The sequence below is a fragment of the Phoenix dactylifera genome, chromosome 7 (assembly GCF_009389715.1).
Source record: "Phoenix dactylifera cultivar Barhee BC4 chromosome 7, palm_55x_up_171113_PBpolish2nd_filt_p, whole genome shotgun sequence".
NCBI classification, from domain to species: domain Eukaryota; kingdom Viridiplantae; phylum Streptophyta; class Magnoliopsida; order Arecales; family Arecaceae; genus Phoenix; species Phoenix dactylifera.
In genome coordinates, this window is record NC_052398.1 from 3,085,517 (window position 1) to 3,143,523 (window position 58,007).

Sequence of the window (58,007 nt, forward strand, 5' to 3'; positions counted from 1 at the left end):
ACGATAGGGAGGTGAGGGCATTGGGCAATTATTTCTCTGAGATGTAGAGACCTGTGCGAGACAAATTTGCCCGACCCTAGCTCTCTCAGATGACAACCATTCTAAACTTTGAAAGGATGTCTGAGAGTTTGGACTTCTGGGAGAGAATGACTTTTAAAAAAAAGCCAGCCTCAACTCAATCCAAAGCATGATCAAAAGCGTGAAGAACCCCAAAACTCTCCAGAAAAAACCAGATACAGGAAAAAAGATTCAATCTTTATCATATGAACGCCAAAAAGAAGAACAAAAAAATAACCCTGAATGTCAAAAACAAGGTATGAGAATTGAGAACTAAATGCTCTTACTGACCTCAAATGAAACTATTCTCTCCTTCAGCGGCCCCTGCCCCCTGGTATCTCATTCCTCCAAATCTAATATATTTGAGAGAAGACAGAGAAAGAAAGCATTAAAAAACCTAGATTTTTAAGACTCACGCAGCAGAAAGAGGGGGATTTGATGGCTAAAAGATTAATGTATGGACTGTGGACAACCCAAACAAAACCCGGATCGGAGCTCAACTATTTAACATTTAATAAGCACAAATTAGGGTCTCACGGTCTCACCTTCCCTGTCAAAATTGAAAATCCAGTGGAGTGGATTTTAGAGCGGAGCCGACGAGGCCGGAGCTGCGGAGCGGCGGAGCCGACGAGACCGGAGCCGCGAAGCTCGGAGTCGGAAGTCGAGACTCGGGAGGCCTCGCCGTCTCGGTCGCCGCGGAGTCGGAGGTCGGAGGACAGGAGGAGCCGAGGACAGCGACTCGGAGTCGGCGAGGAGAGGACGGGACTCTGCACGGACGCACGGTGGACCGGAGCTTGGAGCTCGGAGCTCGGAGTCGGAGGCCGGAGCTCGGAGCCGAGGACGGCGACGTCGACGAGGAGAGCTAGAGAGGGTTTTGCGCTCGCCGCTCTGCAACTTTGCAAGCCGATTCTGCCGACTGCCGACTGCCGAGTGCCAAGAATGAAGAACCGGAGAAGGTTCTGGCATTAAAAAGGCAGAGAAGGAGGGAGAGAAGGGGGGAGCCGGGGAGGAAATAGCCGTTGCGTTGCCCGTTGCTTGTCGACGACTCGACCGCTCGACCACGCCATCGCCCGTCGCCCGTCGCCAGTCCCCATCTGCCGACTGCCGTCGCCCGTTGCCAGTCCCAGCTCAGTCTCAGCCTTTCACGTCGCCGCCCAAACCCACTCCCCGTCTCATCTACGATCTGCCATTGCGTCATGGTGGAATAAAAAAAAAAGGCTGGGTGGGGGCCTTCCCTGGGCCGGGGGCCTTAGGCGACCGCCTCAGTCGCCTAAGGCTCGAGCCGGCACTGCACATAAGCAGCCATCTAATCCGCAATTCCGTTTGCTTCTCGAAAAACATGTTTGGCCTGCAAGGCCCTTCTATCCCTTAACATTGTCCAGATATCTCGGAGTAATGAGTGGTCGCATCCGTTACCTCTTGGATTCTTCTGGATCTAACTGATAACCGTAGCCGAGTCATCTTCAGGATGAAACTGCATCTCGATCCTCATGTGATAAAATCTGGCCATGGTCTTTCTTTTCTATAAATTATGAAGGAAAAAGCTGCTGCTGGTGTGATGACATGCGTCAAAATGAAAGATCTTCTCAAGCACAACCTTTAGAAGCATTGCTACAAAGTGATTTGATGAGGGAAAGTGTGAAATAGTACATATGCGGCGTACCATCTTTACACCCTTGAGCTGAGTATAAGTTAGGGCCTGTGCCCCACTTTTATAAGAAGTCGTGCCAATTGCCGAAGTCCAAGTTCGGTTACTGTTGTTCTTTTGAACCCTTCGCACTCGCCTCATGACCATTAGCACAAAAAAATTACGTTCCAAGTGGAAAGCCCGAGACCAAGCTTAGCAAAATGTGTTCATATGGGGACCAGGGTCCGGTATAGAAAAGGTTTCCAAAACCCTAGAGTTTAATGGGTTGGCAAAATCCTTGCACACCAAACTTTACCACCGTCTCCTCGTAGCGTGCATGACGCGCGGCAGACAGCACAAAGCACTCGTTTTTCTTCAATTCCACGCAATGCCAAGGCTTTTAAGCACTACTAAATATAGATCACAAGGACAAGCTTTGAGTCTTCCCAAGTCCATAAATATTAACCAATCCAATAAGAAAATGTTGAGAGGACAACTTGAAATATATTAGAATCACGATTAAATATTTAGAAGAGATGAGATGCTGGGAACCTAGCTAGCTTTAACCTATGAGCTAGGGTCCTAGCTTATAAAACCCAACCTTTCCCTTTTCTTTCTTCCTCCCTCTCTGTTGCCGTCGTTGAATGAGAAGTCATGGTGCAATACTTGAGGTTCGTAAGCTTTGTAGTAGGACTCTTGCTCTCTTTAGCTGCTCCTGGGGACTCCCTTGCACTTGCTGACGGAGGTAAGACATGCCTCTTTTCTCCATGCTCTTCATCTGAAAAATTTCTGCATGCATGCATGGAGAAATCCCAAGAACTAATAATACTGATTTCGCTCTCCTGTTTTCTTCTCTATCGCAGGCATGGTGACGCTTTGTACTCTCAGGAGCGGTCAGGTATATATTGTTAATTTCCATTATACTTTCTTCATTTGCCAATGATCTTTTCTTATCCTTGTGGGAATTTGGTTTTATGAGCTGTAGCTTTATACTAGGGGCTTCAAGAGAAGACCAAGATGGTTGATGCCACTGGAAACATTTGGCTTGGAGGAAGGAAGATGGGCATGAAGAAGGTGAATATTGAAGTCAAAGGCATGGTGAAAACAGGTGCAAATCATTCTGTTGGAAAATGTGACCATGGAGGAGAGAGGGCAGGGTGCAAACCGAATAATAGAGTTTTCCCTAGAAGAGTCCATTTTGTTAGCCTTATACCTTTCAGTTCTGATTACTACAGACCCGTAAACCACCCCCCAAAGCACAACTAAAGCAAGGGCCCCTAAAACTATGTTGAGGTTCCTGTCTTATGTGATAATAAGAGAGAACCTCTTCTAGTGTCTCAGTATGCTATAAGATTCTGATGTTTATGGGTGTTCATGTATAACAAGGGATTTTAGTTATTATGTTAGGTAGGACTTCAACTATAGTTTTTGCTTACCAAGTCTAACAATGTAAGATTTACATCAAGTGTTCTTTTTGTGCAAAGAATTTTAGTATTATTTTTGAGGCATGCAAATTCTTAACAATGCGATTGGGCGCTGCCATAGCCGCATAAATACTCTTCTGATCATAAATATATTTTGTATGATGGAATTTACTTATGCGAGTTTAAAATGTGGGATGTTGGAAAAGATCATGGCTATTTGTTCAATTTGAATACTTTCTCTGGATGCAGGAAAGGCAAAGAATTCTTTAAATAAATCATCTGGGTCATCAAATGCAGAGGTAAATGATCTAATCCCCTCCCCTCCCTGCCCCCTTCCTTCTAGATAGGTGGTATCACAAACACATAAATATTCACATATAAAGACCACATTTCAACTAGTTTGGTATATCCTCAACATTTGAGGACCACCAAATAGAGCAATCACTTAACGACGTGGATTGTCTTAACAAGATAAACGAGCTACAGCGTACTTCGTGCATCTCCACATGAAACCTCTGTAATCACAATTTAGCCAGGCCTCCTTTTGCTAATTTTAACCAATTTTCAAGGGTTCAGGTGGATTCTTGGATTCTTGTATGCCTGGCTAAATTTTCAACTTTATGTTTGGATTCTGTGCACCTAAGAAAGTTCTTTTATTTCTCTATGGTATTATGATGAAACCATATTCCTTTTATATAATCATATAATGGGGCCATAACGCTAAGTCCTTTTTTTCTTCTCTCTCTTCCTTTCTTTCCCATCATGTTTCACTCCTGTCTAAAGCTAAACTTTTGTTTCACATAGAACTTGTGGTGTTTGATCATAAGGATATGCCCTTCAACAATGTGACAATTAAGATTCTGCATTACTCTAACATAGTTTGTCTTGTACAGACACCATGTTCTTGCTTCTTGACCCACTCTAGCAACTAACAAGTTTACTTTCATTTGTCCTCAGGATTCTAGAATCACCACATTGCACTCAGGAATATTCAGTCTCAACAAAAAAACTGAAGGGAATGCTCTTGAACCAGTGAACCTCTCAAATTCTCCTCAGATCAAATCCCAAGTATTTGAGGCCTCATCATCCGCTCATGCAAGCTTGGGTTCTTTGAAAGTAGTATCAGGACTATCACATGGTCAAGTTCAGACAGATGAAACACAAAGGCTACTAGCATCCACTGCTGAAATTTTCAAAATGCTCCAAAAGGACTACCATCAGCATGCCCATCGCCGACCTCCGATCAACAATCGCCTACCTTTAGGGAGAATCAATGTGAGACCCTAGTTAGTGCTACGAAATTTTGACGTTGGATACCAATCCTCCTTTAATTCTAAGTATCGACCTTTTCGCTAAAATAAAGTAACTATATGTACATTAAGTTTAGTTAGTCAATGAATCCTTTTTGGACTTAAATTATTCATCCCTCCTACCTTTATGCCCTTAAACTATATAAGCTTACCTCTCTTATCTGAATCCTATCTCGTCTACTGAAAAGCATCACTTTAGTATATAGAATTTTTTGATGATTGAACCGAGCTTAAGATTTATACTTATTATTCTAATTCTCTGTAGGTGGGTGGCACTAGAAATCGTAGTCTCATAGTTTCAGAGATCATGATAGGCTGAAAATATAAAAATAAAATGGACAAGTTGGAAGGCAAAGTTCCTGCCTTATGGAAGATTATTCCAATAATTCCATAAATGTGATTGAACTAGATCAGTTCTTATTCATTACCTTGCTTCTTTTTTTTTGATAAAGGGAGGCATAGGCCACCCGAAAATTTATTGCAAGATGAGTAGATTTACAGTGTTTGTGTTGGGGGTCACTTGAGGATGTGGTCTCAACTACGTACAGTTGTCAGCTTAGGATTTACATGCAGTAAAGAGTTTCGTTGCTCATGCAACGTCTAAAAGAGCTTAGGTTACAGGTGCTAGGTTAAGCTTGGCTGCCACTCAGAGATCATAGTATTTATCTATAATGCTCTGTATTTCTTTTAGTACTATGGAGAACTGCAGCTTGTTTGTTTCTGAAGTTATTGAAGTCCAGCTTTCAAATAAAAACAGAGCCTCCTTAAGCACAAATATGGGGGCATTCGCTTGGAAGTGGAAGACTCTTTTGTTTCTGTCCTTCCATATGCTCCACATAATTGTTGCGACTAAAGAATAATATGCTGATCTCAGGCTTTCGTTTGTGTCTATTCTCATCTTTACAGTCCACCAGTTATCCAAGGAAGTTAGTTTGTAAAAGTTTCCCATTTTTGCTGCAATGAGGCTCCAAATTTTCTGTGAAAAGGAACACCATACGAAGATATGTTCCGAGGTTTCCTCTGGCTGCCACAGAGGGTGCAATTCTGTGGGGTTTTCCATTTTCGTTTCTGAAGATTATCCTGTGCGAGTAGCTTCTTATTGATCGCTAACAGTTGATCAATTTAACTTTCTCTGGCACTGATATTTTCCAAAAGGATTTGTTAATTTTCGATCCAACTCCCCCGTGGCTGAAGAATTTATAGCTACTCTTTACTGTGATTTTTTTTTTTATTTCTGTTCCCCACTCGATTTTGTCATCTCCAATTGCGAGCGTTTTAACCTTGAGCAGCTCAGTGAGTTTTCTGATCTCTTCCCTTCCCCTCATAGGCGTTACTGCGCCCCTGTAATATTTCCTTCATCTAAAAAGTGAAAAACTTCTGCTATGGTTGCATGAGGCTTGCTTCATAGTGCGAAGGCTAATGGGAATTGCTCTTTCAGTGGTAGTTCGTTTATCCAATGATCATACCAGAAGGCTGCTTGCTCTCCATTTTCTACAGTAAATTTTATGCTTTCAAAGAACCACTTCCTAACCTTTAAAATGCTCCTCCATGCCTCTGACGATTCTCTGCAACTTCTTGATAACGGCTAACTTGAAGGTCTGTTAGAGAAGTGTAGATTCTTGATTAGTCTTCGCCAAGGCCTTTCACGTTCATGAAAATACCTTCACCACCATTTTAGTAATAAGCACTTGTTAAACATTTTCAGATCGCTGATACCTAGCCCCCCTAGCTCTTTTGGTCTGCAGATTTTTTTCCCATCTTACAAAGCAGAAACCTCCTACACATTCTTCGCTTCCTTTCCATAAGAAGCTTCTCCTTTTCTTTTCAATTCTCTTGATTACTTCTGAGGGAACCTTGAGGGTAGCCATCCAATAGGATGGTATTGCTCCTAGCACTGCATTAATCAGTGCGAGTCTTCCAGCTAGTGTTAGTACTTTCCCTTTCCATGCTGCCAATTTTTTTGTCAATTTTCTCTTCAAGAAATCTCCAACTTTTCACACCGAGTTTTTTGCTATGAAGTGGGTGGCCAAGGTATTTGATTGGCATGTTTGCAACAGTGCAAACCATTGGTATCGCGTACCATCTAAATTCACGCTGGTTGAGTCCAATTCCAATCATGGAGCTTTTTTCGAAGTTTATTTTTAAACCTGTAATCAACTCATAGGAATAGAGAAGAAATTTTAAGTTAGATGCTGACCTCTTTTTGGCGTTGCCAAGGACTAGGGTGTCATCTGCAAATTGTATGCAGTGAACCTTCCCTGTCTTGATCTCCAGACCAATACTCTGTTAAAAAAATCTGTCAGAAAAACCAGATTTTTGGCTGCGTCACTGGAAGTTGGAGCTGATGTCCACCACTGTTTAATCCTCTTGCTGCTAGTTCTCAACATAAGTGGGCAATGATCAGATGGGATTTTGGTCAATGGTGAGATGCTCGAGAGAGGGAATTCATTTGTCCATTCCAGCGAAGCAAGACATCTAACTTGACCATTGGTGGTTTTTCCCGATGATTTGACCAAGTGTGTCTTCTTTGGTTGACTCTCGTAGGAAGAGTGAATCAACAAACCTGTTGAAGTCTCTAGATGCCTTTGTTCCACTTGCAGCGCCCTTTCGTTCTGAGGGATATCGGGTAATGTTGAAACCTCCCACAAGGATTCAAGCTCCAGACCATTTAGCTCTGATTGTGTTCCAACTCCTTGAAGAAATCCTTCCCTTGCTGGGAATCATTAGGCCCGTAGATGTTTTAGATTAACCACTTTGTTGCTGACGGCGAGTGTTTCATCTTGTGAACAGCGCTTACTGAGAATTGACCGAGGACGGATTCGAAGCTGAGCACTCTCCACGAATGTGTCCTTCGGCCATGAGGCCATGTACCGTTCGGTTGTCGGGGCAGGAGACGAAGAGCTTAGTGGGAGGATGGTTGTCTAGTGTTTCAGGATCCCACTTTTCTAGCTTTCTTCGCCAGCGAGGTTGCGACGTCGTCAGCCCTTATCGAGCGCCCAAAGTGTCACGCCTCCGCCTGCGCAGAGCACGTGAGATATTGTCCGATGAAAAAAAAACACGAAGCTCTCCTGTTAGATATTATCCGATTTCGGAGCTTCACGCAAGCGTCGTTCACTTCTTTCCGATTTTGTTTTTCACCTAAAATACGTCTACAGGATTAGAAGACATCCGCCTCATATGCCCAGACTCCGAAACGAATCTTTTTCGATGTGGGATTATTGGACTTTTCAAGATGAGTGCCGCCTTGTCAAGATGAGTCGAGATTCCTGCCATCTCTTCCGTGAAGGGGAGGAATGCTTTCATGGACTGCACTCGGTTTGAGATTTTTTGGGTGGTTAAGATTTGCTGCTTTGTCCTGCATGGTGACTTTTCGGCGAGGTCGAGTGGTGTTGAGATGTTTACAGCCCTTGTAGGAAAGACCAAAGTGACGGCTCTTGAAGAATCTAATGGGATTTCTACACTCTGGTTTCTGGTGGTCGGAGCCTCCACATCGAAAGTAGAGGTAGAGATGGGCACTGGGCCGGGCCGCCCACGGCCCGGCACGGCACGGCACGAAGCGGGCCGTGCCTGGCACGGCCCGCCAGCTACAGTGACGGGCCGTGCCTGGCACGGCCCCTTTGATAGGGCCGTGCTGGGCTAGCGAATCCTGGCCAGCGGGCCGTGCCAGGCACGGCCCGCTTCGGGCCTGGGCCGGCACGGCCCGGTCTAGGCACGCGGGCCAAGCACGGCACGGCCCGCGTGCCAGCACGGCACGGCCCATAAGGGCCTGGGCCGGGCTGGCACGCGGGCCTGGCACGGTCCGGGCCTGGGCCCGGCTCGGCCCGATAAAATTTTTTTAATACATTAATAAATTATGAACACTAAGAAATCTTGATTTATGAATATAAAGCCACCTTAATGGTGGGGGGTTTGGCATAGACCCCTACCAGTTTATTAATTTCAATCAAAATGGTACATGAAGGGAGGTTTGGACCTTGGTCTGACCTCTAGATTCTAGAATACAATAAGAAACTAAGAAAGGGCCGAGGTTTGGACCTTGGTCTGACCTCCAGAATACAATAAAAATGTACAATTATAAAAAATTAAGAAATCTTACTAATCATCAGTGATTCAGTGAATCAGTATTCACTCTTCAGTCTTCAGTCTTCAGTAGTGTTTGTATCATCATCATCAGAGGATGTTGTATTATGTCCACCTTTATCTTGAAGTCTTGCCTCAGCATCCAGCCAATCCTTGAAGCAGAGAAGCATCTCCACCGTTTCGCCCGTCATCCTACTTCTCTTTTCGTCAAGAACACGCCGACCTGCACTAAAAGCGGATTCCGATGCTACCGTGGACATCGGCACAGCTAAAATATCGCGTGCAATTGCAGACATAACAGGATATTGATTTCTAACACTCTTCCACCAAGATAATACATCTAGATTCTCTATTTGATTTTCATCATATGCAGACTGAAGATCATTTCGTAAATAAAATTCTAGTTCACTACTTAAAGATGAAGAAGATGAAGAGGAACTTGAAGCATGTGTGTGTCTTCTCTGTGCAATGAATGAAAAAATAGATGACGAACGAGAACTACTAGAAGGAGGAATAGAGGTTTGTATTTGTGTTCTAGATCCACGAATTTTTTCATCATATATAGCATAAATATCATAAAGAAGTTGTCTTACCTCATCTTTAGCAGATTCAGCATCTTGATTCATATTTTCAGCGTATGCATCAAGTAAAATTAGCACGCCATTTAATTTAACTCTAGGATCAAATACAGCAGCTAAGTTATGCATAGGACATATCCTGTCCCAATACTCATTCCATTTAGATTCCATTAGGTGAATAATAGGCATTAAAACATCATCATATCTATGTTCTGCAAATTTTTGACTAATTATATATGCTTGTTGTAAAAATGAACATGAAGTAGGGTAATAAATACCAGAAAGAACATTGGTAGCATTATAAATGTTGCTGGTGGTCCAAACCGAGAACGATTGACACGACGGTGTGAACGGGGTTCCGCCTGAGTTGTCTTGGTTGGTGCTGGTTGCGCTCCACCTTCCGCCAAGGAACCTGCAAACAAGCCTTGCACCACCACCAGGGTGGTGATGGCCCTCCGACGGTCAAGTCAGAGGAGATTGGAGGAGGAGAGATGATAATCACAAGTGGGAGAGAGTGCTCTGGGAGGTATTGCTTACCCCCCCTTCTCCCCCCAGCCGCATATATGCCTGGCTGGGAGGTCTCTCCGGGGGGTTTGTCGTCGTGGGGCACGATAGAATGGCCACTGACATGGCCGTTACGGGGCGTCGTGGAGCAGCGCCGGGTACGGTCATGGCAGGGCGTAGTGGAGCTCCGCTTTGTACGGTCGATACAGGAGATCGTGGGCAGCATCGGGTACAGCCGTTGCAGGGAGTAGTGGAGCAGGAGGCCGCGGCGTGCCTCTGGAGAATAGCCTGTCGTTATCAAAAGATCTCCGATTCGGGGTCGGAATGCTGGATCATAGGGCAGCCGACCCGGGGTCGGGCTGCGGAGCCGAGGAGGTCCGACTCGGGGTCGGAGTGCTGGATCATAGGGCAGCCGACCCGGGGTCGGGCTGCGGAGCCGAGGAGGTCCGACTCGGGGTCGGAGTGTTGGATCATAGGGCAGCCGACCCGGGGTCGGGCTGCGGAGCCGAGGAGGTCCGACTCGGGGTCGGAGTGCTGGATCATAGGGCAGCTGTAGCTTTCCTGGATACGCGTGCCGATCACGTGGGGCATGGCGGCTCAATTCCCCCATAACAGTAGCCCCCCACTTCCGAGCCTGGAACCAGAAGGGGAACAGGTGAAGGGAGTGATGTTTCGAGATTGCCGCCATCCTTCGGAGAGGCGCGCGCGCTTCAAGCTTCCCGCCTTCTTTATGGCGTATGGCGGTTGCTGCTGACCTGGCAACCTGAGGATTTCGGCGGACATCCTTCCTTAATGGTGTCGATTCGCTTTTGGCGAAGGCCGAGGACCGGCTGAAAGCAATGGAAGAGGGAGGCCGGGCTGCGGCAGGCAGGACGACCGGGGACCTCGAGGCGAGGCTCCGGGAGGCCGAAGAGCGGGCACTCGGCTTCGCCGCCCTGGAGGAGCAACTGTCAGAGGCTCAGGAGCAACTCAAAGCCGCCTCGGGCCTCGAAAGCAGGGTCAAGAAGGCGGAGGAACGGGCTGAAAAGCAGTCCCGGAAGATCGCGGACTATCGAGAGCGGTGGGAGAAGGCCCAGCGGTCTGCCGACAACGCCTGCGACCGAATCCGCTCTTTTGAAGCCAAACTAGGCGAACTGGAGTCGGCCCTGGAGAAGTCATGCACGGACGTCCAAGAGCTCCGTTCGCGCCTGAAGGAAGCCGAGGCCGCTCGGGTTGCTACCGAGGCGAAGCATAAAGAGGCTCAGGCTGATCTGCTGAGGGTCTCCTCTGAGGCCGAAGGCCGGATTGTGGCGAAGGTCTTGGAGGCCAAGGCTCAGATTATGGAGCGAGCTGAGGCGGAGCTGGCCGAGAAGAGGGCGGAAATCGGGCGTCAGGCGGTAGAGGCTTATCGCCAGTCCGCCGAGTTCGCCCATGATATGTCGGAGGCAGTGCGGACCTATCACCAGTCTGACGAGTTTGTCCATGACGCGTCGGACGCGGGGGCCGAAGCCTTCACCTTGGGCTTCGAGGAGGGCCTGGCAAGGGTGTCGGCTAAGTATCCCGAAGTTGACCTGAGCGAGATCTCCCTCCTGGACTCCTCTCCGGCGCCATCGCCTGCTGGTTCTCCTGCTGCTTCCCTACCTCCCGCGGACGAGCCCGGCGTTCCCGACTCGGGAGTTCCTCCAAGCTGACCTCTTGTACCTTCCATTGTCTTTTTTATTTTTGTATGTCGGCGTTTTGCCCAATTGTATGGGCCTCGGCCCTGAAAATTAATGCACGTTGAATATTTCTTCATCTCGCCCTCGTCCTCTTTTTTTTTTTTAGCTCTTGGTTGCTTCTTGCTGACTTTTGATTCCCGAAGTTCTTCCGGCACTAGGCCAGGCATCCGAGGGTTAAACCTCAGGAAACTCTTCCGGCGCTAAGCCAGGCATCCGAGGGTTAGGCCTCAGGAAATTCTTCCGGCGCTAAGCCAGGCATCCGAGGGTTAGGCCTCAGGAAATTCTTCCGGCGCTAAGCCAGGCATCCGAGGGTTAGGCCTCAGGAAACTCTTCCGGCGCTGAGCCAGGCATCCGAGGGTTAGGCCTCAGGAAACTCTTCCGGCGCTAGGCCAGGCATCCGAGGGTTAGGCCTCAGGAAACTCTTCCGGCGCTAAGCCAGGCATCTGAGGGTTAGGCCTCAGGAAATTCTTCCGGCGCTAAGCCAGGCATCCGAGGGTTAGGCCTCAGGAAATTCTTCCGGCGCTAAGCCAGGCATCCGAGGGTTAGGCCTCAGGAAACTCTTCCGGCGCTGAGCCAGGCATCCGAGGGTTAGGCCTCAGGCAACTCTTCCGGCGCTAGGCCAGGCATCCGAGGGTTAGTCCTCAGGGAATTCTTCCGGCGCTAGGCCAGGCATCCGAGGGTTAGTCCTCAGGGAATTCTTCCGGCGCTAAGCCAGGCATCCGAGGGTTAGGCCTCAGGAAATTCTTCCGCTCGCTGGTCGACCAAGGCTGGCGCAGGCCGAAGCGACCGGTCGGGGCTTCCGGCTAGTCTGCTCCCGGGATGATCATCGGGTTAGCCAGGCATCCGAGGCCCGAGCCTCGGGAGATTCCACTCGTTGGTCGGCCAAGGCTGGCGCAAGCCGAGGCGACCGGTCGGGGCTTCCGGCTAGTCTGCTCCCGGGATGATCATCGGGTTAGCCAGGCATCTGAGGGTTGTCAAGCCTCAGGGAAATTCCGCTCGTTGGTCGGCCAAGGCTGGCGCAAGCCGAGGCGACCGGTCGGGGCTTCCGGCTAGTCTGCTCCCGGGATGATCATCGGGTTAGCCAGGCATCTGAGGGTTGTCAAGCCTCAGGAAAATTCCGCTCGTTGGTCGGCCAAGGCTGGCGCAAGCCGAGGCGACCGGTCGGGGCTTCCGGCTAGTCTGCTCCCGGGATGATCATCGGGTTAGCCAGGCATCTGAGGGTTGTCAAGCCTCAGGGAAATTCCGCTCGTTGGTCGGCCAAGGCTGGCGCAAGCCGAGGCGACCGGTCGGGGCTTCCGGCTAGTCTGCTCCCGGGATGATCATCGGGTTAGCCAGGCATCTGAGGGTTGTCAAGCCTCAGGGAAATTCCGCTCGTTGGTCGGCCAAGGCTGGCGCAAGCCGAGGCGACCGGTCGGGGCTTCCGGCTAGTCTGCTCCCGGGATGATCATCGGGTTAGCCAGGCATCCGAGGGCTGAGCCTCGGGAGATTCCACTCGTTGGTCGGCCAAGGCTGGCGCAAGCCGAGGCGACCGGTCGGGGCTTCCGGCTAGTCTGCTCCCGGGATGATCATCGGGTTAGCCAGGCATCCGAGGGCCGAGCCTCGGGAGATTCCACTCGTTGGTCGGCCTAGGCTGGCGCAAGCCGAGGCGACCGGTCGAGGCTTCCGGCTAGTCTGCTCCCGGGATGATCATCGGGTTAGCCAGGCATCCGAGGGCCGAGCCTCGGGAGATTCCACTCGTTGGTCGGCCTAGGCTGGCGCAAGCCGAGGCGACCGGTCGGGGCTTCCGGCTAGTCTGCTCCCGGGATGATCATCGGGTTAGCCAGGCATCCGAGGGCCGAGCCTCGGGAGATTCCACTCGTTGGTCGGCCTAGGCTGGCGCAAGCCGAGGCGACCGGTCGGGGCTTCCGGCTAGTCTGCTCCCGGGATGATCATCGGGTTAGCCAGGCATCTGAGGGTTGTCAAGCCTCAGGAAAATTCCGCTCGTTGGTCGGCCAAGGCTGGCGCAAGCCGAGGCGACCGGTCGGGGCTTCCGGCTAGTCTGCTCCCGGGATGATCATCGGGTTAGCCAGGCATCTGAGGGTTGTCAAGCCTCAGGGAAATTCCGCTCGTTGGTCGGCCAAGGCTGGCGCAAGCCGAGGCGACCGGTCGGGGCTTCCGGCTAGTCTGCTCCCGGGATGATCATCGGGTTAGCCAGGCATCCGAGGGCCGAGCCTCGGGAGATTCCACTCGTTGGTCGGCCTAGGCTGGCGCAAGCCGAGGCGACCGGTCGGGGCTTCCGGCTAGTCTGCTCCCGGGATGATCATCGGGTTAGCCAGGCATCCGAGGGCCGAGCCTCGGGAGATTCCACTCGTTGGTCGGCCTAGGCTGGCGCAAGCCGAGGCGACCGGTCGGGGCTTCCGGCTAGTCTGCTCCCGGGATGATCATCGGGTTAGCCAGGCATCCGAGGGCCGAGCCTCGGGACATTCCACTCGTTGGTCGGCCACTTGTCGCTCGCCGCCCATCGGGGTTTCTCTGTGCCCAGCCGCGACCGTGTTTCTCCTCTCCTCCAAGCGTTGCCTGGGGGGAACACTAGAAGGGTATTAAACGCTAATTAATGCGTTACCTGGGAAATCGGATCGCCAGTTGCTGCTGGTGAGGAGTGTTAGTTGAGCGGCCGCGATACGCGGGTTCTTCGAGGAGGATGCGGCCTGGGCGCGAGCGGAGACACGTGGACCTAGGGGTATACGTCACCCGGATCGTCCTGCACAAAGAATGCGATTTAAGGAGAATGACGCTTAGGAAATCGCGGGGAGATACGCCTCGGGAGCCGGAACGGCTCCGGATTCAGTGCGCCTGCATTTATTGGAGCCACCCGTATCGGAACTACCAGGGGGCCGCAGCTTGGCTATAAATACAGGTGCAGGTACGATGGAATTTGCCAAGCCGGAGCTGCAGGTTGCCATGGATCGCGGACCTCCTCCTTGGCATATGACTGAGAGACTCCTGTCGAAGGAAAGGGGAGGCGCTCCCCTTACAACTTCAGCCAACTAGCCGTTTCATCTGGGATCAACAAGGAGGGTCTCCCCGGCGGAACTCCGCTCTAGGCGTTTCATCCGGGATCACATCTCCCCTCCTTGAAGTTCAGCCTCTGGGTTGAGCTCTGCGCCGGACGCTCAATCCGGGACCGCGCCTCCATATACCCTTCCCCCTCGAATCCCTTCTCTTCCCTACCACTGGGGAAGATGGGAATATCCTTTGGAGGCGGCGTTCCCCTGGGGGCAGCGGGAGCTTCTTCTGCGGCGGCTCCTCCTCTTTTTGGTGAGGTGCTGGATGGCGCCTCCGGTTAGAAGCACCCACTTCTGGTGGGACTGCAGCCGCCCTGGGTTGAGGGTTTGGGTCCCCACCTCTTCTTTACTTTCTTTACTCCCTAATTCTCCTCTGGGAATTCCTTGTAATCACACGAGCACGCCACTGTAACCAGAAATTATTGAAATGAAAAGTATTGCACCTTTTTAAATTGTCTTTCTGGCCTTGTTGTTCTACTGGTAATACATCCGCAGGTTAGCGGAATTCCAGCCCCTTGGAATTTCTCGGCCATCTAGGGCTTCCAACTGGTAGGAGCCAGGTCGGTTTACCCAACGAACTTTATACGGGCCTTCCCAATTTGGCGCTAGCTTCCCACCTTCCGTAGGTTGAGATGCCTTAGCTCGCCTCAGCACCAGATCTCCAATTCTGAAAAGCTTCGGTCGGACTTTGGAGTTGTAATATCGGGCCACCCTCTGCTGATACATTGCCATCCGTACCTGAGCCATTTCCCTTGCCTCTTCCAAGAGATCCAAGTTCCCTCGGAGTTGCTCTGAATTGGCCTCGGGTCGGTGCGCGGCCACCCGAGGCGAGGGGAGTCCGAGCTCCACGGGGGCAACGGCTTCCGTGCCATAGGTTAGGCTGAAAGGCGTCTCTCCAGTAGGAGTCCGTTGTGTGGTCCGATACGCCCAAAGGACATTCTCGAGTTCCTCGACCCAAGCTTGCCCCGTCCGGCCGATCCGCGCTTTGATACCTTGGAGGATTGTCCGATTTGTGACCTCGGCCTCGCCGTTGGTTTGGGGATGCGACACGGATGTGAACCGATGCTCGATCCCGAATTCCTCGCAGAAGTCCCGGAAGTGCTTGTTATCAAACTGTCGACCGTTATCCGAGATGAGGACCCGAGGTACTCCAAATCGGACAATGATGTTCTTCTTCACGAACTTCCGGACTTGTGCCTCCGTGATGGTGGCCAGTGGCTCTGCCTCCACCCACTTGGTGAAGTAGTCGATGGCGACAATCAAAAATTTCCGCTGGGCCGAAGCGACGGGGAATGGTCCGAGGATATCCATTCCCCATTGTGCGAAGGGCCAGGGCGCGGTGATTGGCGCCAAGGGGACAGAGGGGACTCTCTGGACGTTGGCGTGGCGCTGGCAGGCGTCGCATTTCCGCACGTGGTCCTTCGAGTCCTCCATCAAGGTCGGCCAATAGTAGCCTTGCCTCATGATCTTATGCGCCAAGGACCTAGCCCCCAAGTGCGATCCGCAGATGCCTTCGTGGACTTCGCCGAGGGCGTAGGCCGCTTCCGCGGGGCGGAGGCACCTTAAGAGGGGGGCGGTAAACGAGGTCCGATACAGCCTCCCTTCATAAAGTACGTAGTGGGCGGACTTCTTTACAAGCCGCCGGGCCTGATCTTCGTCTTCAGGGAGGATTCCTTCGGCGAGGTAGGCGACGAGCGGGTCCATCCAAGACGGCTCCGGATCAATTGCCATCACCGCTCCAGCCCCGTCAATGCTCGGGGCATCCAGGGTCTCCAGGTAGATTGCCCTCGACAAGTTGTGCGCGTCTGCGTCCACTAGGCGGGACAACCTGTCGGCCCTGGCATTTTCGCTCCTCGGGACCTGCTGAATGTCAACACTGCCGAGGTCGGGAATGAGTGTTTGCACCTTCCGGACGTAGCTCTGCATGGTCGGGCTCCGCGCCTCGAACTCCCCTCGAACCTGCCCGACCACCAGCTGGGAGTCGGTGAAGACTTTCAGACGCCGGATGCCGAGCTCCTTGGCGAGTTTGAGTCCCGCGACTAGGGCCTCGTACTCCGCCTCGTTGTTGGTCACTGGAAATCCGAACCTCAAGGCATACTCGGCTATCACTCCATCGGGATTGGTGAGGACCAGCCCAGCCCCTCCACCTTCAGGGTTCGACAACCCGTCAATGTGGAGCGTCCAGATCGGGAGATCGAGGCTGGGTGTCTCCGGCGGCTTAGGTTCCGCCTCCTGCACAGTGCACTCAGCGAGAAAGTCCGCGAGTACCTGGGCCTTGATGGCTGGTCGGGGCTGGTAGCGGATGTCGAACTCACCAAGTTCTACTGCCCACTTCACCAGCCGTCCCGCATTCTCTGGATTGCTGAGAATCTGCCGCAGTGGTTGATCGGTCAAAAGGGTGACAGAATGAGCCTGGAAATAGGGGCGAAGCCTCCTGGTCGCAGTCAGCAGCGCGAAGGCGATCTTCTCAGCCTTCGTGTACCGCGTCTCGGCATCCCGGAGGACTCGGCTGATGTAGTATACAGGCTTCTGAAGTCTTGCCTCTTCCCGAACCAGTACTGCGCTGACTGCGGTTGGGGAGACCGCCAGGTAAAGGTAGAGCATCTCCCCCTCTTGCGGCTTGGACAGCAGGGGAGGAGACGCCATGTACTCCTTGAGCTGGTCGAACGCCGCATGGCATTCGGCCGTCCAGAGGAAGTCTTTTGGGCGCTTCAACACCTTGAAGAATGGTTGGCAGCGTTCGGCCGACTTTGCCACAAATCGTCCGAGCGCGGCGACCCTTCCAGCGAGCTCCTGAACCTCCTTCACTTTGGTCGGAGGGGACATATCTTGGATGGCTTTGATCTTGTCCGGGTTGGCCTCGATCCCGCGCTGGTTGACAATGAAACCGAGGAACCTCCCGGCCGAAGCACCAAAAGCGCACTTCGCTGGGTTTAGCTTCATGCGAAACTTTCGCAAGGTGGTGAAAGTCTCCTCCAGATCTGCAATGTGCTGGTCTGCATGGCGGCTTTTTACCAGCATATCGTCCACGTACACCTCCATATTCCGGCCGATCTGCTCCTTGAAGATTTTATTGACGAGGCGCTGGTAAGTGGCGCCAGCGTTCTTCAGACCGAAGGGCATTACCTTGTAACAGTACAGCCCCCGGTCTGTTATGAAGGCAGTTTTCTCCTCGTCCTGTGGAGCCATCATTATTTGGTTGTAGCCGGAGAAGGCGTCCATAAAAGACAGTAGCTGATATCCGGAAGTCGCGTCGACCAGTTGGTCTATCCGTGGAAGCGGAAAGCTATCCTTGGGGCACGCCTTGTTCAGGTCGGTGTAGTCGACGCACATCCTCCACTTCCCGCTCGCCTTCCGGACAAGTACGACGTTTGCCAGCCACTCGGGGTAGCTCACCTCTCTTATGAAACCTGCCTCCAAGAGTTTGTCTACCTCCTGGTCGACCACCCGGATCCGATCCGGGGCACGGTGTCTCTTCTTTTGCTTTACTGGTCGGTGGGTCGGGTCGACGTTGAGGGCGTGAGAAACGACCTCCGGGTCGATCCCAGGTACATCGGCCGCCGACCAGGCAAACACATCTGCATTGGCTCGGAGGAATTCCACTAACCGGAGCCGAGCTTCCAAGTCGAGGTTGGCACCGACCCGGACCGTGCGGTCCGGGCGGTCTTCTTCGAGGGGAACTTCGATTACGCCCTCGGCCGGCTCCCCGTGCCGCAAGGCCACTTCGTCTCTGGCGTCAAGTGACTCGACGCTTAGGGCCTCCATGGGCTTCTTCCCTTTGAGAGTTGCTAGGAAACACTGCCGTGCGGTCGGCTGGTCACCTCGGACCTCTCCAATCCCGGCCGCTGTGGGGAACCGCATGAGCAAATGGTAGGCAGAAACCACCGCGCGAAGGGCGTTCAGTCCGGGTCGTCCGAGGATAGCGTTGTAGGCCGAGGGGACACGGACGACCAAGAACCCGAGCCGCACCGTGGCTTCTGCGGGTGCAATGCCCGCAGTCACAGGCAGCTCGATGACACCTTCGGCCGAGATAGCGTCTCCAGTGAATCCTATGAGGGGGGTGGATGTTTTGTGCAACAATTGTCGGGGAAAGCCCATCTTTTGGAAGGCCTCGTAATACAAAATATCAGCTGAGCTTCCACTATCCACAAGAACACGCCTTACATCATAGTCCGCCATAGTGAGAGAGATCACCATGGCGTCATCGTGGGGAATCTGAACCCCCTTTACATCTTCATCACAAAAAGTGATTACATTTCCGACCCGCTGCCTCTTCGCGACGGCCACTCCTGATACTTCCGCCGAGCCCCCTGCGTTCCTCACGGGCCGAGAGCAGCCCCCAGTGATGGTGTGGATCACTCCCGCAACGGGTCGATTCTGCTCCCGAGGCTCCTGAGGGGCCGGGTCGGCTGGACGCGGGTCTGCGGGGGGACGTCGGTCGTTTACATATCGACCGAGACGCCCTCGGCGAATGAGAGCCTCGATCTCGTCCCGAAGCTGGAAGCAGTCTTCGGTATCGTGGCCGTGGTCTCGGTGGTACTCACAGTACGCCCGAGAAGGCTTCCTCCCAGGGATCTTCTTCATCTGCCTCGGGACCGGGAGGTCCTCCCGCCCCTTGACCTCCATGAGGATCTGGGCCCGGGGGGCCAGGAGTGGGGTGTACCGGTTGAAGCGCCGGTGCGGAGAACGAGGGCGTGTGGCGCCGTGGTTCCTTGCTGGTGACGGGCTTCTGCGCCGGCGTTGAGGCGTCGGGCTCCTCCTCTGGGGTGCCTCTTTTCGCCTTTTCTTCCCGGGCTTTAGAGGGGCTTCGGCGGCCTCCTTGTTCCGGTGGGAGGCTGCCTCCTCGGCGTCTGCATACTGGTTTGCCCGAGACAACAGCTCCGGGAAGCTCCGCGGCAGACGTTTGTCCAGGGAGAAGGTGAGTCTGCCCTTCCGGAAGCCTCGCTTCAGGGCTGAGAGAGCCACCTCCTGGCTCAAATTCCGGACCTCCAGTGTTGCCTTGTTGAAGCGGGTGAGATAATCCCGCAGGCTCTCTCCCTCGTTCTGCCGGACATCGAAGAGGGAGTCGGAGACCAGTCTTCGCCGGCTACTGACGGCGAAATGGCTGATGAAGAGACGGGTGAACTGGTGGAAGGACTGGATGGAATTAGCCTCCAGGCCGGCGAACCACGCCCTTGCCGGGCCGCGGAGGGTCGCCGGGAAGGCCTTGCAGAGGAGAGGATCCGATGCTCCATGGAGGAGCATAAGAGTCCTGAAACTCTCCACGTGGTCCCGTGGGTCCGCCGCCCCGTCGTAGGGTTCGATCGCCGGCATTTTGAACCCCGGCGGGTTTAGGGTTCGCAGGATCCTTGAGGCAAGCGCCGGCTGGGAGGAGATTTCCAAGTCGGCGAAGGGATCTTTGGAGTGGCCCTTCAGGACCTGGAGCTGTCTGTGGAGATCGTCCACCCGCCGGTCCAGGGAGCGCGACCGGTGGGTGGGAGACAAGGAGCGGCGCGAGGGGGACCGAATGGAGTGCGGGCCCCTCGAGGACTGGGGTGTCTGAGAACGCGCCCGGGTCCGCCTCTCGTACCCCGCGCAGCTCCGATGAGAAGGTCCTGGCAGAATGGACCGCACTCGAGAATCCTCCCCGCGCCGGCGCTCCTCTCCATGGGAGAGGAAGGAGCGCGGGTTGTGAGGAAGAGGCGAGTGCTCGGGGAGCAGCGGCTCCTGAGCCCGCTGCGGCACCCGAGAGATCACACCCTGCAGATTCTGCACTGCCTCCGCGAGGGTGCGAACCTGCTGGGCTAGCTGGTCGAACTGAGCAGGTTCGACCGTCTGAATGGGAGGAGAAGCGGTGGAATGCTGCTGAGAGTGTGTTGGGGACGCAGCAGCCTCCCGGCCAGAGGCGCGAGAGGCTCCGCGACCGGAAGCATTGGAAGCTCCGCGACCACCTCGCCGTGCCATTACGATCGTTCTGAGATTCGGGCCCCTCCTTCTAGCGCCAACTGTTGCTGGTGGTCCAAACCGAGAACGATTGACACGACGGTGTGAACGGGGTTCCGCCTGAGTTGTCTTGGTTGGTGCTGGTTGCGCTCCACCTTCCGCCAAGGAACCTGCAAACAAGCCTTGCACCACCACCAGGGTGGTGATGGCCCTCCGACGGTCAAGTCAGAGGAGATTGGAGGAGGAGAGATGATAATCACAAGTGGGAGAGAGTGCTCTGGGAGGTATTGCTTACCCCCCCCCTTCTCCCCCCAGCCGCATATATGCCTGGCTGGGAGGTCTCTCCGGGGGGTTTGTCGTCGTGGGGCACGATAGAATGGCCACTGACATGGCCGTTACGGGGCGTCGTGGAGCAGCGCCGGGTACGGTCATGGCAGGGCGTAGTGGAGCTCCGCTTTGTACGGTCGATACAGGAGATCGTGGGCAGCATCGGGTACAGCCGTTGCAGGGAGTAGTGGAGCAGGAGGCCGCGGCGTGCCTCTGGAGAATAGCCTGTCGTTATCAAAAGATCTCCGATTCGGGGTCGGAATGCTGGATCATAGGGCAGCCGACCCGGGGTCGGGCTGCGGAGCCGAGGAGGTCCGACTCGGGGTCGGAGTGCTGGATCATAGGGCAGCCGACCCGGGGTCGGGCTGCGGAGCCGAGGAGGTCCGACTCGGGGTCGGAGTGCTGGATCATAGGGCAGCCGACCCGGGGTCGGGCTGCGGAGCCGAGGAGGTCCGACTCGGGGTCGGAGTGCTGGATCATAGGGCAGCCGACCCGGGGTCGGGCTGCGGAGCCGAGGAGGTCCGACTCGGGGTCGGAGTGCTGGATCATAGGGCAGCTGTAGCTTTCCTGGATACGCGTGCCGATCACGTGGGGCATGGCGGCTCAATTCCCCCATAACAATAAAAACTAAGCAAAAAATCTTCCAAAATTTTTCCTTTATTCCAATCAGTTTCAGTCAATGTAAATCCTAATCCACGATCATTAATATATGCACTTAATAAATTTTTATATGGGTATGCATCATGTATCATGCTATATGTGGAGTTCCAACGAGTAATTACATCAAGTTTAAATTTTTTAAAACGTTTACCATGATTTATGCATAATTCCTTAAATTCTTGAAGTCTTGATCTAGAAGCATGAATAAAAGAAACTGCATTTCTAATTTTTGAAATCACATCTTGAATCATGCCCATGCCAGCTTGAACAGAAAGATTTAAGATATGACATGCACATCTAATATGCAGTAAATTTCCATCTAATATGGGATGCAATGAGTCTCTTAATAATACAACAGCAGAATTATTATTAGATGCATTATCAAAAGTAATAGACATAATTTTATCATTAATATTATATGAACATGCAGTTTGATAAATTATATTTGAAATTTGTTGCCCAGAATGTGGAAAATCAAAAGTACGAAAAGCAAGAATACGTTTATTTAATTGCCAATCATTATCAATATAATGAGCAGTAATGGCAATAAAAGAATTACTACCTACAGATGCTGACCAAATATCAGAAGTTAATGAAATTTTTACATTTAAAGTAGAAAGTGTTTCAATTAAATTTTGTTTCATTGCTAAAAAATTGGTCATAGCTACTCTTCTAAATGTACGCCTACTAGTTCTTTTGTAAGCAGGTTGTAGGTTTAATTGAACATATTCTTCAAAATTAAAAGATTCACATAAACTAAAAGGTAATTCATCCTTAACTATCCATTTTACAAGTGCTTTTCTTTGATTTTCATGATTATATGCAAAATTACCTACAAGTAATCCCCCTTGTATATTAAGGCTACTTTGAGTTTGAGCATGAGAATCATGCATCCTATGACTCTCTTGATGTCTTTTTAAATGCCCTGTTCCCCCACTACTACTACAACTATAAAGTTTGGCACATTTTTTACTTTTAGCTTTCCAGACTCCCTCAACCATAACTCTATCAAATTCATTCCATACAGTACTAGTCCTCTTACGAGAAGAGGTTTGACCTTCACTCGGTTCACCAGTTCTAGAGGAACTAGGAACAGGGGGTTGGGGATTAGTTTCTTCCCCCTCAGAAACAGGAATGCCAAACTGACTTTCCTCAAAAGATGACATATCTATGATTAATTCAAAAAATAAAAACTAACCGCAAGAAGGAATTGAGTAGAGGGTCGGAGGGCAGAGGCAGCGCCGAGATTCCGAGCTTCCTCTTGTGCTCTCAACAGAAGCGACCTTCTTTTCTCAACAGGAACCTCCTCTTGTGTAGCACTTGAACAAACTAAAAATTAAATTGCTAGAAGAGCACTTTAGAAGAGAGAAATAATAGCAGTAGAGAAGGAGAGAATGAGAGGTTTGGTGTGGTGAGAATGAGGGAGGAATGGGCTATTTATAGAAGCCCAAAAATTTTTTTTTTCCCAAAATACCCCTCAATTCAGCCGTTATAGGACTGTTGGGAGGGGCAAAACCGTCTTTTTCCCGAAAATAGCCGTTGGAAACGGCTATTTTCTTCCCCTCTCTCCAGACGGGCCGTGCCAGGCATGGCCCGTCTGGAGCCGTTACGGGCCGTGCCAGGCACGGCCCGTTTAGAGACGTTGCGGGCCGTGCCTGGCACGGCCCGTTACCGCCCGTTACGGGCCGTGCCGTGCCCGGCCCGGCCCACCAATAGAGGGGCCGGGGGCCGGGCCGGGCTTGCCTTCCGTGCCTCACGGGCCGTGCCAGGCACGGCCGGTTTAGAGTTTTGGCCCGGGGGGCCTGGGCCGGGCCGGCCCGGCACGGCCCGTTGCCCAACTCTGAGTAGAGGCCAAATTGTAGGAGAGATCCGAATACGACGGCGGAAACCAAACCCACCGCGGACCAAGATCTGGTGACGGGACGCGCGCCGGACCCGAGCGGATGAACGCCGGCCGTCTGATCCGCCCGCGGCACTGCAATGATCGGCGACCGACGGCGCGGATCGAATCAGGACAACGATCCAGCCAAGTTTCTCAACCGCATAGAAAGTTAGATGAGATGCGGATCATCTACCATCCATATGGCCGGCGAAAAACATGACGCCATAAACGATAGAATGTGGTTATGCACATGGAAGGTTCTAGAAGAGGGGAGAAGGCCGTCGGATGCGGACGGAGCAGGCCACGTTCGGTGACGTGGAGGAAAGCTATTGGTTTACACCGTTCCAGTGGGATGACGCTGACTGCCGCTCGCCGGGGCCAAAGGCGGCAGCGGTTGGAGTTGGAAAGGCCGGGCGGATCGGATATCGCCAAAAAGACCATAACTAATACCGAAATTACCAATATACCCTCAATAGCCCGATGTAACAAAAACTCGGGACAGCTCTCCGGTGCGCGTATCCTACGCCCGGTAGGCGTTCGTTAGCGTGATTTCTTTTCTACTATTTTTTCTCTATTTTTTTCTTCATTTTTTTTTCCCGAAAGAAGGAAGGAATAACGGGGGAGGGCGGATACCTTGGGGCCTCATCTCTTCTCTAGGTAGGGTTTCCGCGGATCTCTCGTTAGGGTTTCTCGGAGAGCTTGGGGGGTTTGGGAAGGAGGGATCGCCGGGGCGAAGGTGAGGGTGCGATAGATGGAGACGGCTTCGCGATTGAGCGAAGACGAGGATGAGTTCGGGAGGAGCCAGGGATCCTCTCAGAAAGGTTCTCTCTTTCTTGTTTTGTTTTGTTTTTCTTTTGCGCCCAGCTTTTGTCCACTCTTTCTACTCTTGCTTGGTCCTTTAACCGTGCTTTCTGGTCTTGAAGTTAATTTCTTTTCCCCTGTGAACGATCCCTTTTTTCTTCGTTGTAATATATGAAAAGGAAACTTTCGTTTTTTCTGAACCCAGGTATCAAGGATAAGGTGATATCGTCACCTTTTTTTCCCCCCTCTTGTTTTTGCTGTAAATTTCCCGTGTATCAGTGCTCCTCGATCATGAGATTTTTTTTTTCTATTTTCTTTTTTCTTTTTGAATTCTTTGAGTAAAATATCAATTTGGTCCATTTTGGGCTGGTTTTTTTTTATAGACTTTTTTTCATCTTAAAGCTGCTTATTTTGGTGAGCCTAAGAATAGGAGAAACTGTGGCATTATTACGGGCTTTCCCTGGTTTAAGTTTTGTCTTTTTGTTAATTCTTTTGGGGTCTGGGCAGTGGAATTGAATGTGAAGGTGGATGGGAAGGGTAGCGGGCAGAAGCCGGGCACACCAACCACGCCAAGATCGAAGCACTCTGCAACAGAGCAGCGCCGAAGGTGCAAAATTAATGATAGGTGAGTTCACTGATCACAGTTGGTAATATACTCGTCTTTTTCCACAATTGTTGGTGTCATGGATCTATCTATGTTTTGGTTATTCTTTTCCATTTTGTCCATTGATTTCCTTTTTTAAAGAAACAGGAAAAAAAGGGTATTTTGATGGTAAATCAGGAATATTATCATGTATTTTGTCATAAGGTTGTGTTTAATTCATCCTGTTCACAGGTACGTCTTCAAGAGATATTGATATATTGTATGCTTTTACTGTTTTGGACATTTTCCAACTAAATAAGAAAGTATTATGATGTTAGAAATCAAAATTTAGAGAGACTAGGAAGAACCAATTAGCATTCTGGCAAAGGTTTAAATGAAATCAAAATTTACCTATGAGGAAAAGGAATGGAATATAAAATGGGAAAGATGACAGCATTTGAATTCAAGTCTAACTAAGTAGAACATGTCGAGTTCGTTTGTGGGAGGCGTGAACAGACTCCATATGCTTAAATTTGCCAAATCATTGGCCAATTATGCTGTTCGCATGTCTTTTGAGATTTTCTTTTTCTTGCATATTTTTAGCAAAGTTTATCTTTATATCATTAAACAATCTTGTGACTTGAGCTAGGGACCACTTCTCTTGTGTGTCCTCCTTCTCATGGGAGTAGGCACCAGTCTCAGGGAAAGTGAGAACTGATCCTAGAAGAGATTCCTATTTACATCACAGTTATCTGTACAGGACACTTTGTCTCATAACCCATCCTGAACTTTCTAGCATCAAATGCACATTTACAGCTACATAAATTGGAGATCTTATTTTATTCTTTAGTAATCACAAGATAATCTTTAATCAAGGTGAGATGATTCATCATTCTTGTACCATCCATGCCATAACTATAATCGTCTAGCTTTTTTCCAACTATGGTATGCCGTATCGGCTCGAACTGGGTGGTATGGGACGTATTATACCGTACCAGTTTGGTACCGGAATCCAGTACGGGTTGCATACCGACGCTTGATACGTCAAAAAAATTCCGTACCGTACCATACTGACACTATGCTAGTGTGCCACCGGTATGGAGTCCGGTACCAAGACGACGAACCTTGTTCCCAACTATCTTAGGATTAGCTTTATGGATTCTCATTTGCTAAAAGTACTCACAACAAAACTACACAGAAACAAGAGATCTTCTAGGACTCGCAAAAATACCACACTTTAAACTCGGAAGTCAAAATACTTAACTCAACTAAGCCTTAATCCCAAACTAGTTGGGACTCAAAAGTTAAAATGACAGCCAAAAATACCAGAAGAACGGACGATTGTTGTCCAATAAGCATACTTACAAACCAAATTCATTATCATCCTCATAGATTGCGCCCAACTCATTATTGTCCTTATAGATTGCATTATAGGCTGATTTAAGTTGTGAGAAATGAATAGAAAGCTTAAATTCCTATATGTGGAGAATGCAAAACATGTTCGACATACTTGTTTTACTTGGTTACTGATTAGGTGTTTTGATGTTCTACTGCATATGCTGGTAGAGGCTTTGGCTCCATTAGTTTATGCAGTCTACCCCTTCTAAACAATTTGCTTTTTGAGTCTATGTGGCTAATACCAGTCTTTTCAGAATTCCATACCGACCGTACCAACAGGTAAGCTGCAACAGTAAGAAATCGATACTTGGTAGGCACCTTGCATTGAGTGTCCTCATCAAGAAATGGACTGTACAACATTGTACCAATTGGCTACCAGTATGGTACCAAAATCTGTAATAAAATCCTTAGGTAATACGATGAATTTGGAGGAGCATGTAGTATTGACTTTATGGTTTAAAATAATGATCAAAATGGAGTATTTCATCTTTAAAGATGTGTTTCTTTAGGGCAATTGAATTAGAACGGAACCTAGTTTAACTTGGAGTATATGATTTTCGACATAACTTCAAGAACTAATGGAAGTGCAGTCCTTTGAAGTGAGATTCACTTGCTAGTGCTTGCTATGCTAGGTTCTTGTTTTGAACTACAATTTAATCATTTGATTTGCATTTTCCTTTTTTTCTTAGACTAGAGAGGTTGCCTATAGTGGGATGGGAGCATGGGGTGTCTTCTTTAGCCGTGGGAAGTAACTTCTTTAGTTTTTTCTTTTTGAATTAGGAGGTATCCTCATGGGGGTTATGGGTGGTTATTTAAGTGGAATACATGAGATGGGATTTTAGCAGTCAACTAATCTTTTGAAAGTTGCTTACTTTCATGACTTACATGACTTCCATCTTGAGTTACATGGGAACAAAAACCCTTAGTGAAAGCCTATTTTGGATAAAATCAATATATTTTGTTCTGGCCTGATTCTATATTTCAGACAAGATCTCTTCGGCTTCATTTGATAGTGGGAATATATACGCACACACTATTATAAAAGGGAAGTTTTGAATTTAGAATATTCTCTTTATGATTCTGTTTTCAAATTCTTTTGCCCAAAATGACTTTCTCGAAACTTCTAATCCTACTGGCCATATTTTTCGTTACCTTTCCTTTCATAGGAGGCTGGGTATCAATTTCTCCTGTTGTTTTTCTCTCATTTTATCCCAAAGGGTGATAATCAAGAGCTTGTCCATGTAAGTCACAATCAGTCTCTTAATTACATATAATCTTTCATAGACGGATGCGGTTTGGGTCTACTATGAAGTGGAAATAAGTTTCCACTTTGGATGCATGCCATACAATGTGGACTTTGAGTTACCTGCTTGCTACCTCATGTTAAGCTGTGGTTCCAATATTTATGAGGGAGCCCCATTTGAATATGAAAGCCCATCATGTTTGGTGTAGGGTCTTATAGGGAAATCTATATTTCCACTTTGTAGTGGATCTAAACCGCTCTTCATAAATGCACCTAATTATCTTTATCTGACACACTTTTAGATTAATATGCTAAAATTGAAGAGCTAATAATTGCACGGAACTTCCATATATGCCACACATGATCTTTGACCGTTTAGAAAACTTTAACTTTCAAAATTCATAAATTTCAAATTATAAAAAAAGATAAGATCATCACTACGACCTTAAAAAAGCAGCCATTCTTTGTTTGTTTTATGTTTTTACAATAAAATATGTTGCAGAAGTTCTATTGTTTCATCAACTTTTCTGAAATTCTTGCTTCTAAACTTTAAATATATTTTCTTGTTTCTGCTTCTCAGTACAGAACTATCTGAGTTGAAATAGAACATCAAAAGTTTCACTTGTTTTAGCCATTGTCTGATTGTCTTCCATCTGTCGTGAGCTGTATGTAATGTACTAAAAATGGATGGTAAATCTGGCACACAGATTTCAGATACTTAGAGACCTTATACCACATAGTGATCATAAACGAGATAAAGCTTCACTTCTTTTGGAGGTAAATAGCATCAACCCAAGCTTGTTACTCCTTTTGCAGCTAATCAAATGGGCAATTTATTATCTTCACCTCTTTTTGCAGGTTATTGAATATATTAAATTCTTACAAGAGAAGGTGCAAAAATATGAATCATACCAGGGATGGTGTCCGGAAAATGCAAAGTTAATGCCATGGGTAATTAATTTACTTTCTTCTTTCAATAAAAGTCAGCATATGACATGCATGTGTATGTAATTTGCATTTGTAGATGCATTGATATGCTTATGGATGGGGTAGCGCGCAACATATTTCCAGATACTTTTTGAGTCTTTTTTCTGGGCGAGTGTGCGTGTCATTATGCATTCACTTCACAAAAAACTGCCCATCTACCTAGTGTTGGATCTACTTGGCCTGACATTCAGTTGCACTTTGTTGTATGCATGGCTGGTTTATCTATATTCCAGATATTAGAAAGATCGGATCAACTGCATTGACCCTTCATACAATTTGTACTAATTAATCGATGGTAATACAATGGTTGTTTGACTATGAATTTCACTCGTGAAACTTATTTTTTATATCCATAATTTTGTAAAAGCTTGGTAAATTAAATTGTCAGATTCAGATAGGATTTTCGTGGCATTTTATATGGCCCTTATGTTTTCTTTTCAAAACTATGGACCTTTGCCCATGAAATTGATTTTGTATCAATTTTTTGTCTTGTCTATTTTCCAGAACTAACAGTCCTTTTGTGACTAGTTTTAACTCGGCGGTTAAATTTAGTCATAAGCAGGCCAAGGTTTTTAAAATATGTTTTCCTCTTTATTTATCCTAGAAATTTTATTTGATTCACCTAGAAATTTACTGGCATTATTTCTTCAATGAAATAAGGGATGGCCATATCAGGAATTATGTCTTCAGCAAAATAAGCAATGACCGTACTGTAATGTTTAAATGAAATCAACTAGACACTTTCCCAGGACTATTTTGCTTTTGTTTGTAATGTGATGTTCCATAACTTACAAGTCTTTTCTTTGGCACAAATCGTTCTCCTAGAATTCATAATCTGTGTGTCTCGTGCAGATGTTCCCCGGCAGAAAAATTAACCATTTATTTCTGACAATCCTAAGATCCGGTATTTTGGGTTTTATAATCCAAACAAAAAACAATATGAGTTTTTTATTAAATACTTCTTTTTCTTAGTTTGTGGAATTCTTTTGGAATCATTTTGTGTCAATTCATAGGATCTGCTATTTATTGCTTATGGGCATGGAATATGACTCGGCATGAATAAGCATGATCTCTGAAGGTTTTATACTAATATCCCCTTTAAGGAATTTAGTCTTTTTTTTTTTTTTTGCTTGTAACAGAGTAACAGCCAAGCCCCTACAGATGGTGTTTCTGACTCTTCTCATGTCTTTAAAAATGGCCCTGCTCCCCCTGGGTTTATGTTCCCTGGGAAGTTTGTTGACAATACCATCCCTATAGCCCCAACAATGCTCTCAAACGCACAGAATGTGGCTGAACCAGACATGAATCCTGGTACAGGTGCGGTGTTCGTTCCTTTGCAGCCAAACTTTTGTGCTTCTGTTGGAACGGAATATGGTTTAACACAGCCTCAGGAGAGGTTAATTTCAGATTCAGATAACATGGCATCTCAGTCCCAATCGTGGCAGAGACCATCAGGTCCATCTGACTGTAATATTGGCAGCGATATGTTGAGTGAACAAGAAGAGCTAGCCATTGATGAGGGCACAATCAACATTTCTTGTGTCTACACTCAAGGGTGAGTTTCTATTAGTGGATTATCTTCTTCTTCTTTGACTTTTCATAGAAGGCCATTCATTTGCTCATATTTATGTATCCTCTGGAACTTGTTAAACAAAGAAGACATTGTTTTGAAAGATTTTATATTTTGAGATTCATATCTACCTGAAACTCTAACGTGTTTCCTGGATGGCTTGATGTGAAATAGGATATTGACCACGCTAACACAAGCACTGGAGAGTTCAGGTATAGATCTATCTCAAGCCAGCATCTCCGCGCATATCAATCTAGGTAAACGAGCGATCAGTAGAAGGCCAACTGCCACCACTACTATGTCTAGTGCTAAGGTATAAATTATTTCATTTATTCTTATTAAATTTTCTTTTAGTTAATTTACTAAAATAAATGAAATCTCAACAACACGTGTTGAAATTATTTTCAATTCGGGACTTTACTGTAAATTCTGGCCTGACCCTGCTCGTTTGGAGATATACTAGTGCAGATCTGTGCTTATCCGATGAAGTTTATTTCATATTTTCTTCTTCTGAATAAACATTGTAGCAACAATTATGTGATAGTATTTGACTAATACATATTTCATGATGAATTGCTTCTGTCAAGGTGAATAATTTGTTGATCGCCTTACATCTCCTTACATTTGGAAAATAACGCTCATGACAATGCTTTTCCTAACCCACCTGTTTTCCTTTTCTTTTATAGATGCTTGCAGATTCTGTTAAGATGAATAATCATTATGCAATACAATTATATGTGTTAGTATCTAACTAATACGTATTACATGCATAACAATGCATGTAAACACAAAGTGGCTCTCATAACAATGCTTTTTCGAATCCCCTTATTAATGTTAATCACTTCTTATATAACTTCACCTTGAATAAAGTATTACCTGCTCCTAAAGACATTCCTAAAGTGATTTCACTTTCGCTTCATTATTTGCATGTTTTATCATTCCTATGTTATGTAAGGAGGGCGTCGTATATTACCCAGTTTTTTTTTCTCTAAAGCAGTTGGTATTAGTCATCTCATTGGATTGGAAACTGCCCACATCAATTCAAATTTAGAATAAAAATGGCTTGCAGTATCCTGACTTTTAGGGCTGTCAAACAAGTGAGCTGGTTGCACGCCAGATCATATTTCAAAATTCAGCTCAAGTTTAGTTCACTCGAATAGCAAATTAGCTGAGCCAGAGCTAGACTTAGCTCTCAAGAACTCAGCTAGGTTAAGCTCAAAGTATGAGCATATGTAAATCATGAACAACCTCAAATGATTTCATTGATTTCAGTAGTGGCTCAAATCCCATTTGGATCCGCATCTCTCATCAATAGATCTGCAAATTAGCCAAGCTGAGGTTGGTTATCCATTCTTGGCCATAAAGAGGGTGTTCAAGCTCAAGGTCAGCCACTTAAACAACTTGACTCTAAAGTTGAGCCATTTTCACACTTGGCACAACGTGCTGGTGTCAGTTTAGGGTTTGTCTTGTTTATAAGCAGGGTCTCGTAGTGCAGCTCAAGTGAAAGATATCATGAAAACCAGTGAACAAGACGGGCCCAAGTTGTTCATGAACAGGTTGCTTCATCTGCAGCCATCTTGTCAAGCTATGAGATTAAGCATACATTCTGATGCATGAAAACCATGCATCATGATCATGAAAAATCTTTAGGTTCTTGGGATTGTCCTCAAGTTGCAAAAAGAAAAAAGAAAAGAAAAGAAAAGTAGTACATGAGCAATGGAGTGAATTCATTCTCACAGTCCCTTGAGTTCAACCCTTCTTGGTTCCATGTTCATCCTTTTATTACATGTGGATTCTAGGACTGTGAGCACCCTTTGTCATGTGAAATTAGTTGATCTCTTGGGTTGATGTAGCACTAATTTTCAAGGCTCATATTGCAGCTGACAGCATGCCTACTCTGTTCAATGACTTCAGAGTTGGTGTGCCAATTACTGATTCGGTCCTCTTTTTCCCCTCCTTTGGTTGTAGGATCATGAAGACCCCTCAGCTGTTAATCAAGTGATAGGGGACTCGAGGGTGGGGAGCAGTTGTGAGGAATCTGAGCAAGCTCTGAAGAGGCATAAAGTTGATAACAGCTAATGCTACATCCTTGGATCCTCTTCTTTATCTTGTAATCATCCTTATGCTGAATCAAAGATGAATGCTCGAGCCTTTGCACATGGGCATAATGGAATTATGTATTCTTTGCATATGTCTTTTAGTGAAGAGGCTTCCATCACAAATTGAGAAGCTACCTCATTTCAGGCTTTCTTTCCTGTTATGAGGGCCCGCAGTACTTCATCCTTGTAAGGTACCATGGATGTTCTGATCTTTTGTTATTACACAGTATGTTTTTGTGAATTATGGAAATCATTAGATTTTAATTAATTACTTGTTTGCATTATTATCTATTTGATCCAGCTGTTTGATTGTTGAGTTGATGGAAGTGGGGCATCAGGCAAGTGTTGAACTGATTATCGTGATGCTATCTCTTCGTGCAGATTGGAATAGAATACAAAAGGACTGGATGGCTCGCGTGATTATTTTTTCCCTTTTCCATAACAGGATACTCCAACTTAATCATTCATTGGTGAGATTGTGCAGCTTTTCTTCGTTTTTCACCCATAGGGTGCGTAGATTTGGGAATATAACATCAGGTCATGAAGGATACACCCAACTGGTTAGTTCATTTCTTCGTTTAATGAACTGATCCTGGAGCAATTTTTTTGTTAATCCTCATCTTTTAAGTGCGCAAGTTTCGATAGGAGTTTCAGTGGTCATCCTGCTATCATAGAGAGAAGGAGCGAGCCCTTTAGTAATGCAGAGATGTCTGAAAACTTGATCCGATATTAGCATATGATACCATATCTAGGAAAATTTAGAATAATAGTCGAAAACTTGATCCAATATTAGCATATGATACCATATCTTGGAAAATTTAGAGTCATAGTCAGCGACGCTGTAAATCTTTACTCACCACTTGTGATACCAGTTCTTCCACCAAGAGTCCCATGGAAGTGGTAATGGACGGGACTTCTCACCATCTGTTCTTGGATTTAGGTAACCATAAATAATCTATTATTGCACAATGTTTCTACAGTCTAGTGCTTTATCTGGACGATCAACCGTGTTTGATAAAACACCCAGCTGACTCGAGATCGAACAAGGCAACAAAGAAGAGCTAATAATAGATTCTGTGAAAAATGTCTACTCTCATATCAGAGAAATTGTTATTACAAAGCTGGAAATCAATTGCAACTTATGAACCCCCCAAAAATTGAATGGTTTAACCTTAAACAGAATCATACTCTGAAATCACATAAATAAGAATAAAGCTTGACTTGTGAACCTCACTAACATCAGGTGTATAACGGGGTAAAAAGGCCAATACTTTTGCATGGCAACCATAGTATACTAAAAGAAGTCCTGAGGTTTTCCGATCTTTATATTCTGCTCTGCTAAAAAGCTTGCAATGGCATTCTTCTGCCAGCCCTTAAAGCTCCTGCACCCACCAACAAGAATTACAGCATCTAAGATGTTAACTACGTAAACTGATATTAGATAGCAGGCAAAGCGAATAAACTGTAGAGTGAGGTGCTAATCATTTTGGTTCCCCAAGCTAGTTTGATACGTGAGAGCATTATAAACATTACTGCCAATATAACAGTGAACAGCAAGAGATGCATGGATGCTTGAAGTGAACAATATAATTTGGAACAAACTAGACAGTCAGTTTTAATATTTTATCAATCACTAAGAGAACAGAAGGGAATAATGTCCTGACTAAAGTAGGATTACAAAGGGAAGAGAGGGCATACCTACAACTTGACATGAATATAGAAAATACAAATTCAAGTCCGATAAGTATCCAAATGTACAACACCGAAATAATAAACAAGCACGCAAGTTTATGCAAAGCATAGAGAAGCTTTAAAAACTTATAAACATGTCACATATCTAAAAGTTAATAAGAAAATATGTTTTCTGTGGCAGTGAATTTTACGTTTCACAGGTAACATTGGATAGCAATTTCCATACTGCAATTCCTGTTAGGAAATACATCACACATCACATGAATTTGTTTTGGTTTCACTTGAATTTAAGTATTTATCAGGCGATGTGTCATTGAGGTTCACCATTTGATAAGTGGCACAAAACAATTCTTGTGTATGTAAAATAAAAAGGTGTCTAAATCAGTATTAGGACAAACATCATGTTCATGGAGAAAAGAATAACCTCTTCCGTACAGCATGTTCATATGCAAGTTAGGTGAAATGACCATCAAGACTGTTAATGCAAACATGAGCGCAAGCCTTGTCCATTACTTGAATATTATATTAAAGCGTCACAGGCATTCATCTCCTACCAACAACAAGCTCACAGGTTAAGGCAATTCATTCAATAAAGTTGGACATTTTCTTGGTTAAAAAACCTCACTCAAACACATTCATCTTTTCTCATTATGTTTATCTCGTATTTACCATTCACTAAGCAAAGCTCGTGCTATGAGCGAGTTTCACAAAATGAAGGTAAACGAAAGAAAAACTATTTGATATTTTGGACCTTCACAAGTTGTGTCAGGGTTATGAACTTACTTTTGATCTAGATGTGCTAGAATTTCTCCTCCTGGAAAGGCTGCTCTAGTAGCCTCATATGAAGCTTTTATTGATTGTTTCCAGGTTCCACCAATGGTTTGCTCACTAGTTTTTACATTTTGCTGGTTAGGATCTTCCATTGGTAAAGCATATCCTGATAGTAGGTGGCCCACCCATACACCATCTTTCCTGCAATTATTTCAAGTATAGAAGACATCACATCAGAAAATGCTTTTTTTGTTAAGCAGCTATATTACAAATTTAAAAATAAAAAAGAGGCAACTGTACTACAAAAGCAACTACAGTGATGCATGGAACTTGTCCAGCCCTAGCTCCCAAAATGCAAACCAACTCTTAGTGGAACTTAACCATAAACCTAATAAGGTAGGAAGTGGTATTGCTTACACAACAATATCCATGTGGCGAGGAGCATAATGACCACCTCCTAATCCCAGAACGACTTTATTTTTACCATCACTCCTGTGTCACCAGACAATAAAAAGTTGATGCAGGCAACGCACAATAAGGTCATGCAAAATGACAACTGTGAACAAGCTGTACTCTTTTAAATTACTGCTTATTGACATTTAATTTGGAACAGGCAGCTAGTATACAAGTAAAATGAAGTGTACCCTATAACTTGTCTACAGCCAAGTAGCTTGGTCTATGATTTTTTGGTCTAAATTTTGCTTTATTTATTTAGAAATTGTGATTTGGACCCCTTGGCAAGGATGATTTATTTATTTGTACAAGCAGTAAGTTGAAGAAAGATTATTTCTTGGAAGCCCCATATACAACTTTCCACAACATCCTTAAAACAGCCTTACCCCTTCCACTCTCCTACACCATCACCCCCTCCAAGGCCAAATCCTTCCCAGAGAAGCTGCAAATATCACAAAGCAGAGCCATTTGTTTTACTGAACAATATTGTCGCATGAGTCTAATTACATACAAACTCGAGGCAATATGATTAAAGCTGAAAATTGAAATAAACATCAGCATTAAACTTCTAAATTTCTAAGCAGGCAATAAATGAGAAAATGTTTGGCACTTTGGATATGCAAGGTCATAGCATCCATTTTTTTGTCACATTAATTACATGGACATGTTATTAAAACTTGCATTATTTCTTTTTTTACAAATAAAGGAGACATCAAGAAGATATTTTTAAAATAAATTTAAGAAAAAAGAGAAAACTGCAGGATAAAAAAGACTCTGCCACAGCCTCATTCAGTGGCCCAAGTAATAACATTCTTCGAGTCTTCTTGCAATGCATGTTTGTTTTGGAAATTCACCTGTGCCTTCAGCTCTCCTTGCATGTTTGATATTCTATTTCGGCTTCTCAAAAGCACAAAATGACAAACAACATTACTTTCTAACCAGTTCTCCAGTTCAGACTATCTGGCTACATATCTTTGTCGAATCATTTTCTGTATTAATTTATTTCATAGACAACCAAAGTTGTTGTAAGATACATTGGTGGAATAATCTTCAACACATGGATAATAGTTATGAGCCCCGTGCCAAATTTGCTTAGCCTTCCACCAATTTTCCAGGCCATGGACTATAATCTGCACTTCATGGTAGTCCCAAAAGGAAACTGAGAGTAACCTTTTATTTCTTGAAAGCATATTGAGGTATTGTTACTAGGATCATAAACAGATGTGTGGATGCAAGGAATAATAGAAACAATTGTTTCATGTTGCCCATAACAACATGGGAATAACACAACCATGTGTGAGAGGAAAGCAGTGAAGAGCCCCTAGTTAAAAATTTAACGTGCTTTTCATATTGCTTACGTAGCACAACTTAACCACCTTTGTAGCATAAAAGATAACTTGAACATCAAAATTTACTAGACATTTGCTTGCAAAATGATCTTTGATAAGCTAACAAGAAACAATTCATACTTCTCATCTTCTACTGAAAAGGTATTATGGGACATAGATGACTTAAATTCAGCTGATTTCTCTTCAACTCTCCAAAGATGACATAAGAGTTTTGATAACATTTTTTCATCTAATAAGTTCAATGACAATTTTGTAGCGAAAGAGAAATGGATGCAAGATTCCAGTACTGAGAGATTCCTTGTATTTTCCTAACAATATACTCTAGGTGCAGAGATATTTCTAACTATGCTTACCCTATAAACTCCCATTCTGTATTAAAAAGGGATTTGAAAAGTCCATATCGACAGATGATGTGGCCTCTAGGAGGGTCAAATAGTGGAGAAGCAACAAAGCCATCCCAAAATTGATGCAACAAGAATTGGTCAATATCCTCTGTTAATATCAATGGGAAGAATAGCAAGTCTTTACAGTTATGGAAACACTTAAGCAGATGATTAGATTATTTATGACTTCAAACTAAAAATGAAGGAAAATATCAAGCGGCCAGTACGCACAATGAAAAAATCTAGGAAGGAAAAGGGCCTGAAGACCACAGAATAAGATTCTGCTTTAAAAGTATTCCTGGGCAATGACAAATTGTTGGAAAGATTATAGCTCTATTTATCTGACACCTGACCATCACATTCATGAAATTGGAAACTTGTTGTGAAGGACATAGGTCTAAGAGCTGGTATGATTGTTCATGAAAAAATATTTTTCCTTTCCTTTTTTTTTAAAAAAAAAAAAAACACTCACTAGAGCCATAGCTTGAGCAGCATCTTGCCTACCCCAGTACTCTTCTGTGCTTCCTACAAGAATTAAAGAAGAACCTCTTAAGGCATCTAAAGAAAAAATGTATGAATATGTATATTTTGCAATTATTGAAACAAACTCCACATTACAAAAGACTTGATGAAAAAAAGAAATATATTGGTTACTAAAAATCTCCAAATTTATAAGAAAAGCCATATACCTATCTCCAAGAACATGGTTGGCGTATGAACTATAGGTCCATGATGAGTTGCTTCCAGAGTAACCTACATAAAGCCATAAAAAAAACGAAAAGAAAACGCGCGCGCACCCATTAAAAACCACGTAGAACGATGAAATAATGACATCGGACATGTCATTGAAATAGTTAATATATAATTATGGAATGAAATCGAAAATATAATTAGCGTAGCTTCCGTTACAATGTTAAGAGCAATCGTATTGTCTTTTCTTTTTGGGCTCGTTTGATTCGCGAGAAGTATTTTCCCTCCTAGGAATATGATTCCTGGGAATCAGATTCCTAGGAAGAGAATACCTAGGAAAGTACTTTTGACATGTTTGGTTAACCATGGGAAAGTGACTAATTTTCAAAGTGCTTATGTTTGGTTGACCATCCACTTTCCTAGAAAAGTTATGTATAATTCCTATTATGCCCTTAATAAAAATTAGGTCTTTAATGCCTCTTTAATGCTTCTTTAATGCTGAAGGGTCTTTTTGGGAAAAAATAAAAAAGGAGTAATTCCCACCTCATGGGAAAGTAATTTTCCCATGTTTCTCATGGGAATAACTTTCCCATGAAATGTGGGAATCATATTCCCATGGGAATACCACTTTCCCATCTCTCTCCTTTGAAAACTCCAATCAAACAAGAGGCATTTCATTACTTTTCCGTTGACCACACTTTCCCCCCTCGTTTTCCTGCGAACCAAACGAGCCCTTTGTTCTTTTCCCAATGACGTTATATCTGGCGTACATGAACCCGGCCCAAAATTCACTTCGGCCGACCCGGTTCACATATCGGTCCAGTTACTACTAGCCCGAGCAACCGATCCATTTGGGAAGGCATGGAAGGGTGGGTACCTCGAACTCAGGAACGAGACCCTTGGAATGGGCGATCTTCCGGAGGAGGCGGAGCCAGGGGCCGATCCGAGGGTTGGGGAGGCTGGCCCAGCCGGGGCGCCCTCCTTGCGGCGGGGTCTCGTCCTCACGCAAGTGCGGCACACCGATCGGGTGGACGGTGAGGGCGGGGCGGTTGGAGACGGCGGTGTGGCGGCTGAGGAAGATGACCTCCGACACAGGTTCGCCGGTGGCGGCCTCCCAGCGGAGGTCCAGGTCGTCCTCCGCCACGATGTTCTCCCGGTGCTTCAACAGCCTCACGTCCCCATTAGCAAAGCTCTCCATCCCCTCCTAAATTGAATCCATTCATTCATCCATCCGTTTGGTAAGACAGCACAAATCAAAACAAACAAAAAGAGAGAGAGAGAGAGAGAGACAGAGAGAGATCATTATGGAAAGGGGGGAAAAAAATAGGGGGCGGACGGACGGACGGACGGAGATAGATGGGCCGGCGTTCCAGCCGGGCATAGCGAGGAAGGCGGAGGCGGGCCCCACCGAAGCGGCGTCGGCGGTGGTCGCCACCACTAGCTTCACCATTGCTGTTGCTGTCCTCCGGAGAGGGTGAGGAACGGAGGAAAAGAACGCGCGGCGGACGGCTGGGGTTCCCGCAAGGACACGAGGAATCGATAGCAACATGGGCGAGGGCCGAGGGGAGAACTCCTCCCCTCTTCCCTCTATTTATACCGCGATGCGGCGGGCGGCTAGGGTTCGGGCGAGGGTTAGAGGGATTCGAGCAGGATTCTCCCATTTATATAAGGCGGCGGGCACGAGAAGAGCAATCGAAAATGGAAACACGCCTCGGTTCACATTGAATCTTTAATATAATAATTGTTGGCTGGTATCCAACAAGATTCAGTTTAACAGTAACTTACCTTTACTAGATTCTTCCGATATATGTCGATTGTTCTTCTCTTTCTTTTTATTTTATTTTTTTGAGTTTCTTTTTTTATAAACACCCTTCTACATATTAAATTTTACATAAATATTTTTTCAAAATTAATATTTACATGTATCTTCTTATAAAATATCTGTTTTATTATTCTATCCAGTGTTTATCCTTATTTTTGCATATGTACTTACGCCATATAACGCTGTTAAAAATTTAACAGTTTCCAATTAAAATGATTAAATATTTTTAATAAATAGATGTGTAAACAGAAATATTTATAAGACGAGTACGATAGAAAATAAAAAAATAATTTCAAAATTTTATTTTAATTTTAATTAAAATAAATATGATTTTTATTAACGGTGTTAGAAGAACCTTTATATTAAAGGTATTTATATAAAAACAGTGTTTTATGAGAATACAGAAATAAATATAAATTTTAAGGAGGTATTCATACAAATTTAAATTTTTAGAAGGATATTTATTAAAAAAAATTTATTTGTGAAAGTTTATATCGGTTTCAGGCACCATTATTTTTATACCCGTTCGTTTGTGCCGCTGAAACATTTTAGGTTGACATCCATGATATCAATCGCTACCGTCCATTAGTGGATGGGGACTATGTTACTTGTTGTCATGAGTTGAAGGATATAGCAGCTCAAAATAAGGTGCAGGAGCGTGGCAACGCATTTGGGATCATGAATTGATCTCTCGACAGAATTGAGAATTAGAGAACGAGTCGCCGCTGGAGGAACGATTTCACCGTTTAGTTACCAACAGCAGAATTATAAATGGGATCAGAGCCGTCGATTACAGCTTGGACTTGAAATTATCGACCTAAGTGGGGTATTCCATGTATGCAACCGTGCTATCTGTAAGAATTTATCGAAGTTTATAAAAACAGATCAACTGTGAAAGTTAATGAATATCTTGGTGGAAAAATTTAGATGATACTTTAATTCTAAACTTCGCGATAATAATGCGAACTCCATCTCCTAGAGTTGAAGTCTCCCGTGATTACGCATGGTATGCTAGATATTTAACAAAAGTAATAGAGCTACTGAAGTGATTACGCATAACCGCGCTGGTCTCTACCGCTCGATCATTTGGCCGTTTGAACGCGGCAAGTGTACTTTGCGCCGGACCATCAAACCCAAATCCGAACCCGAACCGAACTGCCTCCAGAGCTCCCCCTCTCCGAGCCGCCATTGCCGGTCGCCCGTCGTACGACGCCCGTAGATCCCCGGTGAAACCAACGACCCTGTTAATTTAGAAACCGGGCAATGCAAAAGGCATATAGCAATATCTTATTGAGTGATTTTGCCTGGAAAAGATCTGATTAAAGTTTAATTTGTTTTCTTCTTGATGAAAATTGAAAGGTAATATCTTGGAAAAAATAACTAAAATGTTAGCATTTCTCAAAAGATCAAAAACACAAGTTAGGTGCCCACAATGAATCAAAACCTATCCTGCACAAATCTATCTAAATTTGGGTTTCAAGACTATGCCTTCGGTGATGAGAAGTTGAGGCCATATATTTGAACTGACTTGATTGAATATAGGTTAGTGTTTGGGGTAAGTCCAGGATGGGCATGTTTGGGCTAGTTTCAAGCAGGGTTACAGCGTATAACATGTAATCTTGATGGTGCCTAGATTATCTTTAGTTGTTGTTTGTAGGTTAGGTGTCGAATTGGCATACGACAAATTCTATCATAACGTGTTTATTTCCCCCTGGATTAGGAGCTAATCCCCATCCACCATCCTTTTCCCAGAGAACCGGCGGAAAATCTATTAATCGGTTTGAAACCAGAGCTTACCCGAGAAAGCACTTGGTGGTATCACAGCATGTTCTTAGGAAATGATTCGTGGTGGTACCATATGTGACCTAATTAGGAAATTTTCTTAGGAGAAAATTCTTCCTGCCACGAATGACGGGGGTATTGGTGTAACCGATGAAATTAGCGTTGGGGTTGTTGATAACCAAGTTGCCAAGCCAGCAGAATACACGTTATGCGGCGCCATGAAGCATTTTACTAAAAGCACTCCACAAATGATCTAACATTTTACTCAGGTTCTCGAAGCCTCATTTAATTTCTAAGTTGTTGTCACGGGATCATTGTTGGTTTAACAAATCAGAAAAGGCATGATTTAGTCTCTTTTGTGAAATAGACATCTGGTGCATAACTCAAACGTTCGTGTTCACAGAATTAAATGGAATCAATTTCGTACCTACAGATGACCAAGGTTTTCCATCACATCAACCATTAAGGCAGCATAAACTGGCCTAAAAAGTCATTCTGGCTTATCATGACATGAAAACTAAAGACGAGAGAGCCAAAATCGTGATTTCAATGTCAAATCAAACAGCTATGCCTATACATGAGTTAAAATAAAATTTCTAGTCAAAACAATCCTTAGACACACCGAACATGTATCCAGTAAGTTCTGAATTATAGCTAAGGATGGAATATCAAAACCTCAAATTCCAAGCAATCTTCATTCAGGGGTCCCGAAGTATATGCCAAGCGTCTCCTGTATCATAATTTGGCATCAAATCATATCACAAAATACACACTTCTGGAAAAAAAAACGTCATCTTAAGATCCAGAAAGGCCCAAAATACACAAACAGCAGTGCCACATCCCATCCTAAGCAGTGATCAATCTAAAATTAAAAAGATCACAAGTATTCTCATGATAATTTTGCTGCACTTCAGCTCAAAACCAAAAACCTAGTAAAAATTATAATAATTCAAATTTAAAAATCAAAAAGAAAGTTCCCTTCTCCTAGAACACCTGCATTCTAACATATTAACATACAGAGGTACTCTAAATATTAGTGTTCCTTTTGCTCATCATTCAATTAAAGATTCACGACGGATATCACCAGCAAGGTACAGAGCAACTCTTGGATAAAAAGATCAAGGGAAATTTGAACCAAACGTGTGGAGATCAAATTGCTAGAACCCTTCCCTAGCTTGACACCATGACTTGGTCACATGCTTGTAGCGCTTGGTTGGCAAAGTACCTGACATCCACGTCTGGATCCTCACTAAGCTCAACCAGACAAGGACGAATCATGTTTTCAACCACCTGTAATATAGAATTTTGATCCCCACCCAAATTGATTGAAATACCATGATGGCAGCAAAATATAAAATATAGAACAACAGCATTATGCAAATTCTCCTACTTACCGATTGGTCAAGAATGGGTACAAGAGACTGTAGAACTTTTGCCACATTGAATTTGATGTTGGGTACCCTGGCAGTGTATGGGATTTTTCGGTGACATGTTCAACTGACTATGATATATATACCTAGTGAAAGAAATTGATGCTTGCTAAATGAATGATTCAGAATTCACCTGTCCTTTGAGGAAGCAATCACCACAGGCAACAGCTTTTGGCATGTAATATCAATACCCATAACATGGGCTAGTAGAGAAATTGCATGGAGAATGGTCATACGGTACAAGTAATGTGGATTACTGATTTTGTCCGGCACCTGCAAAAGAAATTCTCAGGGTGTGTCTTCAAAATACAAAGCTGTTTGCTCTCTCTTTTTTTTTTTTTTTTTTTTTTTGGAGGGGGTGGGGGTTGGGGGTGAGACATAGTGAACAGCACAAACTTTACAACATTATGTTAAAGTTCGCAATCATTTCCGCCGTACCTCTTAAGTTTCTATCTGTTCAGACTTCCAAATTGTCTAACTTGTGTTCCACGAAGAGAAATTAGCGAATCTTGCTATTAGACCTATTTATGGGCCATGCCGGGCTCTACCCAAAGGCCAATACAAGTTACGTAGGCCCAGGCCCAGCCTTCAGCCTGCCTTCTAGGCCCAAGACTAGCCCTTACTCAAGCTTCGGGTTAAGTTAACGATTTGGCTAACATTCTATTAAGTTATGGGTTGAAGTGTTGGATAGAAATAAACCTCAAGAAGATAAGCATAGGTCTTTCAAACTATTAGATGTAAGTATAATTTATCCCTAATCTCATAGAGATTTATGTAATTCACTCATCGCTCGGACAATTTGGACTTTTCACATGAGGTAAATGGATTCACTAACGCTGTTAAATTAACAGGGTGTAAGTATAGATTTTACAAACTATTTGATGCAAGTGTAATAAACGTAAACCTCAAGGGCATTTTTGTAATTTACTCAAACTTAATAACAAATGTAGTCAGTATATTTTAGTGGCAGCCACTGCAAGTGAAGTGCCATAATTGACATCTGTGACTAATTATATAAATTCCAGATGGAGTTGATTAGACTCAATTTTCAAGTTTTTTAAAGCATCGCCATTTTATTGAATGTTGCGACCCTAACATACAGAGAATCAGTGAGGACATAGAAAAGGAAAGAGATACTAATACTTCATACAGAAGGATACGCTATTACAAGTGATAATGATAAAAGCTAACCTGCGGAATTATGTGCTGCATAGCCCATTCTGGGCCGAATTCTTCTGCAAGATGCTTCAAGTTATTAGCAGCTGCATCTCGAATTGAGAAAACCTGCGAAACAATCAAGCCTTTTGGTCAACGTAATAACCTTTTCTTTCTAAATTTGTCTTAGTTTGGTGCTGTCTAAATTTAAAAACAATGTGCTATCAAGTTGGAATTTAACACCTCAGTCCTCCCAGCTAATTAGATTTAATTAGCTGTCTAAATGGGGAGAGAGAAGAGAGAGAGAGAGAGAGAGAGAGAGAGGCCGCATTTAATTACAAGAGCCACAAGACTGCAAATAATCTCACAAATTATAATAAGCAATGAGACGTCAAAACCAAAAATAAGAATGAAGATCTCTTTCTGTTAAGAGAACACAACAATATTCTTTTCTATACAGCTACCCAGAGCCTACCCACAAGATATGCATTAACCTTCAAAAGGTCATAGTAATTTATTGCAACCATTTGAAGCATAACAGCTGCAATTATGTAAATTCATGAATAGAGGTGTTTCTATTGTTTCAATTACATGACTCATCAACCCCTTTCGATACTGTCAAGCATATATCCCTACAACGATAACAGAAAACCAAAGTAGACACTGGGAATGGATAATTACCAAAGCAAGATGATGTTAAAGTAAAGATTAAAAGGAATGCTGAAAATAGTTCTATGATTAACTATCTTAGCCATGAATATTATGACAAATAATTTTACCTTATCTTCCAACCACTGCATGCATAAAGCACCAAGTTTCTCATCAAAAAACCCAACACCTAACTGACTCGCCAATAAAGGGATGTACTCAATTATGGCTAGCCGAACCCGCCAGTGTCTATCCTCTGCAAGCTCCATAATAGCCGGCAATAGTGATTGGGACAAAAGATCAATTCCAATAACCTGCATGAGTATTTATATTTTAACTGAAACACAAACAATTTATTCAAAAAAAAAAAAAACTAATGCAAGAACTATGTTTTGTAACCCAACTAGAAAATACTATCATCACAGATAGATATTTCTATCTCATGAAAGCTGACTAGATTGCAGTAATTGCATCTTTTAATTATATGTAGCATCAGAACCACCAATATACATAATGGAAGGTAGAATACTGCAAGACAACAAACTGATACCAACGGTCAGAACTTTCGATCACATGGTCAAATAAAGGGAGAGATTGCTCTGCCTCTTCCATTAAGTGAGCAGAAATTTTCCTCACAAAAGTTGGATAACAATAACTGATGCAGTCAAACTATGTCTGCTTAATTCATGTGATGAACATCAGTATGCACTTGTTATGTCTCTTCCATGTATAACAAGTAGACAGTTACTGCAGCAGGAAAGAACTTGGATCACTTTGCTTTATGTTATTTTATTATTTCATCAACTATTCCATGCATGTTATGTTCTTATAATGTAGCTCTGGTACTATCAGGTGGACTTGAACCTGAAACAGAAGAATCTGAAAATAAGCTGAATTTGGGCTTTTGCTTTAGTATCAAACAAACAATGCAATCTTAAATCTGCATATGTATAAGAATATGAGGGAGAAAGAAAGAAACCAAAAGCCTTTAGGAATGAGGTAAGGTTTCTTTCAGTACTACAAATCAACAAAAGGGAACCATAAGAGAATATACTTCTGATAAAGCCACTAAACGATATGCTCACCTGATTGATTTGATCAAGTTTGCTGATTATATTTAGTCGGACATCAGGAAACTCATCCTTTAGAAGAGAGAGAAAGATTGGAAGAAGTTGCTCAATAGTAGCATCCTACAGAAAACACCAAAATTGGTGATTATGCCTTAAATCTTAATTAAAGATAAAATGGATGTAAAAGTGACAAGTATGTTAGGTAACCAAATAATAGAAAACATGGTGAACTGGTGGCATGTAGCAGAATTTGGGAGCCATCTGCAAATTTGTATAGTTAACCTTAAGTGGCTAACCTTAAAGTTCGTACTACAGAACAATTCTTCAACACAGACCATGCATTAGTTAAAACACAAGCAACCAGTTCATTCCTTATTCAAAGAACAAACATGGAAAACAAAGGCACAGAGAGATGCCAGAACAGGCACTTCCAAAATCAATTAGACAGCAAATTTTTCAAACTTCTGAACAGACTAAAAAAATTGAAAACCTAAGTAGTCAATGAGTACATAAGATAAAATTGAGTCTATGTGTATACCATCTAAAGATTTTATTACATAAGCAAATTTATAGCTGTATTGACAAACCTTTACTCTGGACTAACAGACCAAAAAAAAAAATGTAAAATGAAGCTATGCGACAAGAAGGATGATATTGTCAATAATTGAAGTAGTACACAATTCTATTTCTAGTTGCAAAATGTTGACAACAAATATGAAGAACACCAGAAACACCTGAGAAACAAAAAACAAAATAATAATGGATAATTTTTGTATGTTGCCATGATACGAAAAGACAAAATAGTCAAAGTTTCGAACCAATTAAAATCATAAAACTAGATCATATTAAATGTGAATCAAGCAAAGGTGGGACATACAAAGTTTATCAATAATTCTGAGGTTATTTCATATAATTACCTGCAATTATGATCAAAATAAAAAACAGAAATAAAGCACGTGGCATCCAAGCTTTCACAGTCAGATGCAATTACATCTCTCATTCACATGCACAACAGCCACTAAGAGCCAGGCAGTGGACATGTCTCTAGCAAACAAATTCAAGAATATTTCACCATTTAATCTGTTGAAAACCCTAGGTAGGGATGGCAACGATCGGGTATGGTTCAGGTTGGCCAATACCCGTACCTGCCCTGCAATTGGAAACCATGTACCTATACCCGCCCCGTACCCCTCTTGGGTTAGATCGGGTTGGGTAGACTAGAGGGGCAGGCTGTGGCAGGTCAGGTCGGGTATTATTTCCACTGAGAGGTCATAGCAGAGAAAACCCAAACATCCAAAACTAAACAACACATAACAATAGGAACAGTAACCACAAAAAATTAAACAGGAAAGATAAGCAAAAAACAAACTTATTGAATCGTGAGTGAGGTAAGTGTCACAATAATCACAGTAGTATCTGAAGAACGAAATGGAAAAAAGAGTTACAAAATATTAGAATTTTTCGGACGAAAGATTCAAAGACGATAGGCGTGGGAGAAGCAATCGCAATACAGAGGCATGGCAAGGGGCACTGATTGAGCTCTTCCTTTTGCAATCAAAGGGAAAGCAAACGGTAGGCGAATTGAGGGTTTAGGAGATAATCACCAGGAAGCAAAAGAACCCTAGTTTTATTTTGGGGTGTGGCAATGTTGCCACTAGCAAGGGCAACAGAAAGGATGGCTAAGATAAGAGGAGGCAACAATGCAAATTGGGTATTAGCAGTAAGAAGAGATCGGTGATCCCTCCACAGTGTCAGAGGAGATCGCTCAAGTAAGATACCAAGTATCATTTCTATGACAGAGATCGAAGAAGGGATCGGGTAAGATGGTTAAGAGAAGAGGGGGGATTGGAGATCGATTTTAGAGGAGCGCGGGGAGGGGATGGATGAAGGAACTCGGGGAGGGAGGGGCGGGGCGCATGGACAACAAACTATGACAGCTGTCAAAGTGAAGAGGGGGATTAGGGATATATTATATCAGAACAGGTTCGGAGCGGGCCTTACCACTACCAGCACCCGACCTGAACCTGCTTTGGGTATCACATGTAAAACCGGTACCCACCTCGGGGCTTAAACAAATCGGGTAAAACCCACTTCACCGATCAGGTACCCAATGGGTAGGCTAAAATTGCCATCCCTAACCCTAGGACATAGCTACCATGCATTATGGAGCTATTTGTCACAACTGAATATATATCAGAGTTAGAAACGAAAAGCACAAAAATCAGCTAATATTTTTTTAAAAAAATATATAAAACAAGAAGAACAAAAGTTTCAATTATCAAGTGAAATTAGATTCTAGTTGGCGCAATGATAATGAGAAAGTGAAAAGCAAATATGTAAAGGTAGAAAAACTGCAAAACAGATTTGGTAAACATTACAACACAAATAATTTGTACTTGAAAGAAAGCAACAGATAACCCCACCAACAATATATTGGTTCACACTTGACAGAAGAACATTGTTGCTCACAACATTATTCTTACCTTTCCCAATATAGGTGCCATACCCATGATTACTGACGCCAAAGCTGAGCGAACATGCTGTGATGAATCTGATGACAATTCCTGGAGAGGATAATATTTGTATATAAAAAAGATCGTACAAAGAACAGAATGAAGAAAGGGACATATGCAAGTTCCATGTTCACCATCACTAGGAGCTGTATTAGATTTTGTACAACATATACCTTTAAGCAGGGAAGGATATGCTGGATTGGGAGTTGTGGGTTCAAGATCCGGCAAAACTTTGTCACCTTCCCTGCAGCTGCTATGCGTACTTCAGCCTCATTATCACGCAGAAGCCGAACATATGCTGGCACCAAATCCGCCCTAAAACAACATAGAGGTCAAGAAGGATGACATATCTTGCAAAGGTTCAGATATAATCAAAACAATATGGAAAAGAAAAGGAACTAATTACTTGACTTTAATATGACCAAATATTTTTGTTCACATGAATGTAAATGATTGCACATTCTATAACCTAATAGAAAAACTAAGATGATAGCATAATGATAAGAATTAGCTATTTGATGCAATATAATAGTAATATAAGAAGTCATGAGTGTATTACCTCGTAGGTTCCGGGCCAACAGCTTCACAAAGCTCATACAACTGATTCGCAACCATATAGCGGACACGCCAGGATTTATCCTATTCAGGAAGTTTAAACAAATGCACTTTAATCCATGAACTAAAAACCCACCCAGTATGATAATCTTTTAGCAGCATTTAAATGTACACGCTATAAATATAAATACATGTGAACACTATAATTTTGCAGACCAAGACCAATGAAGGAAGCATATTCTATTGGCGCAACCATGTGTGCCGAAACTACAGAATATGTTTTGCTTATAACAATCAAGGAAAAACAGCACATATTAAGCAGAAAGCATAGCACATGCCAGCAATACCCGTGAAAAATTAACAATGACTGGAAGGATGTGAGCTACACAGTCCAGGGGTGCCAACAACTTCCCAAGTGCTGCACAGCTCTCAACAGCCAAGAGGCGCACAGAATCTTGGTCTGAGACAGAGAAATGTTAAATGCATCCGTACTTAGCAGCATAGAAGAGATAACTGAAGTTGCAAAAGAAAAAGTGCAGTAATTTCATATAGAAATACACCAACCTAGAATATTGAAATACAAAAGTGAGAACATATAAATCACGTAAGTACCAAGCAGACATGAAAATATAAGCATCGCTTACCAGTACCATCCATTGAACAATAAGCATCACCACTACATCCATGCAATAATACATGAAATCCATCAGCAAAGATACTGAATAAAACATTCTGGGGGCGAGCATCCAAGCTTCAATAGTCAATACCAATTTCAGCCATAACTGATGCCTGAGGTCAAGAAGATGATTAATTCATCTTCAATGCATTATGTAGAATAGTTTGTCCCCTCTATAGACAGAATGTGGACAACTTTGTTATTTAAGGAGTAATATATCAGGCCTAAAGGATCCTGTAGAATGGTTTGTTCCCTCTACAGTCGAATCTTAGTTGACAGAATGGGGAGCAAGTGCACAAAAGTGGTTACTTTAGAAACGCTTTTAGTAAAGAAGCTCTTAGGAAGTGGATGCAGTTTCAAGATTCTAGGAAGATTCCAAAGTGGTTGTATTACCTACATAGAAGATTCTGGCTACTAAGAGTCAAATTGTGGTCCTTTTTGTTATTTTAGCAATAATATGTTAGGCTTGAAAAATCCCCATCCCTATGGCCTTAATAAAAGTGCATTTGATGAAATCCATCTGCAATATTCCTAAATTTCAAGATGAATATATATATTTGAATCAAGGTCCGCCGAACCGATACCAAGACCCATACTGGTCGGCGGGCGGCTCGATACGGTACCAGTTCGGTACCATACCGACACACAATATGCTTGGACGTGTCGGTACCAACACACCCATTTTTTTAAAGCTTTTTAGATTTGATTTATTGGTAATCAATTTTTTTATTTTTTTAATAAGTTTAAATATAATTTAATATTTCTTGATATTTTTTTATGTTCCTATGATCCGGATATAGCCAAAATGATGCATTTTATTGTTTTAAAGTGATACAAAATATAAAATGATTAATGAGATGTTGTTTGCTATAAGAAGCAATAAGAAATATCCTAAAATCAACTAGTGAGATAAAAAATATAAAATAATACAATCAATTATATATATTTAAAGTACAACATACATACCGATATCTAAAATCTCGTCGAGTAACGATGCCTCTCGTAGATGTCCAGATAATTAGCATAATCAGGAGGCACATCAGCCTACCCCTTTAACCAAATGGCATTGTAGTCTTATACACTCAACCCATAAGAAACGCGCTCTGAGTTATAAGCACTATTGGATCTCTCGCTGAAGCTCTCTCTGAGAAGCGTCCTTTGGCTGATAATACGGCTTTGGAGAGGCCCATCCAAATGTATCCAGGAAAAGCTACAATGAGTGGCCAATTTTAATAACTGAACAATTCTCTGATCAGTTAAAGTTCAGAAACTGATGAATTTAGCATAGCATCTGCTTGATCTTGTCCTTAGTGTAGAGGGAATCAAGGTATGAGTTGGCCAAGTAGTATTTGACCCGTGACTTAAGATGGCTGGATCATTCCATCCTTGTAAACTGGTCGAGTCCTACTCAAGTAGGTGGGTACTGTGCACCAATTAGTAAGTTGCCTGTTCAAGTTGCTTCCTTGAGTTCATCAAGTTAAAAGCTCAGTTGCTTTTCAGTCATTCTTGATGATTGCTATCAGTCATTATTTTAGCAATACTATAATTTTTGGTTTGAAATTGAGATGGTAAACTAAGAATTGGGCACATCACATAGACTCCTTATCCAGTGACACATTTATGTTTACGACGTTGCCTGTAAATAATATATTATAATCTAGAATGATGCCTAATAAACTTTTCTGCTCTTTCTTAGCTTTTGTATGGTACTCTGTTTTAGACAATTTCTTAATGCTCACAATTTCTTAACTATTCAACCAAGCCATATATATTAAGCCATAAAATAATAATTCATATGTTTCATCTTCAAATATTTTATTTTTCTTATTCTTCTTTTTCCATTTTCTTAGATTTTTCAAATTCTTTTTGATAGCTTTGAAATGGCACCAGCCCTCAAATTTTTGATACAGTTCAGTATATGGGCTTGAACTAATACCAAGTTAGAAACCATGATATCTGCATATGTCATTATTCATACCAGCTCATACACACAAACATAGCTAGACAGAAGAGTGAGTTGCACACCTGCAGATAGGCATGCATTGCATGGACAGCTACAATAGATTATTGGTGTATTCTTTTTTTTATGGTGTTTTTGTGAATGCAACCACTTGGTGAGAGAGAGAGAGAGAGAGAAAGAGAGTGCACAACATTAAAATGAGGAAGACAAAACAGAAGAACCAGGAGTTGAGACAAACACCCAATACAACCCTATCGTTCGCATTATGATAGGGCAAGCATATGTCTATGTGTTCATAATGTATGTCATCAAAATCTTCTATGTAGGATAACATGCTGCTTCGTAATCTTCCCAAAATCTTGACCTTAATTATGATAGGATAACTAGGTGCTTCCTTTGTAAATGTGTTTCTAAAGTATCTACTTCCCCAAACCCGCACCCACCTCCTGATTCTGACAACTAAGCACATGACAAAGGTGCTCTGAAAATGTCATACAGCCATTATAATAGGCCTTCTATAACATAATTGTCACCATTATTCAAAGAAAGTGTGAAAATAACTTTACTCTCCCCAAAACTGCCATTTATAATTTTCTTCCATTGCTTATAAGAAATGAAGAAATGCAGAATTAGTCTGAAAATGTAGATGGCAGGCTAGCAGAAATAAACAAAAGCAATTTGCAGCAGACAATAACAACTCGGAATCAAAAGATAAAATGAGTCATTTTATAGTAACAGTTAGGCATGTCAGTGAATTAACATGTCACAGTCATAGGATTCACTGACATGATTATATAAAAATCCAAAGAGATTGATAAACATGTTCAAAAACATACAACCAATAAGTGAAGAAATACATGTTACACAAAGAAATAATCCTAACAAATGGCAAATGAGAAATTAATAAAACATATTAACCAAACAGTACCATCTTGTGTTAGATCATCAAATATTGGCATGATTTCCGTCTTCAAATAGCTTTGTTCAACCGTAGCAGCAAATTTTCCTAGGTTCGATGCAGCAGCTCTTCTCACCGTAGGCATGTCATCCTGACACAACTGGCCATAGATGGACCTTAATTCCACCTTTAACTGATCTGGTGCACTTGGGTAGGCAATATGAAACAGACCACATGAGGAAACTCGACCTGTAAACCACTCGCAAGCTGCTAGCCTCTGAAGGCAAGAAATCACAGCATGAAAAAATGAACGGAAATCCAGGAAACTAATTAAACTCAAAATGACATGTCAAAGGAGAGTAAAGTGGAACTTTCTACATCAAGGCAAGAGCACTGAAAGCAAGGACATAATTAATATGAGAACTGTGAAAAATTTTAAATTTCAATAAACTCAAGCTTTTGGCCAACATGAAAGCTCTATAACAAAGTCTTACAGAAATATTTTAAGAGCACCACACTTTTCCTTCTGTATATGATTTAATTGATGGGAAAGAAAGTTCACATAAGGCAATATGACAAACCAGAATTATAGGTATACTACAATCTCTAATTTCCTACAAGATGCTCAATTTTACCACAACACATGTAAAATTTCTTCCATACAAGTACAGTCCCCCTAAACTTTGAAGGAAGAACAGCTCCATAAAATACATCAATTTCAGCACATCATTATCCATCATGGCAAACTGCTATACCAGCAACATATGTAAAATTTCTGCCAGATAGTCCCCCAAACAAGATGACGAATGTCCTCGAGAATAATATGGTTTTTTCCTTTACCATAATCCTCAAGAAGATAAAAAGAAAAAGAAGAGGATAAAAAAATAGTACAAGAATGTACGTCCCTGCGTGTCCATGAATATTGGAAGTCTGTTTGCAAAATGAATATAAATATCACACCCATAATAAGTCAAATACAAAAGGAAGAATATCAAGCAGGTACTAACCAAACATCAAAAGATAACAACTTGTACCAACATTTGAGAAAGTTATCTAACCTTTACCAAAGGGATGAACCAGTCTACTAAATCATTTTTCTTCATTTGTGCTCCAATTCGACACAATGATTCAACTGCCTTGTCCCTGACAAAAGTTTCCTCCACAGTGCACAATGTTTCCAAAGGTGGAAGCAGAACATTAGCATATTCCACCCCTCCAACATATGGAATAAATACGCCCAACTCTTCAGCCATTGCAAGGAGTACCTCATCATCATCATCATTGTTTTCACTAAGAAAAGGAATTAGTTCTTTTCTGGTTCTTTCTTCCCCAAGTGCCCGTGCAATTGTAGAAAGCCTGCGAATGGAATTTAGGCGCAGCTGAATATCTTCATTTTTCAGCTCATCTATAAGTATAGCAATTGGATAGAGTGGCTCGTCAATCATAGCCATCAGATCTCACAGTTCCCTTACACCTGCATGATTTAAGAGGACGAAGAAAGATATCTTCAAATAAGTTGTAGATAATTGGTAATATGTGAACTCAAGTACATTGCACAACAATCATTCTCCTGCAATGAGAATGCATATGCTAAGCAGTTATAAGCTCTCAAGTGAGCAATTACAAGTAAGCACCTGTACTAAGTTTGAGGTAACACCTTTCAAGCAGTCCATACCATATTAGATATTACCAAAATCTTAAGAAGAACAAAGAATGCCAAAGTTCAAAGAATGCAATGACTTAAAAGGCAAAGTAGCTCCTTCATGTTGCAGGATCATTCAATAACATTCAGTACAAAACCTTATAGATAAAACATAAAAACAACACAGTTATGCAGAAAATTATCAGATCGGCAAACAGAAAATGGTAAAAAAATGGCATCCCAATGCATGAGGGCCCCGTCATTGTAGGTCTAGGAGGGTGAGATGCACATAGTCTTATCTCCGCATACGGAAAGGTTGCTTCCACGTTTTGAAACCATGACACCTAAGTTACAATGAAGCAATCTTATCATTGCACCAAGCCCCGCCCTCTATCAGAGGGGAAAAAGAAAGAAGAAAAACTCAAAAACTAAACATTCTAATATAGGTAACCCAAAAATTGTGGTATCTTTTTGCGTCAAGGCACAATCCCATGAACCCTTTTTATTTTTCTACACAACTAGTTTTGTTGTTCTCGATATAACCTTGGTTAACATCAAATTATTCTATTGATCATCTATAATGACAGGTTAACTAAATGCAGCATGCATACACATAGTAACAACATATGTCGCATAAAACACTTCTATATGTTAAATAGTCTTTCTTGGTATGGATATTTCTTGATATCATCCCATGGTCTCAAACACAGAGGCCACCACCAGTTGGTGCAGATATTTCTGGAATGATAGCGCATTTCAAGGATTGAATTAAACAAGCAGATAAAAGGAACAAGAAGAAAGAGGATTAAAAGAACCTATCACCACTAGAAGGGGTTTAGTGGGTTGACAAGGTGATAAAGAATATACATTAAAAATGTTAGGAAGCTTTACCAGGCAAATCTTCAATTATTTTGAAATTTTTACCAGTAAGTAATGGGCCACATATAGACTTCCAAGCCACTCTTAAACCCAGTCATACAGATTCCAGGACCTCCAGGCTAAACCAAAAAGTGCGCATCCACAAGTGGAATTTTGTGGGATTTTTTGTACTCAAAACAGGACGCCTATATTCCTACATTCCAGTAATGTGAAGATAGCTTCCTAAAACAAAAGAATAGTAAAACACTAAATAAAACTTAAGCAGGAAATTTCAACTCATGACAACTTTCAAGAATTTGCCTGTAGATCAAAAAGAGAAAATCAAATAACTTCAAAGATCCTTTATGTTAGACATCAACTCATACTGGAAAAATGTAAGCTCTTAATAGCTATAAAGTGCAATTCTCATTTTCTTAGAGTAGAGATACCCATTACAACCATAGGAGTCCACAAAACAACACCATGGATTGTCTATCAATGAGAAACTTCAAAAGCATCACTAATCCAACCGTTTGACATGAAGGCCAAGACCAAAACATTCCATAAGGCAAATTCTTTTTCATACACTTGGAGAAAGGAATTTGGACCAAGAAGCAAGCTCACTGAACCGAAAGAAAGTAATCACCAAATAGTAGATCTTTACGGAAATCTCATGAATTTGTTTGCATTAAACAGAATTTTTGCGCTCTGCACAACCTGATAAAAAGCCGAAAAATACTGTCTAGGTTTCAAGTTGCAAAGGTACCTCTCAAGAGAAATTAAAGCAATCTCAGTGAGTCATTAAGTTAGTAAGCAGGCACTGTTGGATCCAAGAATAAACATCTCGTTCAGTAATTCAACCAAAGAAGCTCTGTGCAGCAATCAAATCACCAACCTCCAAGACATCAATGAGCAAAATGAACGGTGAATCAATATCCAGACCAAGGATCCGAATATCTAACAAAATATCGGTCATTCTAGCAACAACTAATATGACATCATTCAAGATTTCCTAGATTTATGCATCAAGAAGAGCAAATTTTCCGGATCTAGGTCAGCAGACGACTTCCTAACCACTAGTTCCTTTTATACCATAGTCCGTAATTAAGAAGCATACATTATTAAATGATTGATATAAATGAAGGACTGCAAGATCTCAAGGACTCCAGTATGGAACGAAAAAGCCCTAAATCCTCCAGCGATCCCAAAACCGGAAATCAAGAAATAGAAAAAAAAAAAAAAAAGAATTCGAGAAGTTCCACGAGAGACAGGTCGCCGGCCACAACGAATGGATTCTTCCATCAATCAATGGCAAAGGAAAGGAAAAGAATTGAGAGAGAGAGAGAGAGAAGCAAACGACGATATCACCGCATACGAGGGATGAAGAGAGAGATCGAGAGGGAGAGGAACAGACCGTACCCGGCGGTAGGAAGGCGACGATGGAGTAGTCCGCCGGACGCGGAGGGAAAGCTCCCCACTTCTTGATTTCTTTCGGTTTTTTGCCGCTCGGCTTAATTCCAGGGAGATTCTTTTTGATAGAAATTTCCAAGAAGAGGTCGACGCGGGTTTTTATAGGGGAAGATCCAGCTTCCGGTACCGTTATAGTACCTCTCTGGCTCGATTTTGAACGGCGTCGTTCCTATAGAACGGAACGGACATCCGCCAATACCGTTATTAACCGTTTTATTATAACGGACGTTATCTAATATTGAATATTTGATATTGCACTTGTTAGCTGCTGTTAAAGCGGTTTTATGAGAAGAACGGCGGACGACGATGGAAAATTTAATAATGTTTCTTTTCTATAAAATTTCAACATAATAAATTTAAAATAAATACCATTTTATTAAAAGAACAACCTGAACATTAAATAATATTCTTATTTGTGTTATAACATGTTTAGTTCATTATAAAATGGAAGCATAGCGCACGGGGCTCCTCATGTCTAATATATTGTAATAATTATTATTTTTTCTCTTTTATGATGTGATGGATATAGGCTTGAAATTGTTACAATGCCTGTTATGATGTTATAACAACGATATAGTAGACTATGGTTTTGAATGAAATTATCACTTTTACGTATGCATGTAAGCAGTGAGGATAGGTGTTTTTGGTCTCCTGCATAATTATATAATTTTTATATTTACATATTTTTATTCCATTGGTGCATTTCCTATTTTATAATTAAAGAAAGTGAGAGTGAAAAAGAAGCCGTTTAGTATAGATGAGAGTTATACTTGAATGTTGCTTGCAGGCTTAGAATCAAAGACTCTAGAAAGTTTAGGCGTGATTAGTTTAAGTTGCAATTATATAATATTATATGATATGTTAATATGAATATTGAGGTGCAACTAATTGATTGATGCGAAGATCCTAATATACACTTCATGACGTTTGTATCTAAGTCTAATTATTGAGCACAAAGTAATGCTGTTGGCATTGGAAAAAAGTACTAGAGAATAGAAAGAAAACAATGAAGTTTGAGAAGCCATTAGAAAATAAATAAATAAATAATGTACCTTATAGGATTGGATGCCTCTCCCATAAAAATTGGGAGCCAAACCAAAATTGAGTATGCGGTTACTTAGCTAAAATAAAACACGCCACCTCCCCAACAAGTCATTGTCGTAGCATCCTCCCAATTAGATAAAGCGAAAGAGAGACAATTCTGCTAAAGTTCTCCGCATAAGTTTGAGAATGCAAGACAGTGTAGTGAAGTCTACTAAATCATTATCATACACTCTAGGGTTTAGGTTGTGTTATTTCACGCAAAAAAGTGATTTTTCTCCTTTCACGATATCAACTGTTGGGTCGCCTAATAGCTGCATTAAGATCTATGCAGAAAGATAAAAGAAAAAGATTGATATTTTTTGAAATTTTGTGCAAGACACGATGCAGAGTTGATGTCGCAAAAGAAAATCAATCATTCTTTCATGCAAAAGATACAACCTGAACCTCGCACTATAATAGTGTCATCCTATTGCTATGATATGAAGAATTTTTTTTTTATCCTTCCTTAAACAATTTGTATTTTCTTTTTCTTTTTTAAAAAAGGGATACGGAACAATCTATTGTAATAAAAGGCAGACAAACAGGCCTATGAATGGGGGAATACCAATTGAACATTAAATAAATCCATACAATCATTTGAGAAAGAACATGCAGAGAAAAAGAAAAAAATGAAAATTGCTTAAGATCATGATCAAAAACACAGCAAACCCAATCAAATCCACCACTTGGTGATTGATGTGGCGTGGCCTTGTTAATGCATGCAGTGCAGAATGTAATTTCTTCTTTTTAAGAGATTCAGAAGAAATTATATCCTATATCAAAGGGAAGAATGCCTAACGAGTAATAGGATTCGGGTTGATAATTGATTTTTTTTTTTTTTTTTTTTTGGTAGCGTCAACCGTTGGGTAGCTTTATGCACATGTATCAAAGTATGAGCTGAATCTTCAAGGTCAAGATCCAACCCGGTCCCTGTCACCGAAACCACGCCAACTTGTCAAGGTCAAGATGCTGAGCAAAGTGGCCTGCGGCTTTTTCTCGGAGAAGCAAACGTTCGAACGCCAAAAGCCGCTCATAGTTGCAGACGTGGCCGCTCCAGAGGAACCGGTCATTCCAGATGCGCCCCTTTTCCAAGAACTAAGAGCCGTGGCCAAGACTGGCACTTCAAGCCCAAGTCCCCTTCAAGTATTCTTCTCAACAATCATTCCAAAAGGCATCCATGCATTTCCCATCTTATTGAAGAAGAGAAAAGCTACTTTATAAAGCCAGGATACACCTGCTAACAATTACTAACTTAATCTACAAACTTCGGTTGGAACCCCTGGAAGGGAGCAGTGATGGGCTTATCTGCCACAC

The 58,007-nt window shown here is 43.4% G+C and overlaps 4 protein-coding genes across 13 annotated transcripts; 2 read left to right on the forward strand and 2 right to left on the reverse strand.

Annotated features, from left to right (window-relative positions):
* The first annotated feature begins 2,242 nt into the window (after positions 1-2,242).
* On the forward strand, positions 2,243-4,524 carry LOC120111293. The gene is made up of 5 exons (XM_039127935.1): positions 2,243-2,429; positions 2,548-2,582; positions 2,681-2,792; positions 3,358-3,407; positions 4,066-4,524. The coding sequence occupies exons 1-5, from the start codon at positions 2,339-2,341 to the stop codon at positions 4,393-4,395; spliced, it is 618 nt and encodes a 205-aa protein (XP_038983863.1). The 5' UTR covers positions 2,243-2,338; the 3' UTR covers positions 4,396-4,524.
* Positions 4,525-23,628: 19,104 nt separating this feature from the next.
* On the forward strand, positions 23,629-32,412 carry LOC103702394 (transcription factor BIM2-like). 5 transcript variants are annotated; one of them, XR_003384742.2, is made up of 9 exons: positions 23,629-23,933; positions 24,421-24,538; positions 27,845-27,914; positions 27,996-28,088; positions 29,264-29,679; positions 29,869-30,007; positions 31,663-31,984; positions 32,095-32,131; positions 32,239-32,412. XR_003384742.2 is itself a non-coding variant. In XM_008784820.3 (8 exons), exons 1-8 carry the CDS (start codon positions 23,864-23,866, stop codon positions 31,771-31,773), a joined length of 927 nt encoding a protein of 308 aa, XP_008783042.1. In that variant the 5' UTR covers positions 23,630-23,863; the 3' UTR covers positions 31,774-32,082. The 5 variants fall into 5 exon arrangements, 2 of the variants coding, with proteins under 2 accessions (XP_008783041.1, XP_008783042.1); XR_603303.4 differs by having other exon boundaries at positions 32,095-32,412; XR_603304.4 differs by lacking the exon at positions 32,095-32,131 and having other exon boundaries at positions 32,175-32,412.
* Positions 32,413-32,858: 446 nt separating this feature from the next.
* On the reverse strand, positions 32,859-38,834 carry LOC103702395 (D-aminoacyl-tRNA deacylase-like). Of its 3 annotated transcripts, none has more exons than XM_008784822.4 (8): positions 38,476-38,834; positions 38,009-38,335; positions 37,131-37,194; positions 36,914-36,966; positions 35,096-35,151; positions 34,674-34,748; positions 34,269-34,457; positions 32,859-33,175 (listed from the first exon to the last, which is right to left on the reverse strand). In XM_008784822.4, exons 2-8 carry the CDS (start codon positions 38,327-38,329, stop codon positions 33,088-33,090), a joined length of 846 nt encoding a protein of 281 aa, XP_008783044.2. In that variant the 5' UTR covers positions 38,330-38,335; positions 38,476-38,834; the 3' UTR covers positions 32,859-33,087. The 3 variants fall into 3 exon arrangements, with proteins under 3 accessions (XP_008783044.2, XP_026658525.2, XP_008783043.2); XM_026802724.2 differs by having other exon boundaries at positions 38,472-38,834; XM_008784821.4 differs by having other exon boundaries at positions 38,480-38,833.
* Positions 38,835-41,401: 2,567 nt separating this feature from the next.
* Positions 41,402-55,711, reverse strand: LOC103702393 (serine/threonine-protein phosphatase 2A 65 kDa regulatory subunit A beta isoform-like). 4 transcript variants are annotated; one of them, XM_039127938.1, is made up of 14 exons: positions 55,560-55,692; positions 54,907-55,035; positions 52,699-53,114; positions 51,671-51,917; positions 48,445-48,566; positions 48,111-48,190; positions 47,725-47,866; positions 47,522-47,602; positions 45,054-45,158; positions 44,100-44,282; positions 43,357-43,449; positions 42,299-42,438; positions 42,130-42,196; positions 41,402-42,025 (listed from the first exon to the last, which is right to left on the reverse strand). In XM_039127938.1, the coding sequence occupies exons 3-14, from the start codon at positions 53,089-53,091 to the stop codon at positions 41,906-41,908; spliced, it is 1,773 nt and encodes a 590-aa protein (XP_038983866.1). In that variant the 5' UTR covers positions 53,092-53,114; positions 54,907-55,035; positions 55,560-55,692; the 3' UTR covers positions 41,402-41,905. The 4 variants fall into 4 exon arrangements, with proteins under 4 accessions (XP_038983866.1, XP_008783038.1, XP_038983864.1 ...); XM_008784816.4 differs by lacking the exon at positions 54,907-55,035 and having other exon boundaries at positions 48,454-48,566; positions 55,560-55,711; XM_039127936.1 differs by lacking the exon at positions 54,907-55,035 and having other exon boundaries at positions 55,560-55,711.
* Positions 55,712-58,007: the final 2,296 nt, after the last annotated feature.

Coding starts and splice junctions, on each gene's coding strand:
- LOC103702394 (XM_008784819.3), top strand. CDS start 23,864: ATGGAGACGGCTTCGCGATTGAGCGAAGACGAGGATGAGTTCGGGAGG. Junction 27,915..27,995: donor AAGCTTCACTTCTTTTGGAG/GTAAATAGCATC, acceptor CTCTTTTTGCAG/GTTATTGAATATATTAAATT. Junction 30,008..31,662: donor CTACTATGTCTAGTGCTAAG/GTATAAATTATT, acceptor CTTTGGTTGTAG/GATCATGAAGACCCCTCAGC.
- LOC103702393 (XM_039127936.1), bottom strand. CDS start 53,091: ATGGCTATGATTGACGAGCCACTCTATCCAATTGCTATACTTATAGAT. Junction 47,867..48,110: donor GTTGGCCCGGAACCTACGAG/GTAATACACTCA, acceptor ATGTTGTTTTAG/GGCGGATTTGGTGCCAGCAT. Junction 47,603..47,724: donor ATATCCTTCCCTGCTTAAAG/GTATATGTTGTA, acceptor TATCCTCTCCAG/GAATTGTCATCAGATTCATC.
- LOC120111293 (XM_039127935.1), top strand. CDS start 2,339: ATGGTGCAATACTTGAGGTTCGTAAGCTTTGTAGTAGGACTCTTGCTC. Junction 2,583..2,680: donor GTACTCTCAGGAGCGGTCAG/GTATATATTGTT, acceptor GCTTTATACTAG/GGGCTTCAAGAGAAGACCAA. Junction 2,793..3,357: donor CAAAGGCATGGTGAAAACAG/GTGCAAATCATT, acceptor CTCTGGATGCAG/GAAAGGCAAAGAATTCTTTA.
- LOC103702395 (XM_026802724.2), bottom strand. CDS start 38,792: ATGGGAGAATCCTGCTCGAATCCCTCTAACCCTCGCCCGAACCCTAGC. Junction 38,336..38,471: donor CCATCTATCTCCGTCCGTCC/GTCCGTCCGCCC, acceptor GATTCAATTTAG/GAGGGGATGGAGAGCTTTGC. Junction 33,176..34,268: donor CTAGCACATCTAGATCAAAA/GTAAGTTCATAA, acceptor TGGTGGGTGCAG/GAGCTTTAAGGGCTGGCAGA.